The 60,948-nt window shown below is 41.0% G+C and overlaps 1 protein-coding gene across 10 annotated transcripts; it reads left to right on the plus strand.

The window, feature by feature from the left end:
* Positions 1-8,423: 8,423 nt before the first annotated feature.
* R3HDM1 (R3H domain containing 1) lies at positions 8,424-60,258 on the plus strand. 10 transcript variants are annotated; one of them, XM_066190371.1, is made up of 27 exons: positions 8,424-8,511; positions 9,368-9,578; positions 16,537-16,578; positions 17,033-17,122; positions 22,427-22,541; positions 24,637-24,715; positions 26,234-26,293; positions 26,375-26,515; positions 29,009-29,117; positions 29,210-29,305; positions 30,620-30,657; positions 30,740-30,790; positions 30,963-31,189; positions 33,707-33,964; positions 36,504-36,658; positions 38,060-38,161; positions 41,328-41,552; positions 42,010-42,130; positions 46,762-46,916; positions 47,452-47,600; positions 49,677-49,780; positions 50,382-50,549; positions 53,618-53,787; positions 53,971-54,121; positions 55,398-55,477; positions 56,260-56,344; positions 57,356-60,258. In XM_066190371.1, exons 2-27 carry the CDS (start codon positions 9,408-9,410, stop codon positions 57,691-57,693), a joined length of 3,480 nt encoding a protein of 1,159 aa, XP_066046468.1. In that variant the 5' UTR covers positions 8,424-8,511; positions 9,368-9,407; the 3' UTR covers positions 57,694-60,258. The 10 variants fall into 10 exon arrangements, with proteins under 10 accessions (XP_066046468.1, XP_066046473.1, XP_066046471.1 ...); XM_066190376.1 differs by lacking the exon at positions 50,382-50,549; XM_066190374.1 differs by lacking the exon at positions 38,060-38,161.
* The last annotated feature ends 690 nt before the right edge of the window (positions 60,259-60,948 follow it).

Below are 60,948 nucleotides of genomic sequence, written 5' to 3' on the forward strand. Positions count from 1 at the left end.
TCCAGGAGTCTGTTCCCACCATCCAGTGTTGAAATTTGGGTCAGTTTTAGAGACACTTCTTCATGTTACTGATGAAAATATGATGGACAAGTGTTAGCTTAGATATTGTAAGAATGAAAGCTGATTTCTGCACAGAAAATTGTTAGCTGCCGTGTGCAGTTGTCGATGGCTGTTTTCTAAATGAAATGGAGATTTGTGTCTTTGAAGAAAGCTGCTATTTGGAGGTTCTCCACTGGAAAGAGTCACTGGCAATGCTTCAGTTCATTTACTTAAAATAACTGGGGGAAAAATCAATCTTTGACTATTTTGAGGTTTTAGTTTGCTACTGCATCATCTGGGGACTTGTAGATGGCATGACTTCATTTGATCTTACGTGTTTCCTATGGGGTGTTTTGAGCAGCAAGATAATTTTTTTACGTCATCTGAACTTAAAATATTTCTGTTCTCTTACTTCTGTTCTGTTTCTAATATACCAAAATCAATCAATGCTGCGCTTAAAAGATTCTTGAAGATACCTTTGGTTAGTTTACAGTTGGGTAATATAAAACAAGTTTCCAGTTTTTTATATTTGAAAGTCTTTAAGAGCAGCTGTAAACAGCTCAGGCTATGCTTCTGCTTTATTGTGCTATAACACCTCTGACCTTTAGCAAGCATCGACAGCCTCATAAAGAGAAAACCAATTCTTTTCTTCCCAAACTATTGATTTCCAATTGACACCAAAAAAAGCCTTCTTATTCCATTTGAAGGCCTTCACACTAGAAATGAGGCTTCAGAGAATGATGTAATAGCAGATGATACCAAGGATAGTTTTTAATAAGAAAGATGTTGCTATCTGATAGTTGGAAGCAGGTTGATACTTTGGGTTTGGGCCCATGATCTGCCTGACTTTAGGACTTAAAAGGTATTAAACAGATACATACAGATAAATATTAACCGGATTATATGTTGATATGTGGTATTACAGTGTGCATTTCCTGGCATTGTTGGAAGCTTTGTGAAGGTATAGCTAAAAGTGAGTGAAAATTTTGTTTGAAAAAACGTGCAAAGATGTCAGAAGGAGCTGATGAAGGCTGCTGGGTGACCATCCAGTATGAACAAGGTGGGGGCAGCAAGGGCAGGACTGGGGATTGCTCCAGGGATAAAATGGCTGGAAGCTGTGGGAGGCTGCTGGGGTGGGCACATGGACACAGAATTTTCTGGATATCAGCCCTAGAGACGGCTCAAGAGCCGGGAGGAGTTTTTGTGCTGTCAGTTGGGTTTCTCTGAATGATGAGAGCTAAGCCAACAAAATCTTCGTCAGCACAGTTGTTTCTACAGAGCTTTTGCTGGTGCAGCAATGTCATGTGAGAAGGGCATTCATTTTTCCCCTCCCAAGCCAACAGAACTATGCTAGCAAAAACTAAAGATGTCATGCTGTATTTCATAAGCATTTCTAAATAGTTCTGTCCTCATGCCTTTGGACAGGCGTGTTCTTTGGGGGAGGAGAGGCTTAGCCATTCAACACATGGATTTTCCACTAACCTAACGCTCTGCTCTCTCTGAGGTATGGCATTTTGGAAAGGTTAATGCTCTAATGGTGTTCAAGCTGAAATGGCTTTTGTCTGCCAACGTGTGTTACCCTGTGCAGATGCCTGCCAGGAGACAATTATAGAAAAAATAATGTTCACTGAACTGTTTTGAAGTCTGTCTGGGAAATTATTTTTTTTCTTTCTTTAAAGCTACCAAAAAAAAAAAAAAAAAAAAAAAGTGAGAATAGATCCTAATAGAGGTACAACTTTAAATAGTATATAAACCATTTAAGATTATTTTTGTTACCTTAATGAGGGTGGCCTAGCCACAGAGCTGAGTTTTATAATAACAGTATGTGAATGTTAGCCAGGCTGGTTTTCATTCACCACAGATTGTTCAGTGCTGAAACTGTCATTTCATCAGAAACTCTACAACTTGGACTTTCATTGTTCTTCATGTTGGGTGGCTCCTCTAGTCAAAACAAGGACTGTAGTGGGATTTTTTTCCTTAGGTAGCATCCTAGGATGCCCAGCCTCTTCCTTTCCTAAATGGTGGAAAGAACAGTGTCTCTAGACTGCCAGATTTAATAGTGAGCTGGGAGACCTCACAAGAACCCCTTTGTCATGTTCCACTGTAGCAGGAGCTACATCCAGAGAACTGCTTCATTTTTCAGGAGAAAACCAAAGGTGTTTACTTCCTTTGATGTACCTGGCTCTGATTGTTTGTATCCAAAGTGAAGTGCAAGAAGGGAGCTGAGAGGAGGGTGACAGGGCTTTGTGCAGAATGGAGCAGCTGAGCCTCCTGGGGGCCAGAGCACTCTGAAGAAGCATTGCTTCTTCGATAGTGGCAGAGTTTTTTTTCAGGATACATTTCAAGTTTTAGTTTTTGAGTTTATGGATAACAAATGACAACAAACTCCTGATTTCCACAGGTATTGAATACTGCAGTTCCCTATCAATATGTAGAATAAAAGACCGCTCTAGTCTTGCTTGTTGTTAAATGTCTTATTCTCATTTATGCAGCTACATTCCTGAAGGAATTATCTTGCTATTCTTTGTCACTGTCAGCTCAGTGTTTCTGTTGCATTCAGGAGTGAACTCACAGGAGAAGGTGAGGCAGGATTAAAGAGCCTTAGAGTATTGCTCAGAATTTAAAATATAAAAGGAGGGGGAGGGATAGTTGCTAATAATACACCTTGGCTTCTCACATGCCTATTCCTGTGAAAGGTGTCCTCTTTAAAAGCCTGTCAACTGTCCTATGAGCAGTGGTGGTGTCCTATCTTAGGCCCTGAGTGTGGAAAAGAAGGACACTGTATTGCTCTTTAATAGTGTTTGAGAGGTTGTAGCATGCAAAATGTCCTGGTAAAGAAAGGAAGGTATTTGAGAAGACTGGGGGCGTGTTTGAGGGGAGGGCTGCTGGTGCCTTTCGCGGGGGGCCAGCCGTGCCTGGGCAGTGCCAGTCCTGCCGGCAGGGAGAGAGGGTAAAGCTGTGCTCTGCAGCACCTCTGCCAGAGGGGCAGGGCAGGAAACAGGAGAGCAGGTCACTTCTGTGGAATTGCAGCACGGTGAGCTAGAGCAGGGCCTGGGACAGCCTTTGATTGAGGGGAGTTTTCCTTCCAAATTGGAGGGAAGTTTTGAGAAAGTCTGCACATGGCTTCTGGTGCATTTGGTTTTATTTCTGTCCAGTTAATTTTTTAATGATGTCTGCTTGGTAGTAGGACATAACGTGCACAGACAGTGGGATGCATTCACTCCCTAATTAATTTTGGAAGAGGTAGAATAACTGCACATTATACTTCTGTATTCTGATTTATCATACTCTTTCTTTGAAAATCCGATTACTAAGTACCTTGGTAAATTGAATCAAATAAGAACTGTCTTCTAATGCTAATGGAGTAAATAGCATTTAGTTGTTAACTGATTAATGGAGAGCTTCAAAATCTGTGGAAATAGCATCATCAAGAAAAGCATAAATCTTTGACTTAAATGTATTTAAATCATTGCAGCATGGATTCACTTGTACAGCATTTCCCAGTGAACAAGACCGGGGAATCTTTTAGATTCATGCTTCAAAAGTGGACCAGTTTCTCCTTTGTTTGTTTCTAATAATTGTTCTAAATGGGATGAGACCTGCACAGACCTGCAGAGTTCAGTAGGCAGGGCAGGACTCTTGGCTCCCTGGTTGGTCATTTAATGGGTCTCAAACTTCAGCCATAAGATGGCATGCAGAGACTTTTCCAGGAAAAGGGAACAGCTGCCTCTGCATAATTCCAGTTTGTATTCCTGATAATTGCACAAAGCTGCTTTGAATTGTCTGTTAAATGAATGGCAGTCTTAATATCAGCTGCTGCATTTTACAGGTGCTGTGCAGTATATTTTAACAGCTTGGGCCACTGAGGCACTGGTTACTAGGGAGAGCAAAATCACAGCCCCTGGTTTGTGGCCTTGGATCATCTGTGAGCACAGCCCGCTCTGTTTGTGGGCAGGAGAATTGTTGCTCCCTCTGGAATTTTCCCTTGTTCTCCAAGTCAGGATTTTTAAGGTTGTGTGGGGTTGCCTTTGTTTTTTCTTCTTTCCTCTCCTTTATCACCTCAGGCACTTTCCTCCAGTCCTTTTCCCACCTTTGCCTTAACAAAAAGTTTCCCAGGAGGAACGAATTTGTGCAAATATAGATGTTTGTCAGGTTGTCCACGTTTTGTCTCAGGATTCATCTACAGGCTCTCAGTGACCAGATAATAACATTCATCTGCACCTTCTCATTGCTTTATTTGAGTTGGGCTGGTGCTGTTGAAATGTCCTGACTGGAACTACTGGGGCAGATCTGAAAGTCACCCCTGCGGAAAGAGCTTGTGCAGCTGCTGCTGTTCCTCCTGGGGCTTTGTTCCTGCTGCCCAGGGCTCCCAGAAATGCTCTGTGCACACCTGTAGCTCACAGGGAGCAGAGGGAAGAAGCAGGAGATCCCCTTTGAGTTCTCCCTTGGTTTGAATGTCTAAAACATCTGTCTGACTTGCCAAAATTAATTGTTACCAAGAGCTGTGTGTAGGTAGTGGTCCACAGGGATTAAGCAGTAGCTGGATGCAGTAATTCCTTTAGCTATACCTGTATTTATTAAGATATTTATTAAGTTTTGATTGATGCCTTTCTGCTTAAGGTATAAACATTTTCTTCTTCCATCCTAACAAAGACACATGTAACTTTGAGTGTTTTCAGTTGGTGGAGAGAGTTCCAGTCACAGGAACCCTGAGGTTATGATGTTAATACAGATTTGTTTGTATAATTGAGGGGAAAAACAGCTGGGAAAACCTCTTGTTGTGCAGGTCTCTTATGTGAATCTTCAAAGATTCATTTTCCTGGAAAGATCCTGGCTTTTATGAAAAAAAAAATTAAGCACTTCCACGAAAGGTTAGTAGCACTGTTATTTCTGGGGTAAGGCAAAACCTTTCCCACAGACTTTGTAGGATTCATCCACTGGTTCTTCCACTTGAACTGCGGAGGGAGTTGCTGTACACAGCTGCTGTGGCAGTTCTGGGAAGGGGCCAGTGTTTGTTGGTTGCAGGATTTCTGTTAATTTGTAAGTCAACAGAAGCTTGTTTAAGAAATAAATTTTTCATGTTACCTTTCCATGGACAGTGTCTCCACTTCGCATGTTGAAAGTAGATTTTTATTTTTTTTTTACCCCCACCTTTCTAGTCCAATTTTCTGCCCTGAATTCAATTGATTTGAGTTATTTTGACAACCATTCCTGGGGTCTTTTGACAACAATGATATCAATAATTAAAGAAAAAAAAATCACCTTCTCTCTTTTACCTTCTTTTTCAAAGAAAAAGAATGAATTTCTTCTGTCATGGGCAGTGCAAAGCTTCCTATCTCCATCTACACTGCCAACAAGGAGTTGGAACTCTTGATGCCTCTTATGGAAATTGGATTAAGTTGAGTAGATCTTATTCCCAGAAATATCTCTGCTCATTACAAGTCAGTTTAATGGGTTTACATGTGGTAATTTTCAAGTCAGAACCCAAAATGAGGGACCCGGTGGCTTTTCATGTATCAAGATTCAGGAGGCTGCCATCATAAAACTCAGGAATGATTTTGCTTGATCTGTTGGGGGTTTTAGGACTTGTCCTCTAGGCTGTGCAAAAGAAGCAGTAAGAGCACAGCACTGAGTGATTTTCTGCTCTGCTGACTGCAAAGCTCCTGTCTGTGCAGTACTGGACATCCATCTCACAGCTGATGATAACACTTTCCTCTCTGAAAAGGGACAGTAGTTGCATGGACAAAGGGGTGAGCACTTGTTGGAAAAAGGATGACCAGACTTCAGGATGGTTATTGGGGTATAGTGTTGCTAATATGATGAACATACATTTCAGTCCTGAGTATTTAGAAGGGGTCAGCAGTCCTGAGGGTGAAGGACAGAGGTATGACATTTTATTCTCCACTCTTATATGCAATTCCTTTTACTTCCTGTCTACTAAAGTAGGTGTCTGTTTTTGTCACCTGTAAAAGACACTAGAATTGGTAGGTTTTCTTTTATGAGACGTGTTGTGAGCTGTTGGAGCTTTTAATTGCAAACCCAGGTAATGCTCTGCCCCTAATATTCAGTCCTTTCAACTGTTTAGATAATTTTAGGGCAGAACCTCATTTGTGTCCCTGCTATTAAAATCTGCAAGTACTGTGTTGGTCTGTATTGCAGTCCAGTCTCAAGCCAGTGCTGGGATTTTGTTTCAGTTAGTTTGCTTACCAGACCCTATTTTCTCCCCCAAAGAACAGAGCAGTTTTTAGGACTGCCTTCCTGCTTTTTTTTCCTCCTTTTGCCTGTCCCTGGATGGGACACAAGAAATTAACACCCAGCTGTATGGGGAGGTGAAAGAGGTGGGATTCAGAAGGATGGGCTGTGATTTGCTCCCCCACTCAGTCTGCAGCACATAAAATTCCTTAAATCTTTTTTTTAATCATCTCTGGAAATCTAGAAACTAGAAGCAGATTATCTCAGCTATGAATATTTGTTAAATTAGAGGAAACTTCGGGGATGGAATGTTATCCAAGTACTTAAACTCATGGATCACAAACACAAGGTTGCATTACCAATCTCAATGAATCTGTGGCTGGTATTATTAAACAATAATCAGGTAAGCAAAGCTTCATCTTTCTGTTCTGTTCTGTTTTGCTGCTAGTGTGAAGCACAGGCTTTGGCATTTTCTCATAGATGCACATATGGTGATTCCAGTTGACTCAAAATAGCTCCATTCTATGAACCCCAAATTGAGATATTTTGTCGTGTGAATTGGAGCTCCACAGCTTTTCCTCAGTTCTGTCTCTTTGACTGTAGGATACAGTCAAATAGCACCAAATCTGCAGGCTTCAAATATATTGCAGAGAAAAATCTGTTCAGAACAAGTTAGAAACTAATTTGCACCTAGTTTGTCATAGGAAATATAAGGACTTCTTGTACATCAGTTTCCTGGATTGACCTAGGCAGGCCAGGATATTTGCAGAATGTGTTTTGGTAACTGAGTATGCTGATAAGTGTTTTTTAAATTGTTGGTTGTAAAGGGACAGGGGCTCTTGTTTGATAGAATTAAAGAAAAACTTGAAGGTGTTACTTATCATTACTGTGTTTGTGATTTGTGTAGGGGGTAGTAATTAAATTACACTTACTTTACAGTATTATATTTGCAACTGGACATCAGTGTTGTGGGTTTTGTTTGCTGCTTCAGCCTTTAATGTTTTTTAACATTTATCTAAATACTGTACAAATCACGTCAGTCAACAAAGTGATACAGCATCTCTATTCAAGTTTTGTTTACTGTAAAGGTTCTGAGCTTTTCAATTGATCTTATATCAGCATCTGGATTGTCTGGAAAAACCACCTTAACAACCAAACAGCCCTGGATATCCTTTGTTGCATTTTTGCATCTTTTTATTTCCACGTTGTTCTTTCATCTGTAATCCTTTCCCCCCCATTAGATTCAGTAAACAGGATCTCTTACAGGTCTGAATCACAGCCCATCTTTTATCTTTCTTTTCCATGCTTTGCAGCAAATGTCAGTACTCCAGCTGTCTGTGGTACCTCATCTCTTCCCAAACTGTGCTTGTTCAGCTCTGGAGCAGTGGCTGGAGCCAGGCTTTAATCTCCCCTGGGAGGGAGGAGCTGGACACCACGAGTGTTCTCAGGGCTCCACTGCCTTTGGTCTTAGAGCTCTGGCCTGGACTTCAAATGCTTCCTTGGGGCTGGTGCTGTTGCTTATTTCTCCAGTCTGAAAAAGAGGGAGGATGGAAAATCATCAGTTTTGAAAAAATGTGTAAATCCTCATTCCAGGGCAATTATTTTCTTGAATAAAGTAAAGCTGTCTTCTGGAATTCCAGTTGCCCAAGATATGTCTTATGGGTTGTGCTCGTAGATTAACTCCAACAAAGAGAAAAACGCTGTTCTGCTGACAGGGATTTGTCAGCTTTCATGGCCTGTTACTCCTCCACACCTACTGCCTGCATATTTCAGACTCTTTGGGAAGATACCTGCTTGTTTATAGAAACCCAGTTTCAGGAATGCCAACAGAATGTTTATTATGACTGCTTGTTAACCCTGCAATGCAGAAATGTCTTGGACGCCCAATGAAACTGTTACTGCTGCTAGAGAGAGCGAGCATGGATATGGCAAATGCTGGTTTCTTCTTTCTTTTCTTCTTTTTTTTTTTTTTTTCTTTAAAATGACTATTTAAGCTTTTAGGTGTCATCATGTTCCATCTCCCCTCCCACAGCAAACGAAAGTATCATGCATTTCCTCTGTTGATTTTCAGGCATTCAAAAGGGATGTTCTTGCTGATCCAAGACCAAATAGTTCTGTCCAGGACTCTACACTGGGGATAAGGACATGGGACTCCTCCTGCCAGATCCCAGATGGTTCATCACAACTGACATCTTGGCTGACAACTGTGAAAAGGATCTTCGGATTATTCTATTCTATTTTTGTGGGAGACCACAATCCCCAAACTCTAGGACGTATCAGGTATTAAATCAAACACTAAGCTTTTCCATAACATTACTGGATTGTTATTTGTTTCTTGTGAAGGAGTTTAGGCATTCAGATCTTACTCTTTATTTCTTGTAGGAAATAGAAAATCCTTGGGTTTACACCTTGCAGTAGCTGAGTAATGACAAGGAGTTGTGTTTCTTACTTCCTATGGAAAATTTGAGGTTTAATCATTAGTTATCTTTATCTAGTATTTTAAATTATTATTATTATCAATTGTAATTGGTGATCATGGTTATTATCCTAATTACCAAATTGTTTCTTTCTTCTTTGTTGCTTTTGAGAGAATGTTTAATTTTATTAAGCCAAGTTTTGCTGCAGTTTGCAGGTGAGATAATTCCTGCATTCAGAACTTGTTCAGTTATTACCTGTCAACAAGGAAACTTTAAAAGTTCATGAAATTTTTGCATGTTTGCACACTTGGGGTATTATGATTCATCTATTTACTTTCAACCCTTTTAAAATAAATCTATATGTAATTTTCTTTTCCTATGAGAAAATCTTGCCTTGTTTCTGTTGAAACCTAGTTTTATTTGGAGTATCTGAATGTTCAGGTGTTTATTTTTAAAATGTGGAAGAGAAAATCTGTCAGTGTTATCCAAGAGTGTAGCTCTTAATTCTCGTCTGTGTAGATGTCTGCTGTTACAGGCCACTGATAAAAGGGGTTAAACAAAAATCACTCCTTCTAATACAAGACAGGAAAAAGTGTCATAGCAGAGGGGGGATCCTTTTTGCAGCAAAATCATGTTTGTTTTGGGTAGCTGTTTAGGTGTGGGTGGCTTTTTAATTAATTTTAAATTACTCAATAATTCACTTTTTCTTTGTCCTAAAGGTTCCATATTTCTTGTAGAATTTTAAAATAACCTTTTCTAATGAGGATGTCTGATATTCTTACTGTAAAAGATGAAACTGATGCAATGAAGGGTTCAGAAGCTGAATTTAAAGATACAGAGCCAGTTGAAAACCTAAAAAAATCAGGAAGTCAGGAACAGATTGAAGTGGAAAAGGATGAAAATTGTCCTGATAACAAAAACAATATGCCGGTAAGAAGCTTTTTGCTTTATTTTTCACTAGTGTATCATGTTAAATAAATTTGTGCCTCATTCTCCATTCTCTTGATCTTCCTCTTATATGTTTCTTTGGTACAGTGAGGAAAACTTGTCTGGTTTTAGGGAAGCAAATATGATGATTATTGCTTCCTGTCTCCTCCTTTGCCCCACTTCTCTGTTTATGCTCACGTCAACATGACTCAGTCATTTTTAATTCTTTAAAGGAGGTGAGTGGTTTTGCTGGGAACCAGAGAATTGGCCCATGTCTGTGTTTCCCTGAGCGCACATGTGAAGTCTGTCATGGTAGCAGAACAAGGAACAAACTCAGGCTGGCTTTTGCTGCTGCTGAACCCTGACAGAGTTTGGAGCTGGGCTACCTGTGCTGAGTGTTGCTGCTTAGTACAAGGTGCTGCAGCTCAGCTGGGCCTGTCTCTTGACTGTTGCACTTTACAGGTGGCTCAGGTGTAGATTTTCCAGCAGAGCTGTTCAGCATAAGGCTGAAGTCATCAGCTGTAGGTAATCCAGATCCCCGGGAGCCAGAGGGATCCAGAGCTCCTGAGGTCAGCAGGTCTGGGAGCTGCCCCAGCCACCACCTGCAGAATGAGCTGGGGAGCATCATCCTGCCTTGGTGGGCAGCAGATACTCCCTGCACCTTCCCTTCTCTGATCTTCAGTGCTTGACAGCTTGGACTTTTAGGCAGGAAGGCTGAGGCAGTTCCTTGTGCACACGTTGAAAAGCTGAGGCATAGAAATGGGTGGTGGCTTTTGCAGGTGGGAGAAGTGAAGTTCCTGTAAGGAAGTCGTGGCATCACATTTCAAGTGAGAAGGAGGCAAAGCAAATAGTGTGAAAATACCTTGTGCCAATGGAGAACACGGCGATAAGGAAGGGTTAGGAATTTGTGGCAGCAGATTTAATACCTCTGAGATGTAGGTGTGGGACAAGAGAGCTCACTTCTGGCTGAGGCTGCCCACCTGGTCACTGAGGACTGCAAGCAGCTCACATGAGGGGAGGAGTTCAGGAAAGCAACTGAAAATTTCAGCCACAACCTACAGAACAGACCAGATTTGTAAAGGGAAACACAGAAGTTTGTGTTTGGCAAAAGATATAGTTAGTTGTCTATAGGAATTTTTTGTCTGTGAATTAATACTAAACAATTTTTTAATAGAAATCCTGATCGGGATCCGAGGGATCTCTTGTGGTTGCAAAAACAGGACAGTAGCTTATTAGATTCTTGTTATTGAGATTTGAGTAAAAGGTTCTTTGGGGAGTAGTTTTGTTCAAGACTAACAATTCAGTATTCCACTGAGTGAAGTAAGCTTTATCTGCTGTGTTACATTGCTTCCAGATAAATCTTGTAGACCACTGTAGTAACAATAGTTTTACACTTTAATATCTGCTGGCTTTATTAAGGCTGGCATCAGTGTAAATAGATAATTTTATGGAAAAAATAAATCCTTGAAATGAAATACTTCTCCTGTAACACGAGAAATAGCTGCTACTGAAAAGCTGGGAGAGTCTATAGCTGAGCTGGTATTTTCTTTAATTAATGGAATATTCTAGTAGTGAGCCTTAAAAATTAACCTACGCTTTAGTTATTTTCATACAGTTCAGTAATTTGGAAAAATCTCATTCACATTTTCTCATTTAACGAATTTCAGTGCGGAAATTTCTATGAGACTCAAGTGGCAAATAAGAAATAAGCCTTCCTGCAAACAACTGCTGCTGTCTTGTCAGGGTGCAGAGGAATGAACCTGCCAGTGCTGCCAGAGGCTCTGGGTTGGCAGGGGGTTCATTGCTTGTTCAGGAGCAAGAGCTGATGCCTGAAATCATTATCTCATGTCCACAAGATGAGCTGGACACTCTGGTGAGGGCTGGTGGATAGAAACAGCTCTGCTGTCAGTGCATTTCGTGTGGAGTCTCCATCAGAATCAGAACACTGCTGCTGCGTGAGCAGTTCAATTAAAAACCAAGGCTGAGGATGCAGATTTCCAGAGTGGCAGGAAGACAGACAGTTACCAAATGGAACCTGGCTACTGTGAGCAAGCCCCTTGCAGCAACTGAAATCTGCAGAAGTTCATGTCACTTGCACTGTGGAGGCTGCCAGTGCAAATACATATATATGTCTCATATTTGAGGATTTCTCTTTCAAAGCATGTTTTATGCTAAAATACAGAACAAAAATTTGGGGTTGTCCATAGTAAAAAACTCTTGTGGAACAGTAGCAGTCAGCAAGTTTTTAACTAATGCATGGTTTAAACAGTTTGAATTTCAGTGGACATAGTACTGGTCATTATTAAGTGCAGGTTAAATGTTACTGTGCTGGTGGGAAAAAGAGCAAAGAATTTGCTGAGAAATGTTAGAAAGGATTATCAGAAACTTACTGGAATTTGTTGTGTGCTGCTGTTTACTGAGTGCATCAGAGGATGGGTTAGGCGTGGGGGTTGTGTGGGGGTTGCGTTTGGCTCTCCTCCCTGGTGGCAGAATAGGTTTGGTACCTACTGATAAACTATGGTCACATTCCTCCCTACAGTTATCACTTCGTTTGTGACTTCTTTACAGCCACGGAAGAAACAGGCTGTGATTTTTCCTCTGTCTAAACTTGACATGGGTTGAATTCAGGCATGTTTCTGCAACTGCACAGTTCAGAAACTGATGGTTGCATTTTGAAATGTGGTTGTAAATTCCAGATTATTTGGAGGTTGTGCTTTAATAACCATTTGGCTGCTGTGTCTGCTGTTGGAGGTACAGCGTGAATGAGGAAAATACCTAATTAGAGTACATGGCCAGCACTCCAAATTTCTTGAAGCAGTGCAAAAGTAGTGCTGTTGATACAGTGAACATTCTAAATTGCATATTTGCAGTGAGGTTCAAGTGTCACTTAAATGGCACTGGGGACAAGAGGCACTGTTACGGGAAGTATTTTCACAGAAGTCATGTGCACATCAGCACTGTGGTGGGTTTGGTGATCAAAAGGGTTTTGGTTCACCAGGCACTGTTGTCTCCCACCTGTTCATCTCATCCAGGCCAGGTGACAGCAGGTGAATTCAGAATTAGCTGGAAAACAGGGTCTGTGTTGCCTCTGTCTCTGGGTGGTGAGCCAGGCAGTGTCATCCACTGTAAGGACAAAGCTGCAGAAAATACTGACAGATTAAAGATCCTGGCTTTATCCTGCAAGATAGTCCTTTATGTTTATTATTAGCAAGACTTCTTCTTTAAAACACGAAACAGCCTCATGCCATGAGTGCAGGGTTGTGTGCATCTACTGTATGATAAAGGCAAGGCAAATGTTAAGTGAGTATAACTCTGATTTTAATTTAAAGCTAATTAAGCTGATATCCTTGTCCTTTGGGGCAATTAGTTTTTTGGGGTTTTGTTACTTCGCAACTTGACATCTTTCTTCCTCCAAGTATCTTCCTTCCATGCTAGCACAAACCTTGAGCTTCTCTCTCTGTTTCACAGCTGAGGTTCTGTGAAGCCTTTCTTTGCCTCTTCCCCAGCTGTTTTGGTCTTGTCGGGATTTACCTGTCTTTGTTTGCAAAATATGTGATGTAATACTTCTGAATAGATCGATGATTGGGTAGATTCGGTTCTTCTTGAGCTGCCTCCATGTCGAAGGGTGAAACTGTTTTTCCATCAGTCATCCTCTACTGTGTCATGGAAAATTGCAGTCACTGCTCACTAATGCAAGTAACCATGGACCACACTGTTCCTTCCCTCAGCATTACAAAGCTATCCATGGTTCTTGGGGCTGCAGCACTTGACTGCATTTAAAAATGAGACCTAATTTTGCAGAAAGGTAAAAAACTGAATGTCCTTAGAACACACTTTATTCAGGTTTGTCATGTTGTGCCTATCCTCAGAAATGCCCAAATGGCACTTCAGAAATAGAGCCCCTTCTCACAGAACCTTTCACACGTCTGAGTTTGCCATCTTGTGCCTGACCTGTTTTTATCCAGCTTGTTTAGACAGCACAGTGATGATAGAGGAAGGCATGTAACAGCTCCAGATCTTTACTTTGCATTTAGTATACGTGATCTGGTGAGGTACTTAGGAAAAAATAAAGTAGGCAAATACTCCTACTGAAAACCTGGCTATTTATATGGTTTTGATAAATGCTGTCTTACTTCCCTTTTTATTTTGCAGTTGGAAATGTAGCATAGTAGTTGGTCTTAAAAGTTGTGTTGGTGGGGTTTTATCAAAGGCAAGAACCTAATCATTATTTTCATTATGCAATTATTTGCAATACTTGCTTTTAAATGATGTCTTGAAATCCTGCCCATAATGGCCATAAATAGGGCTTTCATTAACACAGTGTTTTCTTAAGGCGGTAAAAATCTTTGAGAGTTGCAAATATAAAGAAAAGAAATTGCCTAATTTGCACTCACTAAGGATTGCATATTCCAAATTAGCTAAAAATCTTTTTCAAAAATGGGGGACATAATGATGTTCTGTAGGAGCAAAACTTAGTAAATGCAGAGAAATTAGGACAGATAAAATTGATGGGCCTGAAAAGAGAGAAAATGTGCATTAACAGCTACAATGTTAATGTTCCAGTGGAAGTGGTGTCATGCTCTGTCAGTGTGGTTTTGTCCAAGAGGGGATTATTGGATTGTACCCACCCATCTTCAAGCCCTGAGAGTGCAGTCACCGGTGGTGTCAGAGGACTTTGGGTTTGTACTTCCAGGCCAGCCCGTGCACCAGCTGTGCTCACCTGAGCTGTCCCTGCAGTCCTGCCCTACCAGCTTTATTCCAGTGATTCTCACCTGCCACGGGTGTGGTGCTTACTGGGTGTGGTGCTTACTGCTCGCAGTCACGGCTGCGTCCTGGGGGCTGGGATTTTCTGTTTTGGCAGCCTTAAAGTCACACAGGAAAGCCAGGAATCCACACCTGTCACAGGGCTATGGGACAGGGCAGTTGTTTCTAGATTAGAAGCCTGAATGTGATGGGTGGAGTTATACTTGTCTCATCTGTGAGGGAAAACCTCCCTCCTACAGTGGCCCCCCAGCTCTTCCAAAAACTGTTGGTGTTTAGTCCAGCAACCATTTCTTCTCTTTTGTTTTCAAATCACTCTTAAAAAAACTGAAACATGTGTGATGTGTCTAATTAGTGAGCGGTAGCTCAATGTCCTGTATAACTAGGTTGAATTCCCTCTTGTGCCCTATCAAATCTGGATCTGGGGTGTTTGCTTCCATATATTCTTTTGGCTTGTGTACTGGCTTCAAAGCTTGCACAATTTTGCAGAAGATAAACAATTGCCTGAGTATAGATTCTTTTGCCTCTTGACAGTGAACTGGGGACTCCACTGACAGTCCTGATGTGACTTTTAATTTGCACTACTTGATTTGAACACACCTAAGCTGATTGAGGCTGGAGTAATTGATAGGAGCTTGGGGAATCATGCTGTTTTTGAAATGTAGTACCTTGGTATAACAGAAACTTTGTCAGGGATGTGCAGTGCCAGCTTTCAGAATGCAAGGAATGCTTTCAGAGGAGATGGTGGAAAGGAAAACGTATTTTCCCGTAACAGAAAAACTCGAAGTCTCTGTGTGGTTCCAGGTATGGAAACAGCAAAACTCAGAGTCTGAATGGTTCCAGGAATGGAAGCATTTGAACTGTCTTTGCTGCTCAAAATCTCAGCAAGCTTCCTTTAAAAAGCTGGTGGTGAGTTCAGTTAGTTTTCAGTGCAGCTATTTAAAATTCTGTTACATAGTGAAACGAGCTTAAATGAGCTCCCCTTCTGCTGCTCCTCAGCTAAGCTGATGCAACATCCAATCTCGACATGTGGGACTTGAGGAAAATGAGAGAAAAAGCAGTTCTGCCTTTACATGGTGGAGCTCTTTGCTGTAGGTGAGATTTCTTTTTAACGATGTTGTGTGTCCCGCTAAGAAGTTCAGGCACTTGATAAACACCTCATGTGAGCTAAGGCAAGGGGAGCTGCATTCATGGAGTCTTCCAGTGGAGTTTCTATTCAGTTTCCTTTTTAAAGGAGGAAAGATTGTCCATTCAACAACATTTGAAATTGCATTACTGATGTTAATTTCTCCTTACAAATATTAGGCCTGTGCTCACTAAAACCAGGTCTGTTAAAAGCTTGTCTATTCACCAGTTTCAGTTCTCCAGGGAAACCAGTACTTAAATTATGTGATGCCACTCTAAATGTTTCTATTCTTGTGCTACTGGCAGTGAGGGTTGGGTTTGTTTTAACTGTGCAGTTAACAAATCATTAAATGCTTTTGTTGATTCAAATGTACCTTTCAGCTGTGCATACTGTAGTAAAAGCCTGGTAATTTTTTTAAGGAACAATGGTTACAGAAGAAGGGCTTTGGGAGGAAAAAGCATATTATTGCATAATAAGTTACTGAAATGGCTCTGGGAGGAGAAAAAGCATATTAAGTTATAGTAAATTACTAAATGAAAGGAAAAAAAAAAAGATCAGTAGCCCATTTGAAAGTATACTTCTGTGGGTCCCACGATGAAAGAAAAAACCCCATGTGTTTTAAGCTGCTTATGATAGGTCATCATCTGTTATCTGTTCCTTCGGTAGAGGAAACACTTTCCTTTTTTTAATATCATTTCTCCAGGTAGGTTTCAGGAATAGGAAGAAAGTTAATAAAAACCATGTCATGTTGCCAAGGAAATTAGGAAACAAGAATTGAAAGTGTAGGAGCTGGCTGAGAGAGTAAACTGCTTGGATGCCGCTGAACAAGGCTAATACTTGGTTTCTGTAAAAGTGCTCTGCTATGTACTGTTGATAAAAGAAGGAGGGAAATCAAGGACAAGCCTGATGAAAGTGGGAGAGTGCGGAATCCTCAGCCCAAAGCAGCTGCTGTTCCTGTCACAGATCTGCCCGTGTCAGTGCTAACTGTCAAAGCTTTCTCTTGTAGAGACTTTTGCATTAACACACTTGTGCCACTGAGCTAATGTAACCCTTCTCTGTTGTGCCTGTCGCCAGCGGCCAGCGCAGCCCTTTGCACAGACGGCCAAAAGGTCCAAGGTACGGTAGCCGCGTGTGCTGGCATGCGAAGGGAGCCCTTCATGCTTGGTGCAGCTTCCTTACTTTGTGCAAAGTGCCTTTAGTTTCATTTTTTTGGCATCGTAGCTTTGTTTTATTCTGTTGGATTTTTTTTTTTGTCTTGCCTAGTTGTCTGCTTTTGTGATTTTGCCTTTATATTTTTGGTGGCTTTTTATTGTTACGGAGAGAAGCACTTTCCCAACGTTTCATTTACTTTTCTTTAGATGTGCTCTGTTGTGCTGGTAGTGCCTTCAAAAGCTGCAATTGCTTGGGTATTTTCATCCTAAAGGGAATTTTTTATTCTACTGAAAACATTAAAAATGCAGTTTTCAGCCATTTTGTTTTTCATATAATGAATGAAAAGAATAACTGCTTCTGGTATATTTATATTATCTTTTACAAGCCATAGATTTTAATTTTACATACTTTCCTTTAGTCAAACACAAAGTTAAAGTTAGTTCGGAGCCTTGCTGTATGTGAAGAATATCTACCACCTCCCACAGCTGAAATATCACAGGACCTCCAGGTAAAAATCACCTTACTGAAGTTTCTGGAACAATTTCAAGTAACTTGTTGTTCAAAAGAAAATCTGTTCGGTATTCTTGAAATATGTGGACGCCATGTGGTTTTAATATTTTTTTTTTCTTTGAATACTGATCTAATAGAGGTGATAATATCAGGAGCAGAATTTGCTGCTTTGCTTTTCTGAACTCTACAAGTTGATACCTGTGGACAGAAAGAGGAGTTTTGTCAGTTCTTTTAACTTTTTAGTCCAGCAGTGCACTTGAGGGTCTCTTAAACTGCTTAAGTGCTGTTCACAATTTGTAGGACATTGTGATTAGTATGGAGCCTATTTTATTGGCTTCATATATTTTCAAAACGGAAACAGTTGTGATTTTTGGTGTTGTAACTCAATTCCTGCATATTAGTCCCAATTGCTGGCAGCTCTGTAATACCTGCCTGAGGTATGTCTGAATTAATCTATTCAAATTATAGAACACACTTACAGAAGTTCCTACATGCTGAACAAAATATGTAAAATTATTTCAGAGAATTTAAACAAAATCCAAGTTTCCTGACTTTACCTCCACACCAGTCTGTATTTTCAGAGCAAAACCCTACTGCTGGCTTTAGCTCTGTGCATGAGTGAGGGCCATCAAAATGCTGGTTTTGTTCATGCTTATCAAAGCAGAAATGGGCCTTTGCTGTTATTGAAAAGCTTCTAAACCGTGCTTTTGTGAAAAGTCTCACTTTGGTTAAGAAAGAAGCAGTAGAAAGCAGGGTGTGAAGGGGTTTTTCAGGAGAGGTGGCAGTACAGTTCTGAGGAAAGACGGACATTTGAGAGCTCATGTAGGTTTTTGTCAAGCTAATTAAAATTTTTTGAGATTGAAACAGTACCTGGGGGAGGGGGGGAGGGTGTTCCTTTGGAAAAATAAGAAAACAGTATTTTTGTAGGCTTTCACTAATATACCAGAATTTGGAGTGTTGACTAGAGGAATTCAGAAACTTGGCCTGCTACCATGATGAAAATCTAAGTCATAGTTTGAAATAGGTTGCAGAGTGAAAGATTAAAAGCCAACAGAAGAGTTATTGATGTTTACTATGATTTAGGGTCCTTTTGTAATGTTTCCCATAAGATAACAAAATAGACTGAGGGATCTGGTCAGGCTGAGTTGTTCAGTCTGAAGCAGTGGGGTTTAACCTTCTCAGACGCTGTAGCAAATTACAAGAAGACAGAAACCTGATGTGGTGGACTGATCATCTGTGGTACATTTCCAACATGAGAGGCATGAGGATTTTCCAGCCTCCAGCACTACACAAGACCATGCGTTGAATGGTTTGAAGTCAGACATTTATAAGGTGGCATTTGTGGCCAGGTCCTCTGGGAATCTGTCCCTGGCTCTGTGCTGCCAGGTGGCTCTTGAAAGGAATTCTTGCAGCAGCAGGAGGGATGTCAAGGCTGGTTCTGCAGAATGAACTGAATTGTGTGATAATTTAAGGTTTTGTACAAAAGGAATACCAGAAAGCAGATTGCCTTAAGAACATAATCAGAGCTAGCTGTGAGTTTTCTTTGGAAGCAGTAATGTAGGAGAAATGGCTTATGAATCCCAATAGCTGTGCAGAGAAATGATTGCGAGAACAAATTTAGTTCTTCCCTGGAGGGTGGAGAGATGTGTAGGAGAGTTAGAAGTGGGAATCTGTTACGAGTTCTGATGCTGGAGTGCACATCCTGTGGGGCACAGGTCTCCCATGACCCTCTGTAACAACTCAGGCAATTTCTTCACACATTTTGCCTTCTTTCCCAAACTATCTTGGGAAAGCATGGGAGAGCTCTTCAGTCAGCTGCTGCAGTTGGGATTAACGCCCTGTACTCTGAAGCATTAATTGTGCTTGGGATGTGTGGGAGGTCCAGTGGCTCAGAGAAGGAAGAGCCTGCCTTGCACAGGTGTCCCTGGCAGCAGGAGAATCACCTCTGATGCTTCCCCTCCCTGGAAGAGTCACTGCTCCATTGTATCCGTGATTGCAACTAAAAAGTAGCTTCCAGTTTAGCGTTAATAGTAATGGATTTTGAGACACAGGACAAATTAAATTCAGGATAATGTTGCTGATGAAATTTGAAGAATCGCAATTTTCAATTATTAGAAAGTGTTAGCCTTGATAAGATGAAAATATATATGTACTTAACTAGGGAGTGGTGTGAGTTGGGAATAACTCCATGGTTTTGTCCACGACTGTTCAGTCAGCCCTTCACACCAGCAGCTCCAGCAGGGTGAAATTCCTGACACAGGTTGGTGCAGGAGGCACTTAGCAAGGCACCACTGGCTGCTTCTCCTCAGGAGGCTGTGATGGAAAAGGGTGACAGACCAAAGAAATTGTCTCAAGCAGATCCGTTTATTTTCTGATCTATGTTTCTATGTTCAGTTGTAACATGAAGCAAGATGCTGCTTCTTCCTGAGAAACCTAGATAAGAGCCTTGCATATTTTTAATCCTTGTTAAAAAGCACTGGCAGCCCTTTGCTCAAAGGTGCTGTGAAAGTATGAGCTTCCAAATTTATTGTGAGAGGAAGAACATAACTGTGATATATTTGATGTTTTATCTTTGTAACGCTAACTCTATATTCTCTTGCCATCATTTGTGTGAACATCAGGTTGTTCTGACTCTGTTTCAATACAAAGTACAAGCACTAGCAAAGGGTGATCCAGTTCAGCCCTTTTTAAGGAAGAGCTGTTTTCATATGAATGACAGTGGTTATTATGAATAACAAGTAAATAAACCTTCAAAAGGCTGAGCTTTGCAAGCAAAGTAAAATAACCCAATGGAGAGGGAGTGGGAGGAGAAGGCAAGGGGCTGTAATGTTAGTTTCTATTGACTTCTGTTGGTTTTTCTGGTAAAAAGCCCAACCTCAGCATATAGGCCTTCGAGAAATATTCTTACCTTTTTCCCAGATGTGTTAAGCTGGCAGGATTTATCAGGTTTTGATGGTTTGGGGCATTTTCCTGTTGGGCTTTTTCTTGTTTAATCAAAATTTGGTGACAATTTCCTCTTCTACAATGACAGCTTGGGATAGGTGATCCAAGTTAGCACGAGAAGTCTGTTCAGTCCAAACGCCAGCAGAGAGAGACCTGCTGCAAACAGGGTGGGATTAAGAGAGTTTTATAGGGGAAGAGAAGTTAAAAGATTTTTCTGCAGCTTTCCAGTCAAGTAGGTCATATTTAATTAGATGCTACAGTTTTTATAGCATGAAATCACAAGAAAGTGCCCTTTGGTACCCCGTTCTGGTGTATCACACTTTGAAGTAGAGCTGGTGGTAGTAGCAGAACTGGCTGTTCAGATGGTGATTCCTTTTTTTAGCTCTTGTTGGGGAAGGAAGTATGAAAATGATTACTTGCTGAGATCCTTTGACTAAACTGTTGCTGTATGCATTAGTTGGAGTGAGTTTAGAAGTTGCAGTCACTTTTCTAGTGAAGAAATATCAGACTATGAAAATTTCCTTAATTTACTGATAGTTTTGTGGAGTGTTCTTGTAACATGGAGGATAACACATTGGTGAATCCAAGTCAGGAATCATTTCTTAATAGGACAGAAACATTTCTTTCTCAAATGAAGGTTACACAGCTCCTTGGTGAATGGGGAGCGTAGCGCATTTTGTAGTGACAAATACATTGAATTTGAATTTGAATTACATTTGAATTACACGCAGGTTTATGAGGCAGGGAATACAAAGACTTGTTCTGGACTCCTTAAGGTTTGTAGCCGAGTGAATTCTCAAGACTAGGAAAGAGTCAGATGAGAGAGGTCCTGGCTGGTGACTGGGGATGGTATTTGTCAGATGTGGTTATAGACCCTGTCCAAAGCTGAGAAGGTTTCCTTCACACTGAGATGCTGTTTAGTGGGTGTTCATGAATTAGGAAGTTTCATTGGGACATTTAGTGTGGGAACAAGTCATAATGAAAGGGTGAGCTGGTAGAACTCTCAGTGACCATTTTTCCCTCATCTGGAGAAGTTGCTGCCCCAAAGCTGCAGCTGGGAACTCGCGTTGGACAAAGGCTGGGTGGTGCAGGGCTCCCTCTGTGCCGGCACAGGCAGGAGTGGCTGCAGGCTGGGCTCGTGAACAGGCTCCAGCCTGGTGGATCCTGGCTAAATTTAACTCTGGCTGCATTCCACAGCTGAGATCAAGGCTGTGCAATGACACAAGAGCAGAGCTTAGAGGAAGAACATGGATGTGGGTAAGAACAGGTTTGAGGGAAGAGTGAGGACTTGTGTGGGGAAGGATTGAAGGGCAGAGGAGGGATAGGCAAGAGTGCATGAGGGGCAGTTCTGTGGATTGGGAAGGGTTAGATGTTCTCAGGAATGTGGAGGTGACAGCATGGACTCAGTTGGCTTCTGGGGGAGCAGAACTGACATTTGAAGAAGTTAAAAGATGACAGGGGAGTGTGGCTCTGACAGGACTTGGCCATTGCTCCCGTGGGAGTCCCTCAGGCATGGTGACTCCACGGCTCCCGAACTCCTTGGCTCTGCTGTCTGAAATGCATTGGTCCTCCACTGACAACCTCCTGAAACAGTCCAGGGACATGAAGAACAAACTGCAGTCTTGCACTGCTCAGGGTGTTTAGGGAACCATTATGTCACTAATTTCAGAGGGAAACTTTTTGCTGTATTTGAGAAACAGGTTTTATAATAGTTCACCCACTGGTATAAAACCACAGATTTTGAGGTGATTGCACACAAAGCTACTCTCTCAAAATACACAGGAAGTTATGAAACTAAGCCTTGATGACAGGTCTGCAAACTTTACCTTGATATATTGTACAGTAAATATTTCCCCTTTTTTGTGGATCTGGAAATGCTGGTCTGTCCTAGAAATTTTTGTTTTGTTTTGTTCTTTCTTGGTATGAACCAAATCAAAATTTGAAAGAAGCTTTTACAATAAAGAACTGTGAAGAATGGGGAGGGGAAAAAAGTATTGTGGATGAGATGTGACTTAAAAATATAGACAGTATAAAATTTATACACCTGAAAAACTGGAATATTTTCTTACGTGGATGGAGTAAGATACTTTGAATTCATTGTGCAATAGCATTCAGCACCTGGAAGCGTGTGTAAATTCTAAGATGTCTGTGGTCCTTTCTATGCCTTCTCTGTATTTTCTGATTTTCTGATAAATAATTTTGTTGTGTGGTCACATGGAACACATGTGGCATCGTAATATGTAAACAATTTTTTTTGGTTGTTGCTTAATTATTTTGCAGGCAATATAGTACAGAACAGTTCTCCTGCAGGTATTGCCTGAAATAGTTTCTGTGGTGACTGGTTTTTACTTTTTGACAGGAGAAAATTCAGATCCAGTTGTCACAGTCTTTTGAAAAAGAAGAAAAACCTGCAAAAGATGAATCAGAAAAGGAAAAATCCAGTGATAAACTGTCCAGAAAAATGTTGTCAAGAGGTTTGCTGTCTCTCCTTGTGCTTTTCAATATACTGTATAGATAAAGAACAAATGAAAATACAGTTTGGCTTCCAGGTCTTCATTGCGTAAACATTGTTGAATTTTTTTTGCAAATGAAGCAAATGGATCAGACACCTTTGAGCTGGAGAAGGAATTAGTCCTCAAGGAAAGAGAGCTTTAGAGACTTCATCAAACACTCCAGCAAATGCTTTTCCTTTCTCTCCTGTGCAGAGCAGCATAAAAAAGCAGCTGTGTTGTCTCAGTTGTGTCCAAGTGTTCTTTCAGCTGACTTTATGAGTCAGTGGCAGCTCCTGTCTTGTTCCTGGGCTTTGTTGTTACAGGACTTGTGAAACTGAAGAAAAAATGGCACAGCTGCCTTTGTACTTTTTCTGATGCTCATTCAACAGGCGTCAGTGTTCTCCTTTGTTTATTTTTTACTTTTGATAGTATCTAGAATTTTTTTGGTAAAGTTTTGGAATAAGGATAGAATTACATAAATAAAAAAGACAAGGATTATGTTTTCACTTAAGTATTCCTGCATTCTGGGTTGAAGTTATGGTCCATGTGCTGAAAATCTTGTGTTTTAGTCTGAAAGAGAACTGTGAAATCAGTGACGTAAAGCAGTTTTTGTCCATGCTGCCTAATGCCTCCTACAGGTAGAAGACTTTATGCATTTAAGGTGGCAAATCATTTTACAGCTCTTGCTTTCAATATCCAGAGTGTTTACCTAGATATCTTAGTTCAGACAGAGTATAGGAAATACCTTTAGAGCTGGAGTTCTTTTTAGAGACAAGTGGCACTTGTCCAGCTCATGTCCTGCAATTCCATACGGCGTTCCTCGTGTGGAATGTCAGTGCAGCCTGTCCCACCTGCCAGCCAGGTATTAGTGAAACAAAAAGCACTGGGATGGAGAACTTAACCAGCATTTATAAATCTCAGTCTTTGAAATGATGCCTTAAACACCACCCCCGAATAGCCAACAGGTCATGATGGCGGGTTGAGAGCAAAGTGACAGAATGCTTTTGAGGAAGAGTTCTGAATTCAACCGCTCTCTCCTCCAAAGGTTAATTACTTCCCATTATAGGATGTGCCAAAATAGAAAATTATGGAATTTTAGCATCAGTTCTAGTAATTACAACTAAATCATTGCTCACTTGCAAATTAGAAAAATTGAAGTAAATAATTATTGAATCTTGACGTTTTTACCAGGGGTACCTTTTTTTGCCTTCTCCTCTTCAGAGTCAAAAGTAATTCCAAACTCTAAGTGCTCAGACTTGCTGGGTTTCACTTAAAATCTCTGGGCAGCTGGAAGAGCTGGGACCTGGGCATAAGTTTGAGTTGTGCCTAACTAAATTGAGACTAGGTTAACACATAAGTAATTCCTGGAAGACATCTAGTTCCAAAAATACTGTTCCAACACCTGTTGGTTTGAATCCAAGTACCTAGAACCTGAAGGTGTTCATGTAAGGGAAGATTTGGGATTGAATCATTCCTTTCAGGGACAGATTTTAGGGGATAGTATATAACTGAATACTTCCTTTCACTGAAACCAGAAAGGAGGGAGAAGGTTGAGACTTCTTTTTGAAGACATCTAAACATGATGTTGTGCCAACAAAACCCAACAGAACAAGGATTTTTAGTAATACAAAGCCCCACCTTGAGATGGTTAAACTGTTACATTCTGAATTACAGAATTTCTTTGGGCAGCATCCAGTAGTTGGGTAGATGGGCTGCTGCTGCTCCGCAGATGTGTACACACACTGCAGCGTGGGGTAGTGAGAGAATGTGGCAGGCTGATGGAGATCAGGTCCCTCGAGGTGATACCTGCTTCACAACATACAGCCAGTTGTTAATAGTGGCGTTACTGAGAATTCGGCTTCTGTATTACCCTTGAATTAGGGGATAGTGCGTGCTGGGTTTTCTGTTTTGTTTTTGACTTTGGGCCTTTTTCCTGGAAACTGGAAGCATTTAATTTTGGCAATAATCTACTTAATGGTTCTATTGTATCGATCCATATGTAGTATGTTCAGCAATAACTGGAAAACAGCTTCTTCTTCTTAGAGTGTAATTTTGCTCTTTTCTCCCTTACCCTTAGATTCCAGCCAGGAGTATACAGATTCCACTGGTATAGATCTTCATGAATTTTTAGTAAATACATTAAAAAACAATCCCAGGTAAGAATCAATAATGTCAACTTCATGTTTTTCCTTCTTCTTGTTGCCTGAGGTGTCACACTACCCGGTGTTTTTTTTTTGTTTGTGGTTTTATTTTTTTCCCCTCTTAAATGTCTAACCTTCCATATCAGTTATTCAGGGTGAGATTCTGTTGCACAGACTGTCTAAAACACCACTGTAATTGGTTTGCCTTTTGAGCAGAGGTTCAGGACGCTGAAGTGGTTTAAATGCTTTTAATGCTTAATATGCAAATTTTGTGTTCAGTCTATGTGCAATTCTCTCCCTGAATGGGCTTCAGTACGTTGTCTCTAAACCTTGTACTGTCTTAGCACCTGCTTGTTAGAGACCAGACTGCCTTCTCTGACTTTAATCTGTCTTGCACTGAATTTATAGAAAAATGGCATTTTTTTAAGCTGTACCATATAACTGTAGTTAGAGATTTTCATTCTGCACATCAGAAACCAAACCTGACCTAATCCAAGTCCATCATTTGTTAGCAGCAGAGCTGACCTGGTTCTGTTGCTCTGAGGTTTGCAGTCTGTCCCTGTCTTGTTTGTTCTTTCCCTCACTGGGCCTTTGTGGCTGTAGTACAATGCGGGAAATGAACTTAGTGCAGTTGTGCTCGGCCACAAAAGCTGTTTCACTGCTATTTGTTACTCATTCATTTTATAGGCAGGACTTCCAATGTGATAATTTATTTGGATTCCATTTTATTCAGAAAAAAACATGACATGAGCCATTAAATGGCCAAAGCCGTAGTCCTGTAGAGTAAAATTAGAACGCACAGATATCTGTGAGACCCTTAGGTGATTCCTGTCTGAACCCATGAAGCATCCCAGTGGAAATAAGGAAATGTAGGTGAAGAATCTCCATGGGTTTCTATGCACAGTGACTGGGAAGCTTAATTACACGATGTGCACAGATTATGAACTGTGCATCACTGGATTTCATTACATCCTAATAGTTTATTAGAACCAGTGCAAGCAATTTCAAGAACAGTGTTGCTTTCTACCACCGTGAGTTTTAGGGTTTTTGTATTTCTGAGATGTCAGCACAGCGCCACATGTGCCAGCTTTAAGCCCTTGGTTGTTGGTGATGTGCCCCGTCACTTTCTCAGTGATCCCCTGATGTGCTGCACAATCCAAGGGCCAGCTGAGGCCTCTGCACATCTCCTGCCCTCACCAACCAACAGGGAACAACCTCATCGCTGCTTTTCCTCCTAGAGCCTGTCTCCTCCATGACTGCACTTCCTGCTGAGCCTCCTGGGTAGGGACTTGTTGGAGGATCTGTGTACTCTGATATCTGAGAGCAGAACAGCACGTTTCACTAGGCAGGTTCAGTACAAAATAGCAAAAAGAGAATACTTTGTCCTAAAAACTCTGCATTTGACACCTGCTGGTCCTACTTCCAGTCTGCTGTCATCCCTTGATCACAGCTCTGATCTGTGTATTCTTAAGATGAATACAACTGCAGTTATTGGAGTGTCTCATATGTGAGTTGCTGTGTTTTTATTTTCAGGGACAGAATGATGCTGCTGAAATTAGAACAGGAAATTTTAGATTTCATTGGTAATAATGAGTAAGTACTGTACTCTCATAGGAAAAAAGAATTCAAGAGTGTTCCTGTTTATTTAATAAAGCTACTATTCCTTTCTTCCAGAGTACCAAGAAAAAAGTTTCCCCCAATGACATCTTACCATAGAATGCTGTTGCACAGGGTAGCTGCTTACTTTGGATTAGAGCACAACGTGGACCAGAGTGGGAAGTCAGTCATAGTAAATAAAACTAGCAGTACAAGAATGTAAGTGTCAAAGCCTTGAAAAACCCTTTTGATGCGTAGCTCTAACGCCTGGGATCTGTGAGGCAGTGATGCTGTAGCAGGTGAGGTCTGTCTCCTCACTGGGAGCAGGCATCAAGGACAGTTAGTTGAGAGCTCTTTTACTGTTCATGTTCTTGCTGTGTAATAATGTAATCTGTTTCATGTTTGAATTCTTTTGGGGAAAGAATGATGTTCTCTCGAAGTTAAGAATTTCTGTTGCTTTTCTGGCAGAGATGCATTGCTAACTTTGTTTCTGTGAATTATGACTTTATAGCAACTGTTTATTTGTTCAAAGATTTACACCAGTAAAGTGTACAAAGTGCATTCTTTGTTTCTTTTGGATAGCTGAGCCAGCTCTTACCTTAGAATGGGGTCATTTCTGATTTGGTGAAGGGAGGGGACTTGCACAACTTCAGCTTTTGTGTTGTAAAATTCTCCTGGGAAAATTCAGCTGGTGAAGTTCTTCTGATGGAATAATGTTGCTAACAGATCTCTCATGGCCATACAAATAAACATAGCAGGGAAAACAGACATCAGTGGAAATGTCAACCAGGTTACCAAGCCATGGCGTGCTGCTTTACTGTGAGGGTTGGGGAGTTCTTGGAGAAACCCCCAGGAAAATCCATATGGCAGAGAAGGTAGCACTGGGGCCTCAGCAACTCTGGAACCTGTGCGGAATTGAGGTTTTCATTCAAGGGACCCAGCTGTTCTCTCCGTCCTCTGCACTTGCTCTGTCTCCTCATTCTCTCTCAAAAAGACAAAGGTCTAATGTGTTGACATATTTATGTCACCTAGTTTCTAGTTTTAACTTAGAGCATTTGCCTGGCACTGTTGTTTTTTTTTTTTTTGTTGGTCTTGAACAGGAAAACAGGAGTTTGCAGCACCTGCATCCTAATCTCAGTCTCTAGGTACACTCTTCATAACTTTGGGAGAAAAAAATCTAATTATCCACCCTATTTTAGAGTCAGTAGGACTGAAATGATATGCCACACTGAAATTTCACTTAAGTAAATAGTCTCTCCTCCAAAGTTTTAGAAATATATATAGAGCCTAAATATATGTTGAATACTTGTATTATTTATGTATGTGTTTTTGCTTTGGCTGTACAATCTATATCTAAATTGACCTAGAAAGCCAAACATTTCAAATCTGTTGCCTTTGTATCTACCAGCATCTCTAGGCTGAAGCTTCAGTCTAGCATTTCAGCTGTGGAATAAGAACTAATAAAATATTATTTCATTTTTATGCTTTAAAAAAAAAAAATTAGACCATATTTAAATAGCTTGTGGCCTCTGGAAGCCCCTGTAGGTGTAGTTACTAATTAGCAGGCATTTCATCTAACCTGCAGACATAAAGATTCTTGATGTTTTTAATATTCTTATTTTAAATCGTTTTGGATATAAAATAAGAATTTAGAAAGAAAACCTTGGAGATCTGCTCCATGTGGAATAAAGCCAAACTTACCTTTTCCTCATAGGCAGGTTCGCGGCTCCCTCGCCGAGCAGGGATGTTACTGACATCAACCACCCAGTGCACACTGGCACGTCTCAGTGGAGTGGGAGTTGGTGATTGCAGGGCAGTAAATTCAGAGACCTTTAAAAGAAAGAGGTAAGACAGTCTAAAGGTTCTCTGAAATGCCTGCTAATTATGTTTGGGCATCCAGTACCCCGTAGGCAGGGCTGGCTGTTTCGTAGAAAAAGCTCCCCTCACTCCGTCCAGAAGTCCTAGGTAACAATAAATAACAGGAATAGAGAAGAGCATACATTTATTCTGTCCTCTATTAGATAAATATTTCCTGATTGTCTGAGCTCTTCTCTTACCATAGCAGTAGTTTTGTCTTTCAGGTACTCGGTGTCTCTCTTTAATAACGAGGATTTGCAAAATACCACTTTTTCTTTCACAAAGTAGATCAAATACCAAAGCAATATTTATAATCTGTTGCTTCACTCTCTCCATATGACTGTGTGAAGCTCTTGCTTGCCTGCATTATACTGTTCTTCTCTTAATCATTTCTAGTTAATTTTGTTTTAGAAGTTTCTAAGTTTCAGTGCTTTCTCCTCTACCTTCTTTCTTCTGTTTTCCCTTGAAATGAACTCTGAGGTATTACGGCCCTAGCGGCAAACACCTGTCTTCACTTCCATGCATGCCCAATATCCATTGCATGGCACCAGTTGGGATTCAAAAGCACTCCTGATTCCCCAAGGGCATGTGGTTTGCTTCCCACCTTAATTGGGAGTCGCAGCAGAAGCTTTGAAGGAGGAAGAGGTTTTTAAACGCAGGTTTGTTATGCCTCAGGACAGGACTTGTCAGGGGTGCACCTCATCTTTTCCATTGCCCCGACAGCCAAAATCTATTATTTCAGTTAGATGTTTAAGTATATTTTAAATGACTCTTGAATATATTTCAGTTTGTTCCACTGTGTATACAGCACGTTTACAAAACCATAAATGTTTTCTTTGTAACAACTTTTCTCAGACCTGACCAAAAGTTTTGTGAGCATATCAAGGATGAGAAGAGCGATGACTTCCAGAAGCGGTACATCCTTAAGAGAGATAACTCTAGTTTAGACAAAGATGACAACCAGGTAAAGCACACATGGCTTATTCCTTCCACTTGCTGTGTTTGTGCATTCTTATTGTTTTCCTGTGAAAATTGACACTGTACCACTTAATTTAGATAAGAATACGATTAAAAGATGACAGAAGAAGTAAATCCATAGAAGAACGTGAAGAAGAATATCAGAGAGCTAGAGAAAGGATATTTGCACAAGATGTATGTATCAAAACCGGTCTGGCACTGTTTTCTCTGAACCCTTCACACACAGACATGCACAGGTGGCTTTCCAGGAAACTCTGTTTCTGAATGACACTGAGCAGATAAGAGAGTGTGGCCTGAGTTATAAATGATATTGCAGTTACTGAGAAATCCTCTGCTTTCCCTTATTGCTACAGTGTGAAACTCAAACAACCCAAGAATTATCGAGGAGTGTTCTCTAGCATTACTGAGTGCAGTGCATTTCCCCCCTTTGCATTGTTTCACCCCTCACTGCAATTTAAGTTACAGAGTTTTGGTACTGCAATCATTTCAGTTGCTCAGAGCAATAATTAAAAGAAGAAAAGACCCCAAGCAAATTAAAAACCAAAAACCCCTCTTTTCTTGCTTGTATCTATAGCAACCACATTATGAGTGTTCACAGTAAAATGATTTGAGATTCCATATGTGAAATGCCTGTCAGGAATCTCACAGTCTGATCTCCTGTCTGGAGATAACCCTGCAGGACAACATCACAGGCTACAATTCAATTACAAGTAGTGATTACATTGAGTAAAGCAAAGCAAATATGTCTTTAAAATATGTGTTACTTTTAATAATCCACTTCTGACATTTATCTATAACTCTTGCACATCCAAAACCAAATTCTGAAGAGAGTAATGAGCTCTTGAGAGGCTAATTTATTTTTTTTGTTCACCTTAGTTACAAACAAGAAGAATGTATTTTGGATATAAAATTACATTTTCCTTTTGCATCTTAATTCACCATGTATTACACCCTTAGAAGCTTTGTGCCATATGTTGGGAGTCACAGTCAAGGACAACATACTTTGAGTAAGGAGCAGCCTTTTTGGTTCTGTTCTGTGTGCTCTGTAGCATACCCAGGCTGGTACCCAGGGCACTGAGCAGTTACTGCAGCAGCAGTGGCCTCTCCCCCTCCAGCCTTCCCAGCAGGAGACAAGGCAGCTCAGGTGCTGTGACAGCCCTGGGAATCGCACACCAGCTGTAAGTGACAGAAGGCACCAAAAGCCCAAGGGAAGAACTGTAACTTCAGAAAAAGTCTGATAGAAACCAGCTGAGCAGCATTGTAACTACCCTCATGCTGACTTTGATTTTCTGCTCGTGGGCCTTTTTATATTGTCTTGTTTCTTCATGGAAATTATTCACCAACAGGTAAAGTCTTTCAGGCAGCTTAATAGAAAGAGGGTGCTGTAGGAGTCTGTATATAATGCAGAAGACTCCAGATTGCTATGTGTTTTGTAGTTGGGGTTCTAGATGCCATTCATATTAATTTCTGCACTTCTTTGCCCCTCAGTCCCTGTGTTCCCAAGAGAATTATTTCACTGATAAAAGGTAAGAGAATTTGCTGTTTAATTCTGTTTTGTCTTCCTATTTTCTTAATAAATATTAAGCTATCTTATTAAAATGTCAACAGAATCCAGGAGGAAGAAACTAATAGTACACAACAAAGACGACAGATACTTAGGTATTTGATGCTTTCTTTTAAAAAAACAAACCCCCAAGTCTTCTTCTGCATGCATTTATCTTTTCTTTCTTGTTTTTTTTTTTTGTTTACTTTTTTTTTGTTTGTTTCTTTGTTTCTTTTCCCTTACTTTGCAAGCTCTGCTTGTGCTAAAAGTTGAGTTTGTAACTTGCAGGATCAATAAGGAGGCGTCGGGGCGCTCGGCCAACAGCCACCAGAGCAGCACGGAGACGGAGCTGCGGAGCTGCGAGCCGCGGCCCTGGAGCAGCACCGACTCCGACAGCTCCCTGCGCAACCTCAGGCCCGCCGTCACCAAGGCCAGCAGCTTCAGTGGCATCTCCCTGCTGAGCCGTGGGGACAGCTCGGGCAGCAGCAAGAGCACGGGCAGGCTGTCCAAGACAGGTACAGGCTCTGGGGGCTCAGCTGGGTGGCCATGGCTGGTGTTTGGGGTCATTCCGTGCATCCCATTCCCTCTGCACGCACAGAACATCTACAGACCCGGCCCTACAAATGGGGTGAGCGCTTCTGGCTTTGGAAGGAGAATTTTTCAAGTGCATTGTAGACGGCTTGAAGTTCAGTGCCTTTCATCTCATGCATTTTTTTAATCAGAAATATTTTTGTATAAAATACTTGGAGTTCCACTCTTCAGTTCTAGTGGGGCAAAACTGCATCGCATGGTCTTAGGAAACTGTGCACTGCTATCCTTCTAGCTCAGATACAACAGCATTAAAGCCTATGAATTGGTAGTTATTTTTATTGTGTTCTCTTTCTTTTGTTACATTAAAGTGGATATGGCTAAAATTCTTACTCAATTTTTAGATGCTGAGAAATGAGATCAGTGAAACAAAGTGTACTGTTTCATTTGAAGATTCAAAAATGTTGGGGAAAAAATACTCCTAAGAGTCAGGGTTTCAAAGGGTGTTAACTTGTAATTCATGTGAAAACAAAATCTCAGAAAATACGGGAATGAATCTTCTGTGGGTCAAAAATGAAATTTAGTAAATATTTGTATTTCAAATGCCAACATAAGTTGATCCAGTTGCTAATCCATGGAGAATTCTGAGGCTTGTAATACATGGGTGGGTTACTGCTGGGCAGCTTCAGAATTTGAAGTAGAACTGTAAAAAGGCAGAATATAATTGCTTGCCTTATTAATATTGGCTTTGATCTTATTTCTAAAGCTGGTTTCTAATTAGGATCTATTTTCAGATTTTTTGCTTTTCCTTAGATGACCACTACCTTTTAGGTAAATGGCCACACTGCTATATCTTAATGCAGTAAAACAGTAACAAATTCTGTTTATCCATTGTATACTTGTATAAAAAAAACCCCAAAACATTTTGAGGTACTTCTGCTGTAGAATTGTGCCATCATTCAGAGTTATTCCATTTAGCAGTGTAGTGATGCTGTTTGACACAGCTTGAAAAGAAACTGCAGCTTCACAATAAAAATCTTGAAAATCTTTGTTGGCTAAATTTCAAGAACGTAAATGGATTCTTAACATTTTTGCTGGAAACATTATTTTGGCATTCTGAATGTTTGGACATTCCAGGTTTGGAATGCCCACCTTGATGGTTGTTGCTTCATACGGTTCCAGGCTGTGGTGATTTGGCACATGTTGAGCTTGAGTTTGTTCACATTGTTCAGGGCTGTAGCTGGCTCTGGTTACGATGGCTTCAGCCTCACTCCTCTGCATAATCTAGAAGTGGACACAGTTGGAAACTAATCCAAGTAACTCTGCTCAGGCAGTGATGGTTTTATAGAGCTGGGATGTGCTGTCTCACCCAGTCTACAATTGATAGCTTTGATTTCATTTCATTCACCAATAAAAAGGCCAGTGCTTCAAGCTATGCTCTCATCCTAAGCACAAGTAGAAGGGTTACAATTAGCAACTTTTATGGAGGACTGCAAAATAACGTCAAGCAATACATAAATTCCATCAGAGTGCTTTTTCTTCTAGATTGTATAGAGGCTGCTAATGAGGAGTTTGTAAATTTAAACTATATTCTGTTTCCAAGTACTGCAAGTATCACACGCTTCTTTTTAAGTCTTTGCTAAACTGTGCACTTAAAGCTCCAGGTGTAGAGTGACTTGGAAACAGCAGTTCCACAGACCTCTCCATACTGGACTTTTGCAATGTTTCTTTTAGCTGCATGCCTTGGCTTTCAGGAGGCTCAGGGTCTGGTTCTCCACTGCCTTGCAATGTTTATAGTCATTCATATCTGTAAAATGATTACTGATTTCACTTGGCTATTTCATACTTCATTTGACATTTGGATTGTTGCATAAAGCCAGGCTAAAGCTACCATATTACCCTCTTTTTTTCTTGCTGTATTCTCGAATTCTGCCTGCAGATTGTCAGAGGAGGAAACAAATAGTGTCGAGGGTTTTAGTGTAGTGCAAATTGTCCAGCAGGTGAATCAGAGAAGATCTGACCTCCAGCAGCGGAAAGAAACTTGTCTTTGCTTGCATGCAGGCTGTGTGTGCAGGGCATGAGGCTTTAACTGGTGAATCCACAGGGACGTCGGGGCCCTGCAGCTGCATTCCCTGCACAGCTGCAGGAGCTGGGGCTGGGAATTCACAGCCTCAGTGCACCCAAGCCACCATTTTGGAGTAATGACCAATCACTTCCATGAATTCTGGAGGTACAGACATGCATTTTCTGACCAGAAAACCAGAGCTAGATATGAAAGCTTCACTTTGCAGTGCAAAGCAGTGCTGAACTGACCCTTGGTTCACAGAAGGGGCCTTGTAGTGGCATTCCAGGGGAGATGGAGGGGGAGTCCATTGACAAGGCTGCTGTTGAATAACGTGCTTGATGCTGAGCGTTCAGGGTGAGCGCTTACAAGTGTATATTTTGAAGTGAGCATGATGTCACTGTCTCCAGGTAAAACCAATTTCTCATTACTCCTTTCCTAGGTTCAGAGTCTTCTAGTAGTGTAGGGTCCTCCACTGGTTCTCTCTCTCACAGCCAGCAGCCTCTTCCAGTGCCAGCTCTAAGCCAGCCCTCTCCTGGCACGCCTGCCGTGTATCCAACTGTCAGCTCTAGTAACTCTCTTTCCTTTGATGGTGGCATGAGCGGGCAAGTGGCACCTGCTGCTGGCAGTAGCTTCTTTCTGCTTCCCTTGGAAGCAGCGGGCATCCCGCCTGGCAGTGTGCTGGTCAACCCACAAACAGGTTGGTACATGCTTGGGACTGTCTCTGTTACACTGGGGAACTTGGTAAAAAATGCACGAGTGTTTGCCTGGGACTTGGTGTCAGTATTGTCCTTTGTCCTGTATTTTTCTCTTTATTTTTTCATGTGGTTGTGTTCGTTCAGTGCACTTAAATAAACAAGGAAGCATGACTGGAGGATCAAAGGAATGAGTAAACTCACGTGATTTTCTCTAGAAGAGTTTTAACTTACATGTAAAATTCTAATAAGTGACTTGCACAAAATATGAAAATCATATGATTTACTACCCAGAACACAGAATAACTTAATTGTTTCAGCTTTTTTCAGGAGACAAAAATGTCTTTTCCAGTGCTACTGTAGAACAGTTTCAGTGAGAGAGAGAGCCTGAGAAAGGATTTATTGACTTGAAAGAATTTACCATCCTTCTTCTGTTTTTGATGCAACATGATCACATCTCTAAGCTCAAGGCTGAGTTATTACAAGTGAAAGAAAGAAGCACAGGATGAAATGCTACTTCTAAATAGCACTTGTCACTTTAAAACAGGATTAAATCAGCATTGGTAGAATTGGCCAATACTGATATATTTTAGTAAGTAGTAGGTAATTGATACTTCATACTGTAGGTGCAAAGAGATCTGTAATAACTTGTGTGGATTAAAAAATGAGTTTGCATTCTCTGGGCAAGGTTTTACTTCTCATAGAAATTAGGAAATACTGAAAATTTTAATTTACCTTTTATGTGAAAGATCAAAATTTTAGATTAAAATTATGTATTTTTATTTTAGTATACTGATTTGTTTTCATTGTAGACAAGAAAATTCTTCAGGATATAAATATCGTTCTATAGATCAACTTGGTTATATTTGAATATGACTGCACATGATATTTGAAGCAAAATGTTTCTCACTGGGGTTGTTAAAATGATCATGTAGTAAATAATTTTTTAACTAGAAGGTAAAACATTGAAATAGATTTCTCTTTTTCCTTAATATGAATCAATTGCTAAAAATTTGGTTACAAATGAGTTGCTGTAGGACCTAATTTTCACAGATAGCCATTGGATTTGGAGGAGAATGTATTTGTCATCTTAGAGCTAAGTTCATTAGTAGTCTTTCATAATTATATTAATGTCTAATGAGCTTCTTATCGAAGACAAAGAACACTTTGAGAACAGGGAACATTTGGGTGAAGATAAACTTCAGTTTCTGGCGTACTCAAATCATGGTATTCTGTAATTGTTCCTCTGGCTTTATTGTTCCAATGGCAGCCAAAGTGGAGATTGGTTCCTCAGAGTTTCTGACAGAGGATTCTGTGCCTTGGGAATTAGGAAGGGACAGTTCTTACCCAGCCACTCCAAGAAAGAAGTGAAGCTCTGGTGATAAGCAGGAAGTGGTAGAAGGAAATAAGAAAATCTGAGTCCCTATTGATAGGAACATACCCAATTCTTGTGGTAAAGAGAAATCTGTTAAGCTCAGTTGAGTATCACCTGATGAGCTGCAGTCTAGCTGCTGTAGCTTATTTTTGCAAGTTTGTTCGTGCTCCCTCTGTGTCTGCCATGAATTCCTGGTCCTTTTTTCAGTATCTCTTGCACTCTGTGTTGGGCAGTTGCATTAAAGTATGAAGGAACTAAGAAGTCTGGAAGAACAGGCTAATGTCTGCTTTGAAAGGGTGCAAAGGCTTTAGGCTCAGTTTAAACCTTTCTAGAAAGGACAAGAATATCTTTAAATCAGAGGAGAGAAAAGTTTCCATCAGTGTTGGGCCCTTTCAGGATCAGAATAAGCCAGTGCAGGACTCTGAGCAGGTAGGCACAGGTCCTTGCTGGCCGGGACCTTGCCTTCGATTTGTCTTGGTTTTCTCCAACACAGGCACAAAAAGAAATTACTGAGGTTTTTTTATCATTTACTTCTAGGGAGTTTATTTTTCAATTCCTTTTCATTGGTCCCCTGCTGTAATATTGAGATTGCAAATTAGTAAATAGGAGAATAATTCTATGTTATTTATTTTGAAAGCTAAAAGCCAATTCATCTAAAAATAGGGGAAAAGAGTTCTTTATCATTAATCTCATTTGCAGTCATGGGAATACCAGGGCACCTATTGCTTTATATAGTTTTCAAAAAATGTTTGCCTTTAAGCTCTCCTGTGTTCTGATTGGTTTTCAAATCGATTAAAGGGAGATTAATTTTTAAAAGATCCTTAAAACCGTATTTTAGTACAGTTTTCCTTTATTACTCCTGTCATATTCAATCTGCTTGATTAAAAATCAAGTTTCAAGATGAGTAGGATACAAGAAATTTTTATGTGTGTTCACTACGTAAAGACTGGGGTATCTTTGTTTAGCTTAAATGTTTTGGGGTTTAGCTGCATGTAGTCGTTGCTGTTACAGTAGTGGGCATTTGGCATGAATCTGTCATATAAAGCAGTATGACCTCACTTATTTTTCAGTGTCATTCTTTTCCTCATTTTGCCTGCCGTACGTCTGTTTGTCTGTTTTCTCCCAGCCGAGATGGTGCAGCTGGTTGTGTTTGTTGTGTCCCCGGGCAGGTCAGCCGTTCCTCAATCCCGACGGCACTGCGGTGGTGTACAACCCTCCCCTGCCTCAGCAGCCTGCTAGGAGCCAAGTGCCTGGAGCTGCCCCTCAGCCTGCCCTGCCCAGCCCTGCCCAGCACCAGCCCGGAGCAAGCCCCGTCCTCTCACAGGTGCACTTGTCAAACACATGCTCGGGGACACCGGGGCTCTCACTCAGATCTGGGAACAGGGGCACGGGGGTTATTTGTTCTTCTGCACTGGATGGGAAGAACAGTCACACACAGAAGGGTAACTGGCCTTTTTCCCTCCCAGTCCTCAGAGCTATCAGCTCTGCTCGTATCTGAGCATGGTAGGCAGCCTTTTCTTAAAAATACTGAGGAATTTTAGTGTGGAAATGTTCAGTTACCAAGAACGAGAGGTTCTGCCTTCATCCCTCATTGCACTGTAGAGTTACCCAGGCATTAACAGCAGTATAGCTGGCAGCTGGGAAGAGAGTTAATCCAGCTGGAACCTTGGGTTTCTTGTCTTAGAGTTGTTTCTCAGCCAGATGAATTCCTGGGCTGTACAGCACAAGCAGGAGTCATGGCACAGAAGGAGTAGCTCGGGACTGGTACAGCATGAACATCTCATGAGTTCATGAGGTGAACTTCAGCCTATTCTGCTCACAGAATCACACACATGAGTACAGGATGTATTTTATCCTTGTCGTGCACAAGAGTTTAGTCAAATAGGCCAGATTAAAGACTGCCCCAGCCCTTAGAAGGAGAAGAAAAGCAAAATGTATGGGCAGGAGAAGGGAGAGTTCTCCCTCTCCACAGCAGCTGTTTCAGGCACCAAGGTATTGGCTGTAGTCTCCTGTGGTATTTTCAGATGGTTCTTAAATTTTACGGAAAGTTTAATAGAACTTCACCTAAACCTTTTACCTTTGTTTGTTGGTTTTCCCTGTTTAAGCCTGTTCCGATAGCTGGGTATGCCACAGTAGAGCTGGTCTGTTTTGAAAAAGATCTCATTTGTACTCTTTCTAGTTCACAGAAGTGTGTATGTAATATTTGCCTTTTTCTTCACAAATTCTGTACTAATCCTCTGATTGCCTTCTCAATGGATGCTGAAATTAAACCTGCCTGAAATATTATGAGCAATGATAACTATCTAGAGAATATATTTTAGTACTGTTGAATAAATGAAAGTAGTATGTTTGAATCCATGGTTAGAAGTAAATTCATTCTGCCTTTACATGCTTTGAAAGAGCTTGTGCTTAAAATGCATGTGGAGTTTTCAGTCTCTCTGAAGGTAACAGTAAATGTTAAACAGTAGAAGCAATTTGCTGACATAGCTAATACAATGTATAACAAATAAAGCAATGGATGTCTTCTGGGAGACTGAGATATGCAGAGTTCTGGTTTCATTCTGTGCAGTTTTAAGCTTAAGAAAAAAAGAAGCATCCATTCTGCTTCTGAGAGTGGAGCGAGTTGCTCGTCTGGAGCACAGTTGCTTTTCTCTGTTCCAAAAGACTTGTTTTCACTTCCCTCGCTCTGGTGTTAACCTTGTTCATAACCCTGTTGTTTCTGCAGCCTCTGCGGGCTCTGCAGCCTTCCTCCCAGCCTGTCCAGTACTCTGCAGTGTCGTACCCACCCCCGCTCCTGCCAGCCTCCTCTGCACAGCAATACTCTGTGGTATTACACCTTCTCTTCTCTGCTCCCTGCACAGCTCATCTCTGCTGCCTGCTGACCTTTGCTTGCCTCTTGGGGTGCTGTGATTCCAGGGTAGTGACTGGCTCTCAATCACACTGACACAGCACCTGAGTGCCCGAGAGGGGAACATTCCATGTTCAGCAGGAATGTGTGCAATTAAGGCTGTATCTATATAGCTCTATATTTTGAGATACATTATTTCCCTTTCCCTTTGTAAAGGAAGCTTTTCAGTGCTGTTTCATTAGCCAGTCACTACTTTTTTATGTCTCTGGATTAACCTCTTCCCATTGTTTCTTATTGTTTCCTTGTCTGTTCACTCTTCTGCTGAACCTTAATACATTCTGAGGGATCAGCTGCTCTGATTTTTTTCTGGTTACCTTTCTGTAGCCTCTTTGGTAGAACTTCGAACACTCTCACTTCTCTAGTATCTATTGTTTAATAACTAGAAACTGGAAATAAAATATCTTAGTCTATCAAAAACAGGGAAAAAAGAAGAAAAGCCACACAAAGTGAAACTGAAGCTTAGTAAAGGAGATACCCAAGGGAGAATCTGAACTAGAGTCCAGGTCAAAGTCTGCTCTGGTTCTCTACTGAGTGCATGTTTGTGTTGTGTTTATGTGGCAAGGTTTTGGAGCAGAGAGCTGCAGGGCTGGCTTCTGGGAGAAGACACTGGGAGCTGCCCCACGTTGGACAGAGCCCATTTCAGGCACCTCCAGGGCTGACACTGCACAGCCCCGGCACTGAATGAGCCACTCATTCACTCTGGGGGCACCTCTGAATGTGTTTGGAAAAGGGTGTGAGGGACAGGAGGGAGAAACAGCTCTGCAGATATCAGGCCAGAGGGAGGGAAGCAAGGAGGTGCTGCAGGTACAGAGCAGAGCCTGCAGCCTGGGGAGGGTGTTCTTGTGAAGCAGGTTCTCCCCTTGAAGCCCATGAAGGACCATGGTGGAGTAGATATCCACCCTGCAGTCGTTGGAGCATCCCACAGGTGCTCTGGAGGAAGCTGGAGCCTTCAGGAGCAGGTTTTCTGGTAGGACCCACACTAGGGCACTCCACTCTTGTAGGACTTCAGCCCTTGGGGAGAACCCACACTGAAGAGGTTTGTGAAGAATGGTGTCCCATGTACAGGAGCCCATGCTGGAGCAGAAGAGTGAGGAGGAAGAAGCAGTAGATGACTGGGAACCAGTCACAAGCCCCATTCTCCATCCCTTGTGATACTTGGAGGAGGAGGTAGAAGATTTGGGAGTGAAGTTGAATCTGGGAAGAAGCAGTGGGGTTGAGGGAAGCTGGGTTTAGGTTTGCTTTTATTTCTCACTATCCTACTCTGTTATTAATTGGCGTAAATAAATTTAATCTTCCTGGTAATTGGTGAATGATTTCCTGTCGTTTTCTTGACCCATAAGCCTTTCATCATATTTTCTTCCCCTGTATTGCTAAGGATGGAGTGACTTGGGGGGCACTTAGGAGCCAGCCAAGGTTAACTCACCACAGTGTTGTACAATAGCTAATTTTCAACATTAGTCAGAAATGTCTTATAATAAATACAGCTTTAGCTAAATTCAATAGAGTCATTCCTTTGGAAGTTGAGAGTTTGAATAGGTGTCTAAAACAGCGAAGGAAACTCCTTCCTGGTTGTAGTAATTTCAAAGCATTTCACATTCAGGAAATGGGTTCCAGTACTAAGTGCCCTGGCAGTTTCAAAAATTTATTCCTACTGATGGTAATTTTTGGAACATAATGAAAAGGATTGATGGTGTTGGATTGTAATCCAAGTGTAACACCTCTGTAGCTGGCACCAGGAGAGTGCTTTCTCCATTTCTTGGGAATGCCATGTTCCAGGGCTGAATCCTGCTTGGACCATACCTGTCACTGCAGGACAAAGCAGCCAGGTCAGATTTTACTTACACTGGTAGTGTAACAGAAATCAGTGTGGTGTGGCCTGGGTTTATGCTTCAGGCTTATTTAGAGCTAAGATAAACTCGCATGCACTATCTCCTCTTCAAACTCAGGATTTGGAAAGGCAGAATGTAAAATCCAATGCAGAAAAGCATTATAGTTGCATTTAATAGGCACCATTAAGGAATGAAATACCAAAGTCAGATTACTATCTAATGAAAATAAGACTTTTTAAGGTGTACTAAATACATACTAAAGGTATACTAAATTAAGTTTTAGGTGCAAATACATATTTCTGGCAGTAATTAAGAATATCTTTAGCCTGGAAACTAAAAAAATCATAACATCATAAAATGTGAAGGTAGCTAATCAGGAAAAGACAGAGCTTGCACTTACTTTTTCTTGATTAATTCCTATCTTCAGGATGATCTAAGACCAAGTGATCTTGAAATAGTTTTAATGTTCCTGCATGTTTGGAGAGTCCACTTTGGAAGTATGAACCAAACCTTCCTGTTTAGCAAAAAAAAAAAGCAGTACTAGTCAGTGATCACTTCTAATTTCCAGGATGTTGCTAATTTGATGCTAATTGCTTGTTAAGAAAAGGATTTTGGGGTTACAGTAACAGAAGTTCCAGATTGCACAGTACTCCTGCAGTGCTCAGTGAGATCAGTAGCATCCTTTCAGATGTTAGTAAAACACAGAGAGAGTAACCACGGGAACACATTTCTTGCCGTGGTTACTTGGTTTCAGATGAAAAGATAATTAATCATTGCTTGTAGGAAAATAACTCAGAGGAAATGTGCTTTTTAACTCAGGATTAGAACCTCATTATGTTAAACTCTTAAAACCAAAACTTTACCTGAGCAATTCTAATGCATCCTGTGATTTTAATTGGGATTAGATGTTCTCACTCAAGTTTTGGAGTCCAATCAGAAAATGTTAGGGTCACAAATTCTGTTCTTTCTTTTTGACAAATGAATTCTCACAATAAGTAGATAAGGCAGATGTAATCCACAAGGCAAAGTATTTGCAGTGAAAAGAGTGAAGTCCGAACGTGGATGTTCTCTCCTGCTGTCAGCCCTGAAGATACTTTGCTAGCGTTCCGTATTCTTTGCTGTTGTTGTTTGGCTGCTGTTGCTACTGCCCAGTAATGTGACACGTGCTGTCTGAAACTTACTGAGGTTTTTTTTTTTCTTTTTCCTTGAACGTGCATTTACAAATGTAGTTTTTCCTGTTTCTCCCACTCCTGCAGCAAGACAACCTGGGGTCGCAGTTCAGCCACCTGAGCCTGGCGCGGCAGCCCCCGGCCGAGGGCGCGGAGGCCGGGCCGGCGCTGTTCCAGCCCGGCGTGGTGCTGCAGCCCCCGCAGCAGCCCGGCTACATCCTCGGCGCCCCGCCCGCCGCAGCGCCCCCCGGGCACCCCGTGGGGCAGCCCGTGCTCCCGCAGCAGGGATTTGTGCAGCAGCCCGTGCCACAGGTACCGCGGCTCCTACCGACCCTGCTCTCCTGCTCGGGACCTTTTTATACGGTCTGGGGTTCCCTGTGGAACTGCAGCTCTGCTTCTCTTCCGGGGTTGGGGTCTTTTCTGGGCATGTGTTTTGTAATGAATGGCTTCAGTTCACTTGAGGAGCAGCAATCACAAAGATTTTCCTTTTCACTTGCAGCTGGTAAAACTCATGTTGTGCATTGTTTTCTTGTCTCTCAAATGGCTCTTGGTGGAAACTGGAGATGGTTGCTTTGACAAGGGAAGTAGAGAAATTGGCTGTTATAGAGGAAATTTATGCAGAATAAGGGATTTTTGAATCGCTGAACTATTTAAAATCCATTGCACCTCTCAGTAAATTTTGCATCCTTGTTATATGGCTTTTGTATTTAGATGTCTACCTTCTCTAAAGCTGCGTGCAGGTGGTGACCCTCTGGTTGTTCCTTTGCAGATGCCACCGTGTTACTGTACCCCCAGCCAGTACCCGCACTCCAGCCAGCAGTACCGCCCTGTCTCTGTGCATTACAGCACGCAGCAGAGCCAGGCCCTGCCCCAGCCTGGCCAGCAGACAGGTTTGTTCAACTCTTTCAGCATTTCGTTAGAGCACCTGGGGTGGTTTTTCTCCCGCTTTCTCATTTTGAACTTACTTTGCTGTAAAATTTCAAATAAAGTAGGGGATCAAATGTAGAATACAAAGTGTAACTAAGCTAAGGTGGAAAAATATGAGGCACTTGTGCATGAAACTTGGGATTCAAGCCATTCCTTTGAGTGGCTCATGCCACTCAAAAATTTACAACTTAGTAATTTTAAAAATTTGTGACTTAGTAACTAAAAACTTCATTAACTTGCAAAGTAAGATAAATTAGTACCTTTAAATGATGTAACATTAAAGAGATGTACCTTAACTGAAAGTTCTAAGGTAAAAACCTAATCTTAGATGCTGTGGAATGAAAAGAGTGCTGTGCAGAAGATATTGGTGATGCTGTTTTACTCTGTCTTTCTGTCCTGTGATTAAAGGTATCAGGGTATTGGATGGAATATATAATGGGACTTATGTGGTTACCTATTTTAGTAAAGACTGTTCAGCTGTCTGAGGTGTACCCTTCTTTGAATGTTAGTAAGATTCATTTCCATCTCCTTCCTTTCTTTTTTTCCTTACAGATTTTAACTGTAGGCTACCATTATTCTGACAATCTGTACTTCCAAATATTGTTATGACTTCTTCAATAAGATTTGTACTCCTGAAACAAATTTACTTCTCAGTAACATCTTGACTCATGGTCAAAACCTTCAGAAGTAACTAGTGATGTTTGGAGGCAGAGATCCTTAAAGACCAGGCTTTTATACCAGCTCTTAGTTGAATACATAACATCCTTCTGAGTTTCCTTCAGGAGAGTCTTATTAATTCCTTCCCCTGCCCCCAGCTATGTGTTGCTCTACAGAAACAGGGTAGAAGATCTGCTTTTACAAATATAAACTGGATTTATTTATATCCTATGAAGCAGCATGTAAGAGGGATGGCTCCTCTTCTGCACTTCTTCTAGGAGTGCTCCAATAGTAGCAACACTTGATGGAGTTATTCAGGGTTCAGTTCACAAAGATTTTTTTCAAAGGAAAACAAATTACTTGGTTTTGCAACTTGTGTTACCCACTGGTGTTAGAGATGTGTTACCCAACTGTATTACACAACCTGCTTTCCTTCCTCAGAATTTCTAATACCTAGACTACTTAATAGCAAAAAGTCTGAGGCTCAAGGGAATTACTTCCCACTGTGGGGACACCCTGTGTGAGTAGCACACAAACTCCCCAACTCCGAGAGCTCAGTGTGCATTTGTACCCAACCAAACCAGTCTGAATTGGAAAGCATGGGGAAATAAGGTACAAAGGGATGAACTGGTTGCTATTAGGTAAGTTCCCTTCTTGTGTGTTTTTAGCTCTTTATACTTTAACTGAATTTCACTGCCTGTGGGTGAAAAGTTCAGCAGGTGAACTCCCTCTCTGTCCTGGAAGAAAAAAATAAGCAAGCTGTGCAGACAGCTGCTCTACTGCTTTGATCATGTGCCCTGTACCTGCACTCTGACATCAAGGGATCGTGTTTAGGTAGGATGGGGATGGTCCAGCCAATAATTGTATTCAGTGTTTGGTTACTGGGTGTTCACCAGCACTGATGGGAGAAAGAAGGATCTTACCAGAAACTGCGTAATTAACTGAAAATCTCCAAACTGCTCTCCAGCCATTGCTGGTTCTCATTTAATGCTTTATAGGCAAATCTGAATCTGCATTTTAGAAATGAATGGTTCCATGTCTTGTTATCTGTTCTGGAAACACCTCCTAAGATGGGGATTTGAAAATTCTCTCCCTTGTAATTTATTTTATACCATTGATATTTGTATTAATTTGACAGAAAGCTACACCTGATATGGTTGATGCTTATTAGCACTGTGTGGTTTTGAGCCAAAGGCACCACATTACTTGGCTCATACAGCAAAGTGCCTGGGCAAAAATGGGAGTTACAAATCTTGCATTACATAAAAGCCATGGGGTTTGTTCATCTCAGAAGGTGGTTACTAACTATGAAATAACTTTGGAAACACAAATTCAGATAAAAGATGACAGCTTCTGAGAGCATGGCAACTGGAGCCACTTCTGGTCTAATGTTGAGGAGTGGCCTGCCTTTGTTGATGAGCTGTTGGATTCGGGGCCGTAACACTGTCTGAGAGGTTTACATTTCTCACAGTGAACCGGTCTCTTTTTCAGCTGCTTCCTGGCTTCCTTTTTAAAGGGGTTTCAGGTGAAATATTTTGGGGGGTTCACTTTTAATAAAAATGCTTTCGTTGCCCAAAAGATGTTGGGAGAAGGAAACTCTCCTTAAGAAAAAAAGCATTTCTGATTGCCACGTTAATGTGAGCCCAGTTACCACGAGACCTAACTGCAGGTTGTTCAAAAATCCAGTCTGAGCTACAGTTCCTGTAGGAACATCAGCAGCAGTTCAACTGGCTTCTGCTTCACAACCCAGGGATAAAACTAGTCCAGTTGTAACAGTACCTGCAGTTGTCATAGTCATAACCAAGCTCATCAACACCCAGCTCGTTAACCAGGTCGTTGTACTTGATTTTCTGTTCTTCAATAAACACTGCTTCTCACTCCTAATGCATTATTCAGAAAATCTGTTTCTATATTCTGAGAGTTAACTTTTCTTCTATTAACTGTGATTTCTTTTGAGTTATGTAAATATGAAGAAACCTGCTTCTTTTTTTACCTCCAGTTCCAGAGTATTTTGGTGTAATGGGACAATCTGCTGTGGCAGGTGTGGGGTTTGTGCTGAGTGCTGCATTTCTGTCAGCCCACTCCATGCAGAGGTGAAACTGCAGCTAAAAATAGAGCATTCTTTGGAACACTCTGGGAAACCTTCGTGGCAGCCAATTTGTATTGTTCCAGTTCCCTCTGCTTGCAGAATTGATTGTGTCTGTCTCTGCAAGTGCCAGAAAAGGCTGCAGAACTACTCACGGCTCCATTGCAATTTCTGGGACATGAGGGGTTCAGAGTGCAGGGGCACTGATTGGGTCTGTCACACCACAACTTCCCATTCTGCTGGTTTTTAGGGGCCACAGATCATTTTATAACAAAGTATGTTAAAGCATTTTGTGTATTACAGATACGAAGGGCATTTTGTGCACAGTTCAAACTTAAGTTATTAAAAATCCTAAGTACTAATCCAACTTCACGCATGTATTGTTCTGAAGTTTTGTCTAGTCCTCTGAAAATATTTATAGTGTTATGTATTTCTAATGAATAGCTGTCTTGGTTTTAACAAACTGAACCTTCTTCCCTTTAATTTTCTGAAGCAATATTTGATTATATTAACAGTCTTCTTTTAGTGTTCATTGTTGCAGTTTCTATAGAGAGCCTGCTGAGGCTGTTAGTGCACAATGTTCATTGTACCCTGTGTGGATGAAATCAATGAACATCGGTGGCTGCTGCTCACAAAAAGGTGTTTCATGTTAACTGAATCACTTTCAGAATAGACCAAGCCCTTTTTTTAGCACAGTTTAAAGAAAACCCAAGTGAGTTTTTGCAGCTAAATTTGCTCTATTATAGTTCCTTGCCAAGGTAGGGAGCATGGGGAATGTCAAGGTCAGTGGGCTGTGAATGTGTCCAACTCAAACACAGACTCTTCTTGCCGTCAGTGCATCTTGACAAGCCCAGTTTTGTTATTCTGGAGGGGTAACTGGCTTTGTCTCAGAAACACTGACTGTGCTGGGGTTTTGCTGACGGGGTAAGTAGTGCACACCTGTATGATAGAACATGAGAGAAAAAGAACTTGTGTTCTGCATGTGTTTGGATCATGGTAGCAGTTACCTGCTAAATGCTTTTTTAAAAAAGAGGAAAGGGGGAGTTTAGGTTAGATTTTATAAATGCACAAATTTCTTGTTTGGCACTCATGCTTGGGGTGTTTTGGTTTGCGGTGGGGGTGGGGTTTTTTAGGCATTTTTTTGAAAAAATTTTAAGCAATAATAAATCAGTTTAGAGACACTATAGAGGGGTGAATAATATGAAAATCTATCTTTGTATCCCTGAGATAACTTTGAATATAAAACATCTTCCACTATGTACCAACGTGGCTTGAACTTGGAAGATTTTTCTCAGTCCCCAATTGGTTTCAGCATTACAGATTTCAAAAGAAATTGCCCCTTTGGAAAGGCTTTGCACACATGCCTGATGCAAATTTTCCTGAAGTTTGACTTAGTTTTGAATTGCAGTCAAGATGCTCTAACCCCTGGGGCACCTGAGGTCCCAGCTGAATTTTGCATATGTAGAATTTTCAGACCGAAGTACCTGGAATGGCCTTGTTCACAATAGCAGACAATGAACTGGGTTTGGTCCTGTCTAGCATGCTTTGTTCAAGTGCTTCCAGCTTTCACCTGTCAAATCAAGGTGTTAATGCATGTAAGCCAGAGTGTAAATGAGTAGTGCACGCATGTGGGAGCAGCACTGCAAACAGTATGGATAATAGTTCATGCTGAATCCAAATGAGTAAATATTAATTTTAATGTTGGCTTCTTTTTATATGCATGGTAAGTTCAACTGTTGTGAAGCTGCCAGATTAAACCATTGGAAAATGCTACACGTGTATTTTCGCATTGGCAACTGTCCTTAAAATGTGTTCATTATTTCAAAATAAGATTTAAATGTATAATTTCAGGTTACCAGATTTTGCCCAACCAGCAGCAAAACTACCAGGGTTTAGTTGGAGTTCAGCAGTCTCAGAATCAAAATCTAGTCAGTGGCCAACACAACAACATTGGGAATCAAATTCAAGGTGTGATTGTTCCATATCCCTCAGTGCCATCTTATCAGGTGGGTAATGTATTTGTAACTTTCCAGTGACTCTGGGTTTGAGTGTTGGGGTTTTCTTTTAGTCCTTTGCTTTATGGTAGAAATGGTAGAAAGCTGCAAGCAGGTGTCAAAGGTGACTTTGGGGACAGAAGATACAAACCCACAACTGAAGTGAGACAAAAGTGTCACAAGTGCACAAGTTCCACTCCTGTTGAATGCCAAGTGCTGTGTCAGTTGCAGTTCAGAGGGTGGGGAAGAGAAGCTTGGGAGGTTTCCTTCCCACCACCCCAATTTCTGTTGTAGAGAAAATACCTTTGTTAATTCATGGAGTCCCTTGGAGCCAACATTTCCAATTGGGGGGAAAAAGATTGAAAGAATTTTTTAAATACAGCGTTGTTATTTTAGGTACTGTTATCACCATTCTTCTGGATTTAAAGAACTCCAGGAGATCTTTCAGTTTCTGGGGTTATTTTAAAATTCTTCTATCATCTGGGTGATGGTCAAGATGCAGAAACACTGTCTGCAGGAGAGAATCTTACAGTGTGGCCCGTTGCAGGTTTCGGTGCCTCAAGGTTCCCAAGCAGTGCCCCAGCAGACATATCAGCAGCCTGTTCTAATTCCCAGCCAGTCCAGCCAAGGCCTGCCCACCACAGGAATGCCAGTCTACTACAGTGTCCTTCCATCAGGGCAGCAGAACAATCTAAGGTGAGTTTAACTGATACTTGATTTCTCAGCAGCTGGGCTTAGTGGCTTTGTAAGAACTGACAGGATCTGCTTTTAGTGCTGCAGATATTAAAACTATTATTTTAAAGGCAGACTTACAGGCACTCTGTTCTTGCTGTCATGCAATTAAGTGAAAAACACACAGTACTGCTTTAACTGTGACACACTTGTTGGAGTGGAAAACATTGTCTCCATAGCACTTTCAGCAATACTTTTACTGCAGTTCCAACTCTTAAATCTTCTGCATTCTGTTTCTTACCCGTGAAACACCAGTGTGCTCGGCAGCTCAGTCTTTCTGCAGTAATGTTTAGGATGACTATCCATATTCACTGGTTTTGTCAAAGATATTACATTAATAATGTGTAGAGGAAAAATAATTTGAATCCCAGAAAAAGACTGACTTCTTCTTTGGAACTTTGTATAGAAAAGCTTTAGCTTACTTTGTACGGTAGATGAGGCCTGCTGGCACCAAGCTGGCTGTAAAACAAGTATGGAAACTTGGCTTTTGTTTGATAAATAACTTTTTTTTTTTTTAACCTACCTTGGTAGCAGCAAATTGGTCTGCATGTACAGCCCTCCCTGAATGTACATCTGTGTCCCCAAAGCTGTCTATTTGAGAACAGATAGGCAAGTACCTAGGAGAATTCATTAGGATTAATGCTTGTTACAGATTTTTCTTTCTTGAGTTTTTTTGAACTTACAAATGTGCAGCATTTAAAAATACCTGGGAGCTTTTAAACAAGCAGCATCAGTTTGAAGCTTGTTCATCCTTTTGAGAGTGCAGACTTCAGTAGTATTTGTGTCATCGCTGCATGGTTTCCTCCACTTAAATCTGAATCCCTGTTCTTTGTATCTGAAGGTTTTTTAATCCTTTTCTGTAGTTCCTATATTTGAGATTCAGTGAAGTCACAGGTAGGCTTAATTCCAGACTTTTCTTGAATTAAGTTTGGTTGCTTGATCTTTTGTGTAATTTAGAATGTCCTTCTCATTTATGAGGAATTCAGAGCAAACTAGCAAGCAACGACAGCATCTTGCTTTCATCAGAATAGTTCTGCTGCAGCACCTGAACAAGGAAAGCAGAATGCTGTTCTGCAGGAGCTGTGTCAAACCTACAGGTCACTGCTGAAAACTAGAATCAGTAGGCAGATCAGAAGCTGTGTGAAAGCATCTGTGTTAGTTTTCACTTGGTTTTGTCTGCTTTAATGGAAGGGAATCTTTAAATTAAAATTATATAAGTGACCTATGGGACAAAGGATGGAACAAACTTTTGATAACATAGGTAAAAACAGTAGGTCCAAGAGCATTAAACCTACTTTTTTTCCCCCACAATTTGAAGGAATTGTTTTATTCTTAGACAGTTTATATGATAGTACAGGATTCTGTGTGCACTGTCTGATTATGGTCCACCACCCTGATGTTCTGGCTGAGCATTAGTGATACAGTAGAATATGTGTCTGTTACCTGGTTTTCTCCTGATTACCCTGAAAAACTACCTGGCATAAATAAACTGTTAAAGTTATCATTTCTCTACATTCTGCAAACAGCTGAATGGTTGTTTATTTTCCCTGGAGTCCTGTTCCATTTCCCAGCCCCCCTCTGGGCTGTGTCAGTGGCCCCTGGAGCAGAGCCCCAGGTGCCCAGCCCCCAGCTGAGGGACTGCATCCCAAATCCTCATGGCAGGGGCTGTGGGCATCACTTCACCGAGACCTAATTCTGCTTAAGTGACCACGACAACAAATTGTCTTTTTTTTATTATTATTATCATTATTCCGCACATCTTTATGCTGATGTAGATTTATGGACACAAATATAGAATATCAGAAGAGGTGAATTAATACAGTTTCTCAGTGTAGGCAGGGCACGTGTTTTTGCTAAGGAAGAGGTGGGAAAGAGTCTTCTGAAGAATGAATGAATTCAGGGGTAGGTGGGAACATTACTGATTTAAAATGAACAAAAGCTCAGTGATTTGCAGTACATGTAGACAGCAAATGCAGAAGTCGTGATTAAATGAGTGTAGCATAAATGCCTGTTAGTCATGTTCTTTCTTTGTTATTCCAGTTCATCTGTAGGATATTTGCAGCCTCCTGGATCAGAGCAGCTACAGTTTCCTAGAACATCCTCACCGTGCAACTCACAGCAGCTCCAGGGGCAGCAGTGTGCAGGTTGGGTCAACAAAGTTTTTATTGCTAGGCTTAAAAAATGTCTGGCTATTATTATGCTGGGTGATATTTGCTATCAAGGGTTTGATTTAGAATTAACTGCTGTATTCTATTTCCTTTTTTGTTCCGTTTTTGAATTTATTTTCCATTTTTAACCCTGAGGCAGATTAAGTTGAAATCTCAAATTTTTTTATCTTTGAAATATCTCAAGTTACTGTCTTAAAATCCAATACCATAAATCATAATGCCTTGCACATCAGCTGGTGAGGTAAGACAGACATGGGAACCATCCACTGGCAGCAGAATGACTTCCTTCCTTTCCTCAATAGCCAGATGGGTCTGAAAACTCCCAGATTTGGGTTTCTGTTTGACAGGAGCAAGATGCACTTTGGAAGCAGCATACTTGGCTCTTCTGCTCGAGAACCATTCTAGATTTCAGTTAACAGAGTAGGAGCAGTGAATTTCTTAGGAGGTCATGAGAGGAGTTTGAAAACTGAGCATTGTGGGGTTGCTTTTTGACCTGCTGGAAAGCTGAAAGTACTTCAAAGTTGTGCGGGGTGTTTTGTTTTTATGGCAGCCTTATTTACTGCTTTTGCTTTCATAGTTTATAGCAACCATTCGAGTCAGAAGCCATCACCTCCTACATTATTGCCACCTTCATCCAAGTCAAAGCCACAGCAGGCTGCTTCCATTGTGCACTACAGCATAATGTCTCCACCCTCATCATGTAAAAGTTCATCCACTGGTCTTTCCATCATGCAGCCAAAAAAAGGTATATTTTATTGGGATTTTCATCTAACCATTCTGTCTAGAACCTGCTGTAAATTTCCACATTGGTTTCATGGCTAACTGCTAGAGCAACTGCAACTTGAATACCATCTCTGATTTTTTTTTTTTTTTTTTTAAATTCTTCATCTGTATTGCTATTATTGTATCTTTTAAAATACCTTGGAATTTAAGTGAAACAGTGGCTGCGTGGGGGCAGCCTGGAGGCCACCCTCAGCAGGTAAATGTTACTCAGCAGAAACATTTAAGTCAGGTTCAGAAGGTTTTGATCTACAAAACTCTTGGGTAATTTTTAGAAAGTGTGTAAACAGAAGCCTCAATGTGTTTGAAAGCAGTGTTGACATAGATCTTGTCAATCCATGAAACCTTTATGAATGTTAATATCCAAACACTTCAAGCTCTGAAGGTCCAACCATAAAATGGATGGACTGGTGAGGAAAATAAGAGCACCAGGGTTAACCACCAAACCAGAGATTACAGAACAATCCTGTGACCACAGTGGCACTGTCTTTATTTACTGTTAGGGAATTCAATGCATTAAAGGCTTGGTTGGTAAAAAAGGGAAAATCTCAAGTTCTGTTATCTCAGTATTTCACAAGCAAGCACTAGATTAAACAACCCTAGGTTCTGCTACAGATGCGGTGTTTCTTACAAACATTTATCTTTAAGGTGTATTTTTTACCTGTTCATTAGTAAATAGATAACATGCACTTAAGTGGCAAGACAGTTGGATTAGCAGTTCATGGGCAGGTTTGGTTTGGTTTCTATTTTGCTTCAAGTTTGTTTGGCTTTAATTCTGGAAGATTGTCATTTCAAAATGTCTGAAGTGGGCCTTGCACTAGTTTGTTTTACTGCCCTCCTGTCTCTCCTGGAAGTGCTGGTTTTGTGCCGTTTTGATGGCCTGGTTCACATCTGTAAACTGGGGTTTAAGGAAGCTTCAGGAAGGAGGAAGTCCTCTATGGGGGAGCAAATTCCGGGGAATAAATCAAAACCTGTGCTTTTCAGTAAGTAAAGAAGACATTGAGATGCTGAATGAAGGTCTCTGAGGTGGGGCCAATGAGCAGGTCCACAGAGAAGCAGCAGAGTTGTGTTTCAGGGGTCCAGACTGTAAAGCTGAGGAGACTTTCAAGGATTTCTGGGTTTCCCTTCTCAAGGGATTTGACAGGTCATAAAGTGTCTGCAAACTGACTTATGCACTGTATGACACTTCATTGTGTCAGGACACTTGGTTAGGAAAAGAATTCCATTTATTTTCATTCCCTGAAATACTGGGAAACTAGAAGCAAAAGAAAAAACACGATTTTCTGAATGTATGAAGTTTTCTTTTGCAGTTTAAATTGCATTTTAGATTGACACTCTTTTAGAGACAGTGCTGTAGATGTTTCTGAAAGACAAACGTGTTTTTGTTGGGTGTTCCATTCACACAGAGCAGAGATAAGTCAAAAAGAGTATGCTAGGGTGAAATACTGTATATAAACCAGGCAGATGTAAATTAGTATAATTCATAAAATATATAAATGTATGCATATAATAGTAAAATGATACCCATTTTTGTGTGTTAGACATAGTGTGTATATAGGTGTTTGGTATATCTCAGGGTTACATGTACGGACTAGATAAGTTGATGGCTTTACCAGTGGAAAACTGTTGTGTTGTATATTACTGTGGTTATGTAGCAGTCATAAACAGAGCTGTATTTTATTCTGCTGTGCAACAAAACAGAAATATTCACAGTGTGGCTCTTGCAGGGACTCTTCAATTTATGTCCTCTGCTAAGGCTGGCCAGATGCCTGATGCTTTGATTGCAATCTGTAACACCTGGGTAAAACTCCTTGCCATTAAAAAGAAAGTATAGATGTGAAAACGCTGTTAATTCAATTACCCATATAATAAATATTTCCAAACACTATTCACAAAAGCTAATGTAGTTTTAATGTTATGTGTTGCTTTTTCTACATAGTTTGGTTTGATTTTTGAAGAAGTCTCTTTCTTTTTGTGGAGCTCAGGGGTAGTGAAAATAATAGCCCATTATAAAAAACACCAGATGAATGCATTTTATAATCTGTATCTTGGTGCTATGATGTGGCAGCAACTTGAGAAGACTGCAGAATCCTCCTTTAAAGATGGATGATTAAATGATGTTTAAACTGTGTTTTAATCATGGTTTCTGAGAAATGCTGTAAAAAGAGGGTAGAGCAGAGAAGGAAATTGCAGGCAACCATTTACGAATAAAAAGGGCATTAAACAAATTACCTGGGGCAGAGGGGGAGATGGTTTCTCTCTTGGGCAGCCTCTCCTTACAGCTTCTGGTGGGAAACCTTGTGGAACAGTGCTGGATGTTCAGGTGTTGTTCTCCCTGGACTCTGGAGTTTCTGTGACTACAACAAGTGGGACAGGGTGTGGGGATCAGTTCGCAGTATCTGCCCAGAAAAGCATTCCAAAGGGAAAACTTGTAAGTCAGGGTAAGCTTGCCTAGACTAAAGCTTGATCCCAGGTCTTTCTGATCTCTGCCATCCTATCAGAGAAAACATTTTGAGTCTGCATTGCTGTACATCATGTAAGACTAACTCGGAAACTTCTATTTTTAAATGAAGCATATTTTCGCTTATCATCACATTCTGCAACACAGTGCTCTGACAGAAACTGCAGTGAATGTCGAGTACTGTCAGCTACTAATAAATAGAGTGATTTCTTTCAAAAGCATTCCTAGCAATGAGTTTCAGTGTCTCCACTATCTCTTGTTCCGGGAAGCCCTCTCTAAGTTAACTATTGCGGGTGTAGCTGATAATGGAACTGTAACTGTGCAGAAGACACTGCCCCAGTTTTCTCAATCAGCAGCTTCTTTAGCGAACCATATTCCGTGTGTTATTTCCCCTTTCCTTGGTGCCTTCCCCCTTGTGTGTGCGGGCTGTGCCGTGCTGTGCTGTGCCGTGCCGTGCTGTGCTGTGCTGTGCCGTGCCGTGTGTGCGGGCTGTGCCGTGTGTGCTGAGGGCCCGTGCCGTGCCGTGCCGTGCCGGCTGTGCTGACGCTGCCCTGTGGCTCCTTGTGTTGCAGCCGTAGCGCCACCGCCCGCCGGGGGGGTGGTGATGATGCAGCTCAACGTGCCCGGCGGCGCCGCGCCGCGGAACCCGTCACCGCCGCAGAGGAAACCCGGCAAGTACTACTGTGATCACCCCCGCGGGCACAAAGCCACGGAACTCAGCACTTTAGACGGTGCTGCACAGGTAGGACGTGCTGGTTTGCTTCTCCAGGATGACTTAAAATATTCATATTTTGGGGAATGAAAATCTTGCCCTGATTATACGTAGTAGAACTTTTTAACTTCATTTAAATCTTTGAAGGCTGTGGGTGCCGTTCAGCATGTTCAAGTAGTACTTTTTGAAACACTGATGTGTTGTTTCTTCCAGCTGCAGCATAGTCCTCAACTGGGCAGCCCTGTCACCTCACCAGCCCAATCACCAGCACCAGCCCAGCTGTCAAACATGAAGAACATCCGTCCCACACTGACACCTCTTTCTATTGTGTCCCAGTTTTCTAGACCTTTTGTCCCTGGACAAGGTATATTTTTAGTTAACTAAAATGTGTGTGTGATTTCTGTTTGAATGTTTTAAAGTACAAGTTAGATGAGGATTTTCTGAGGAGTTGTGGCTCACTTTAGTAGTATTGCTGTTGAAGCAAAACCTCCAAAATTACTCACTCAAACATCATTTAAAATTTCACTTTATCACTCTGCAATGATACTGTCCCCCATATCTTGAAAGGCTTTTCATCTCATTAATGTGTTTCTCTAGCACACTAGCTTTCTCAAATTTCCCATTTCAGCATTGAAAATATTAATATTAAAATTAATATTATATTATTAATATTAATATTAATTAAATATTTGCTAGAATTTAGCTTCAGGTCTTAACCATAAATCATTAGCTGATAATGCACTGAATTGCACCACTGCCTAAGCAGGTATTCTTCATTCCTCTGTAGAACAACAAGTATGGTGGGATGGAGCCTCTAGCCAGGACTGTACCTCAGTTTGTATTTCAGATAGGACCCACTCAAGGACACAAAAAAATTCCTTGCAGATGAATTTCAATCCTCTGCTGCCATGTCAACAGAAAAACCGAAAATAGGGGGGTTCCACAGAGATGGGATAGTTGATAATGTTTAAAATACAGTGATATAAATCTGTTTTGTCAGTGAGCAAAAGTATCCTGGTAAAATTCCCAATCTCAAAATTAACAGGTCCATTTTACAGATTTACTTTAAGGCAAAACTTACAGAAAATTCTGTGTGTCTCTCTTAGTGATAAAGAGAACCTTATTTTCTTGTCTTTGTCGTATTTGTTACATAATCTTCATCATTACTTTATATTCTGATGTTGTAAAAGTTCCAGGTGGCCTGTTTGAAGCACACCTCTTAGCTCCCTTAACCTGCTGTGATTACTGAAAACATCTAGTGCATTGTCTTTGTGCATCCTTGCAACAAATAGAAGTCTGTAGAGAGACCAGGCTCTAATCAGGGCTATAACCATGAAAATTACTAAATTAGCATGCTGAGAGGAGCTTTAGACTTATTAAGCTCATTTTGAAATGAAAGGACTTATCTAAGACTGCAGTGAAGAAAAACTCTGAGTGTAATCCCTAAATACCAGAAAGTTTGTACCTTTTCACCTTGGGATCAGGACGTGGCTGACACTGATGGAGTCAGGGCAGCTCTGACACTCAGCTTTGTGCACAGCAGTTCTGCTTTCTCCTCTGTGTAACATGCTTGGTGGGAGAGGGACTGGAGGAAGATTTCCTGTAACAGAAAAACACTTCTAATTACCTTTCTCTTTAAGGAGATGCCAGATACCCATTGCTTGGCCAACCCCTGCAATACAATCCATCTTTATTACGTGGACAAGTAACAAGCCAACAGGTACTAAAAGAGAACAATCTCATGGCAACAATGAAAAAAAACCAATTCAGGACTACCATTACAACCACCTTGAACAGGGAAATGTTATTGCACCTGGACAGTAATGCAGTGGGAGGTGCTTGCTTTGCAATAAGTTTTATTCTGTGTCAGTATTCCCCATTTTTCTTGTTTGTTGTATTAAAAAAGTGAGAAACATTTATCTGAACTTTGCCCTTTAGGCACAGTGTAATGATGGATTTTTTTTATTTTAGGCAATTCACTTGCTAATTCAAAAATCTAAAGGGGAGCCTTTGCTAAAACTATTTTCTTCTATTCAAGTAACCATTTCTAAAAAAAAAAACAAAAACATGGTAATTTCTAAACAAAGAGCGGGTTTGTTCCTTGTAAGAAAAACAAACCCAAAATACTGGTATTAGCAAAGTTGAAAAGTCTTTCCCTCTAATTTTTAGGACACACAAATCTCCCCCTGCTTCTACCTTGCTCAGTTCTCCCCAATGCCAGCTAGAGGATGTGATGGCTGGGGCAGGGGGATGTTCTTCCAAGGTGATTTTTTCCCCCCATCATTGCCTCCCTCCCTTCTGTAGTGAAGGATTGAATATGTCTGCCTGTAGGATTATTAAGATCAATAACTCCAATTGGATGTGAAATTCTTCTCTGTCCCATGGTGCAGTGCAGGCTGTTTTCCAGACATTCCTCTGCACTGCTTTTCACTGAGGTGACTAGAAATTTTAAGATCCTGATGGATTGTCATTAAAGTACACCCTTTATGTCAATCTTGCCAGTGTCAGCCTGGAAACAGACATGGAAACAGGGGAAAGAAACCAGCAAAGAAGGCTGCTTCAGCAGATCTTGGTGCAGGAGAACCAGGTACAGAATTGCTGACTGACACAGTCCTCCAGAAAAATGAATTATGGTGATGGGCTGGGAATGTACAAGAAAAGCACAGGTGAGAAGGGCCAGAGTGAAGAGTAACTGGACAGAAATGGACATGGCAAACATTGGAAACAAAAGGATGGAGAGGAAGACGTGGAGAGAGGGGAAGACAGAAGTTAAATGGGAAAAGTGTAGTTTTGAAGGCTGGAGAAAAGACCAGAGAAGTTCAGGATTGGAGAGTACTAAAAGAAGGAGCAAATATGTCAGTTTACTGGACCTAAGTTGTATGATATTGTTACATTAAATATTAATTATACACACCCCTGCTTCCTTTTACTGGCATAACAAGTGAAATCAGACATAATCCACAAATTAGTTTGTGCTTTTTGGTTGGTTTTTTTTTGTTTGTTTGTTTTTCCCATTCTAATATATATAAATACATGGATTTGGGAGACACACTAGGAGATCTACAGATTAGCTTGTTGGAATTGGTAAAGATGTCATCCAAATAAAATCTGATGGCGTCTATCTTAATGCCTTTACTGGAAAGAATTTTTGCTACCTACTGTCAACTCTTCACAGAAAGTTACAGATAAAATCAGTTTTTTCTAACAATTTAGTGGAAAGGATTTTTTTTAGATAAGACAGACTGTTGTTTTTGGCATGGTGATGTGTGAAATGTTACCAGGCAAGGCCAGTGACATGCTACAGCGAGTTCTGAAACCTGCTTCAAAATGAGTTGTTGATGATTTTATTATTTTCCCCTCTTTGTAATGAGGACCCTCCCTGTATTCCCAGCTTTTATTTGCACACTTGTATAAGTAAGCAGATTGTATTTGTAAGCAGTGCTAAATGTGAGACCAAAAGCTCTCTAGAATATCAGGAAGGCAAAGCCTGTGGATTTGGTATGACCCAGCTGGAGATACCAGTATGAAATTTTTCGTTGAGGGTGTTGTATCATTAAGTGCAATAACCAATTTAGATTCCTGGTTCCTCTTCTTTCAGTTGTGGGGAAAGTCCTAGAAATCACAGAGCTGCCCGAAGGCATCACTCGCATGGAGGCAGAGAAGCTCTTTGGTGAACTGTTGAAGGTGGGCGCCAAGATCCGGTGGCTGCGGGACGCGCAGTGCCTGCAGCAGCAGCAGCGGCGGCTCTGCGGGGACGGCGGCCCGGAGCCCCCGCGGGCCGGGGACTTGGCCTCCACCTACACGGTGCTGGCCACCTTCCCCAGCATGGCGGCGGCGCAGAGCGCGCTGCGCAGGCACAGCGGCACCAAGTTCCGCCTGAGGAGCAGCAAGAAGCACTACGACCTGCACGTCCTGGAGAGGGCCAGCTCGCAGTAGCGGTGACGCCGCCGGACACTCGGCCTTCACGACTTCCATGTCCTCCCTCCTCGATCGGTTCGATGTCATGGGGTTCCTGTTCTCTTCATAGAGACTCCTGGGATGTTTGGTCACACGACATTTGCCATTGAAGAATAAATAACCCGGTGAATCCAGCAAGATGAAGAAAAAAATTGACAGAGTTAATCGCAGACAGTAGCAAGGAATCATCTTTGCGCCAGGCAGCTTTCTGTAAGGAGTGCTGCTGAAATGCCCCCTACTTTTATAGTAGTTTTGTTTTATATTTTTGAAATCTTGTATCAGATCCAAAGTTCTATTGTACAGCAGATGTTCATAAAAATCCATATGCAGATTTGTATTTTATAAGCCCTTTTCACAGCCAGCACACAGCTGTCCATTCCAAGGCAGGAACCTGAGGATTGGTGGAGGGGAAAAGAGAACCATTCTAAGGAATTATATTCATTTTCTAGCAAACTACCCGAGATCTTCAAGTTAACCTGTTCTTTGTCCCTTGTGTGTTTTTTTCTTTTTTCTTTCTTTTTTTCTAAGAAAAAAAGAATATCATTTTAGTAACCAACTCCTTAGGTGGTCCTTGCATTTTGCAATACATTCAAAAAATGTCAAAAGAAATTACAAGTTTGTACCCTTGAAGAATTTGCCTCTGATCCAGCAAGTTTAATAATTACTAGAAGGGGATTACGAATAGGTTACAAAGAATGTTCACTGAATCACATTTTAATACTTCTTTTTAACAAAAATGTGAAGAAACTTTATGTGTCTTCATACAAGTGTCAAGATATTTGCACTTTAATTGTGTTCCCACCAGTATGGGTCTCTTTCTCTTCCTTTTCACGCTAAGATAATTGTGTTTGATAAGTGCTGGAAACCTTTTTAATGGTTTAAGTTTTCATCATTTGCAGATGCTCACTGGACATTAAAGATTCATTGCACATAAATGAAACAAAAACTTTTTCAACTTGTGTAATTTGCAAGTCTGTACAATGTGTGCTGATGCAAGCCTTTTTCAGTTCAAAAGAATAAATGTTTACAAACACAAACCTTTTTCAGTGCACTTGTTTAAGCTTCTAGGAGTCTTCTGAAACCTGGATGAACTCATATTAATGGCTGGGATCCTTTCAAATGTGAGAAAAGAACTTAAACCCACAAATATTAGAACCTCTTAAAGAAACACCTGCTGTTCCTCCTCTGGCATTTGTTATCCAGCCCTTCATAATATCTAAATGTTTCTCTGTATAGGTAAAAAAGAGAAATGAATCAGATGCTGTAAGGGACTGCTCCTGATATTTTATTTTTATCTCAGGAACTGATTTGCTGTGTAGACAAGCAACTACTTGGTCATAAAGCTATAATTTTGTGCATTTGTGACTTCTGAAAGAGGAAACTCAAGGTAAACTTTGTGTTTAAAAACATTTTACAGGGGCTAAAGGTGAAGAATTAAGTTGCCTAAACCAGCATTAATTTTCATGGTTTATACAAATTATTCTATCCCTGAACACCCAAACAGTGATGAGGTACTTGGAGGAAAACTGACCTGTCTGGGAATAATGTAGCCTAATAAATTAATTTTATGGGACTTGATTCTGTGAGATGCTGTAGCAACAGGTATTTACTAAAGATAAACTTAGATGCTCCCCTAAAACAAAGGGAAGGATGTTCAGCTTCAAGTCCCCAGATAGAAGACAAACCTACTCGTTCCAGTCTGCTTTTCTAAAAGGATGGTACTTGGCATTCGAGGTGTGCTTGACTGAGGAGGTATTTGCTGCTCCTTGGGCTGCACTGCTGCAGTTTGCTGCACCCACGCCCAAAGCTGGTAAAAGCCCCAGTTTATCAATTACCCCTGCTCTGAACAGCACAGACAACACGACGGCTGCCTGCATTCTGTCACTGCCTCTTGCTGGTTCCCATGCTAGTTTAGGATTAGGGTTTAATCCTGTAAAAGCAGCTAAGAGATTCAAGGGCTGTAGGGACAGGTGTCTCCTGTCATTAACTCATTCTACTACAAGATCCTTCTGAGATGTAGGAAAGGCAGGCAGTAACTGAGAGCTTCCATCTCTTCTGAATGATCCAGAACGAAATCCTGCATCAAATCAAACCCTTTCCAAAGGATGTTGCATGGCTTGGTGCATTTCATAAACTGCCCTCATAATAAACAGAGAAGGAAAGCTAATGTGAGCTAAGTATGGATGATGCAGCCCAAACAATGGGAAGGGAGAGATACACTGGTTAGGAACAAGGCACAGAAAATATTTAATTTTTATCAAGGAAGTTTTAAACTTGAATATAAGTTGCACTAGAAGAAAAAATTTAAACATATAACGAGCCAGTTGTATTCTAATCCAGAAACTGATCCTTTCCAGTTACTACAGGTCCGCCATCCTTTCTGAGTATGTTTTATTCTGTGTTAGACAGGGACAGTTTTGTTAATTTTTTTTATCTGGATGTGCTGATATGAGCCACACGGGTACAATTAATTCACAGGACATTGGCCCTGTCAGAGGCTTCTGATGTCTACAGTGGGCAAAGTATTAAAATATTTCCACTTCACAGTTGTGTTTATTCCTGGGTTTGTGCTATTTCATACTTTCTCTAGTAAGCAAACAGGATCCAAACTCATCTAACCAAGGCAGTTTATACCTTCCTGGCCTTTATACCCGTCTGCCTCTTCTGGCTCCTTAAACCACGTAAGCCCAGGCACTATGTGCAAAACCCCTGGCACTGCATTTGTTCCGCGGATTTGGATCACAGTCTAGAAAGCAAATAAAAGCACTTTATGCATTAAATACATGCATGTAAAATGCCTTCTTATGTTCTCAACAAATCTTTTAGTACTCCAGTGTATTTCAGCTTCCTCTCATTTACCATTAAAGCTATTTTGAAAGGAATTAAGTGGGGACTCCACTGCAGCAATATAATCTGGTTTGTTTTACTGAGAGTGTGTTTTAAGTTTTAGAACTAAGGAAAAGCACTGGGAGAATAAGCAAAAAAGCTGAACAAATGCTGCCATTACCCACTCCACCAAAAGCTACTATTTCTTGATTTTAATTTTTAATTAACACATATCGTAAAATTCCTCCCTGAACTGTGAACACTTCCTAGAATTTCTGATATTACAGTCAAAAAGATAATTAAAACTTAAGAAAATAAATTTAAGCCCCATACTTTGAGGACTCCCCAAACCAGGCGGGTCTGATGCTGGAATTGGGTGGATCATTCCAGCACACCCTACAACATCCT

Source organism: Chamaea fasciata, unplaced genomic scaffold (assembly GCF_029207755.1).
Source record: "Chamaea fasciata isolate MVZ Bird 193981 ecotype frontalis unplaced genomic scaffold, bChaFas1.0.hap1 SCAF_8, whole genome shotgun sequence".
In the NCBI taxonomy this organism is placed as follows: domain Eukaryota; kingdom Metazoa; phylum Chordata; class Aves; order Passeriformes; family Sylviidae; genus Chamaea; species Chamaea fasciata.

Bases quoted from the DNA above. Each gene is read 5' to 3' on its own strand.
- R3HDM1 (XM_066190371.1), top strand. From the start codon at position 9,408: ATGAGGATGTCTGATATTCTTACTGTAAAAGATGAAACTGATGCAATG. The intron at 38,162-41,327 runs GTATTACACCTT...CCACTCCTGCAG, and splicing joins CTGCACAGCAATACTCTGTG to CAAGACAACCTGGGGTCGCA. The intron at 42,131-46,761 runs GTTTGTTCAACT...GTATAATTTCAG, and splicing joins CCAGCCTGGCCAGCAGACAG to GTTACCAGATTTTGCCCAAC.